Raw genomic sequence first — 72,089 nt, 5'->3', positions numbered from 1 at the left:
GGCATGATGAAACCTGCAGCATTCCTTATATACTAAGTTGTTATTGTGTTGTTACTCTATTTGCTGTGCTACCTTATTATCTGTTGTAATATCTTAGAAATAGTTCCATTCATCTATGTTAGTTGTATCTTAAACATCTATTACAAATTATAACCTTTTTTTGTTATATATAGAAATTGTCTTTCTCGATGGAAGGTACAACTTCTGGAACTAAATCAGTAGTGATTGACAACCACCATCCGATTGTGCCAACAGAATCTCAACAACAAGAAGGTAAGAACATTCCTCATCTACGCACTCCTAAAAAGCAAAAAAGAACCACTCCTAAAGAACCTTCTAAATCTGGGAATAGTGGTAGAGAGACTTCCGAGATTTGGGATCACTTTTCCAAGTTTAAAGCTAAAGGAGGTAAAATTAGGGCAAAATGCAATTACTGTCCAAAAACGTTTGCTGCCGAAAGCAAGAATGGGACTACTACATTATGGTCACATCTAACAGTTAAATGTAACAAATCTCCCTTTAGAATCGTTGATAAGAGACAAACAACGTTAAAACCTATTAAAGAAGGGTGGACAGAAGGTCTTTTGGATTCTAATAAAAGGGTAGTGTATAAAGTGGATGAAATTAGAAGGGTCATTGCTGAATTTGTAATTATTGATGAGCAGCCATTTAGAGTTTAGAGGGAGAAGGCTTTAGGAAATTAATGACTAAAGCCTTACCAAATTTTGAACTACCTTCTCGTGTTACTGTTGCAAGACATTGCTTGAGGATTTATCAAGAAGAAAAAGATAAGCTTAAATATCTTATCAAGGACCAACGTATTTGCTTTACTAGTGACACGTGGACATCACTCCAAAATTTGAGTTATATGGTTGTCACTGCACATTGGATTGATGACCAATGGAATTTACAAAAGAAAATTCTGAATTTTTTTACAACACCAGATCACAAAGGCGAGACTATTGCTAAGGGAATTGAGGAATGCTTATTGGGTTGGGGCATTGATAACTTGTTTACAGTAATCTTAGACAATGCGACTGCCAATGATGATGCCATTAAATATTTGAAGGTGCTAATGGATGATTGGAATGGGGTAATACTAGGAAATGAATTTTTACATGTTAGGTGTAGTGCTCACATATTGAACTAGATTGTAAAAGAAGGGTTAGATGAACAAATTGAACCCATTTCTCGTGTAAGGAATGCGGTAAAATATGTTAGATCTTCTCCTTCAAGGTTTGCTTCTTTTAAGTCATTTGTTGAAAAAACTAAGATAGATACTCATGGTCTTGTGAGTCTTGATGCTGAAACTAGATGGAACTCGACATATACAATGTTAGATACAGCTTTAAAATTTGAAAAAGCCTTTACAAGAATGTATTTGGATGACCATAAATACCAAAAGTATTGTCGGGAAATAAGTGCATTAAGAGGAAATCCATCAGCAACTGACTGGAAGAATGTGAGAGTTTTTGTCAAGTTTCTTGATCTTTTCTACCAGACCACTTTAAAATTTTCAAGGACTTTGTATGTTACTTCCAACTGTTTCTTTCGTGAATTTTTTATTCTTCGAAGTTCTATTAAAAAGTATTCTAAATGTGAAGATCTTATTTTGGTTGATATGGCCGACAGGATGAAAAGTAAATTTGAGAAGTATTGGAGAAATTTTGAGAATATGAATATGTTATTGCTTGTTGCTGTTGTGTTAGACCCCAGATTTAAGATGAAGTATGTAAACTTCACTCTTTCCAAAGCATATGGTCCTTTGTTAGGAAGATTAAAGTCGAAAGATGTGGCAAGTGTTTTAACGCGTTTGTATGATTCTTACAAAAACTCTGTCGTTGATGCTTATTTTAATGGCAATATTGGAGGTGATACTAGCATGCATGAAACCGATGATTTGTTGGAATCTGAGTGGGAGAAACATTTGGCAGACGAGGGAAATATTTCCAACAAATCTGATCTTCAGATATACTTGATGGATGATGTGGTGGAGAATAAAGATTTTGATATCTTGTCTTGGTGAAAAGTTTCGTCTAGTAAATATCTAGTTGTTTCAAAAATTGCGAGAGATGTTCTTGCTATTCCTGTTTCTACCGTTGCATCTGAGTCGGCATTTAGCACAAGTGGCCGAATTCTTGATTCTTACCGGAGTTCTTTATTGCCAAAAATAGTAGAAACTCTAATTTGTACTCAACAATGGCTACGATCACCTTCTAAAGAATACAATTTTCACGACAGTCTAGAAGAAGTCCAGAACATCGAGCAAGTTGATGAAGGTATTGTTAATTGGTTTATTGTTTATTCTATAATTTTGGCATTGCTTAGTATAAAATCAACAAACTGCTAACTAACCTTTCAGCATCAACAAATTTATTGCAAGACTGCTGATTTTGGGGAATACAAAACCAGCAGTTCCATACTGGTACAGCTTTGATGATACACAATCTCAGCAGTGAAAAGTACTTCTACAGATAATCATAAATAACATTAGGAATGTAAGTACATAGATAAATAACATGTTCAATGGATTCACCACTCTCTTTCAATAATTCTTCAGGAAGCACAGATAAGGAACTAGTTTCATGTAAAAGATTTTTTTGTTTTTGTTATTAAAGTGCTACTTACAGGGGATGAACATATATTCAATTTTTGTTATTTCCACTTGAACATATGTTCAATTTTTTAGAATCTAGATATATTTTTATATTATTTATCCAATATATTAATTTATTTATTTTTCTTGCAGAGTATCAAGACTCACCTTTGAGCATTAATTAGCCAGTTTCATTCACGATGCACTATCTGTGTGAGAATTGGTATGTTAATTGATTACACTATTCTTTTACAAAAATTACAGACTTTTTCTACAAAAAGTTGTTTTGTAAAGCTCATTTTTTTATAGTTATGAACTGACTGGCAGTTGTGAAGTTTCAGTTATGAGAGATCTCAGGCCTTTCATTTATCTTCATTTATACTAGGTTGCTTTTCTTGAATGAATTGTTTTGTGCTGGTCAAGAATGACTGCCTTGACCATCTTTCTAAATTGTTGAATTTTTCCTCTGTTTTTTTTCCCAGTTTGAAAAGGGTTATAGGGAACTATTGAATTTTTAAAAACAAGTTAGCTTTAAATTGTTTATTTCTCATGTAAACTCATTCCTGGTTTGTTTATTTTCTTGCAGTGCGGGTCTGGAAGATCAGTTGCTCCTATCAAGTCTGGTTTCATTGCTCGTGTTGGACGTCGGAAAGCTAGGACCTGATACGGCTTGGGGATTGTTTTCTCGTAATAGAGTGGAGTTTTGTATGTCTTGCTTTGTGTTTAACCTGAGGAAACATTGATGTTTGGTGCAACTTTTCTTATGAAAAGAGTTTGTTTAGATTTAATTTGGTGGGAGATGTCATCTTGTGTATTTTTATAAAAGCTGGAGTTGCTTAATTTTATGGAAGAAACTATATTAGTTTTTGTTTATGTGTGATTAAGTTAATTGGCAGAAGTGCAAAACATTTGGTTTCATTATGACTATTTGACATTTTAGTTTTATTATAAAGTTAAAACTTCAAATAATGTTTTGCCTCCGTCTATGAAAAACTCGAGAAACCCGAGAAATCCGAAAAACCCCAAAAAAATTGATATCGAAAAACCCGACTTGTATTGGTTTGGTTTGGTTTGGTTTATAGATTTAATAATCCGACACAAATGATTTGGTTTGGTTCGTAACAAATCCGAACCAACCCGATCTATGTACACCCTTAGTACCAGCTATGAAGAGTAGACTTTTCTCCATATTTTCCACAGTCATAGGCTTTCCTAATGTCTACTTTCACTAGACACATAGGAGAAACACCTTTCTAAGAGTATTCTTTCACCAATTCATGTGCTATGATAACATCATCAAGGATACTGAAACTTTTATTATAGCTAATCGTTGTAATATCACATGATCAGTTGGAAATAAAACATATAAAATACAATTACAGTTCACGTTGCAAATTAAAATTTACGTTGCCTGTTCAAAAGCTCCAAAAAGATGTCCAAGCAATTACTTATTATATTAGAGATACTACGGAAAATTATTTTACCAATCCAACTACTAATTTTTAAACTGGAAAACTATAAATTAGACACATCTCATAAAATTTTATTTGTTTTAGCTTAAAAATACTTGTGAAATTTACCAGATATAAAAGTAAGGTACATAGTTCTTTAACCTAAACACTCTCTCCTAAGTATTACTACAACAATAACATATTCAGTGAAGTGTGACATTGACAAATTATTAAATCAATTTATTAAAGCAAAAGCATTGTGACATTGAAAAATTATTAAATCCTAAGCTTATGGTTAATTAATTTCTATGGTATTTTCCTGTTTTTTCATGCACTTCAAAGTAGTAAAAATAAAGAGATTAGTATAGCAAAAGTAGAAAAGTACAATTAGGGAGAAGTTACTATGTGTTGAAGATAAGGAAAGCTGAAGATATGAAACACGTTGTACAACTAGAGTTAGAGTCACACTAGGAATAAACTCTTATATCGACTAAGCTACTATTTCATGTACTAGCTGAAGTAGACTAGAATTAGATTATTTATAAATTACAGTATTATCATAGTAGTAGTAGTTATTGTAGTAGGAATCTAATTATAGCTAGCTTAGAAATCTACAATTCACTCCTATATAAGAAGCATGTACTTTATAGTTTTAATTATCAATACAATTTTTGATTTCTCTCATTTCTTTGTTGAGAATTCTGCATGGTATCAGAGCATTAAAGCTCTTCCGCTATCCCTTAATATTAATAAACAAAACGGAACCACACATTCAAACTGCAATGACCACCTCCACTAACACTTTGTCCATCTCCTGACTTGACCTCCTCATTGCCTCTTGCTCCATTAAACTTAAATCAACAAACTATCGCATATGGATGATGCAGTTGATTCAAGTTATGAGACAAACTTATCTCATTACAGAGAATGAACCAACTAAAAGTAGTCATTCTACTGAAAAAGGTGCTGAGAAAGTTGTGTCTTGAGAGGAGATATATGTGTTGCTAAGGGGTAGGATCGTAGGCACCTTGACAGAAGAAAGTATGTATCTGATTGTGGACTGATCAACTGCCAAGGAGATGTGGGAATGATTGGAAGAAACTTATCTTCAAGCAACAAAAGATAAAGAGTTTCACTTCAAACACCAGTATCAAAGTGTTAGGGTAGGAACCAAAAAGATTAATGAATAAAATAATAAATTCAAAAATTGATGGCCTTGTAGCCATACACCAACCATTGGATAAAGATAGCAAAGTAATCAATTTTGCTAGAGATTTAGGTCTCAAGTACAAGACTTTCAGGACTATCATGTTAGGTAAGGCACCATATCCTACTCTTAATCAATTATGCTCTCACAGATTTTGATATAAGGAAAGATGAAGAAGAGATGTCACAAAAGAATCCTAACATGGCATTCTCTGGCCAAAAAAGCAGAGGAAGAAAAACAACTTCAACTTCAAAGGAAGAGACAACAACACAAAGAAGAAACTAGTAGAAAACTGGAGAGAAACAAATTCAATGGCATCATTGAATGCCTCTGAAGATTATCTTCCTCAAGAGAAACAATTGCCACAAACGTTTTACACGGGTGAAGGCAACAATAGTTGCTGTACAACTTCTGGAGGAATTGTATCAAACATAATAAGAATGGAATTAGCAATCGAGCTTACAGATTCAAAGTTATTCTCTTATGTTACAAACGCCCTCAAGTCTGCTCTCCAGGGTGATACCAAACATTATGAGGAGCTACGTCTAATTATAGAATGTAATGACCACGATCCTGATAAGGTGGCCCAAAAAGTGACAGCTTTAAATCCTTTGTTAGGATCATTTTTTTCTCTCGACGTTATTCATCATGAATCTCTTGTTTCACCTACAATAAAAACGAGCATGTGGAACTATGGGACTGATGTAATGGATGCTGTGATGGAATTCATTATAACCTGGAGGGCAGTATCTCAATTTGTGCTTGGAAATGCTTGTGAGGAACTTTATGCCTCCTCATTGCTTCATATCATTGGTGAATCTCTCACATGGCATTCTGCGAAAGGACCAGATCAACAACAACTAGGCTGCTCTTCATATGAAGCATTGACAAAATAAGTCCTTGCTGGCCAAAGTAATACAACAACATAGTGAAAGATTTTATTTTACAACATTAGCCATAAGGATTAATACTAACAAGATATCAACAAAACTCAATGGCCTCAAATTCACCAAATTTAACAAAATCTTCCATGTCATGACAAGGGATGACTTCTTCAAAATAAGAAGAATTATAAGCAGCCAAGGTGGAATCATGAGCAGAGGGAGAAGAAGGCATAAAATCTTGCCATAAGTTAGAATCCACAATTGATGATGCATTATCACTTTGTCCCTTGGATTCTTCTTCTTCTTTTTCTTCTTTCAGTAGTACTGTTGAACCACTACTAGGGATTTTTGGCTTTACTTCCAGCATAGCATGATTGAATTGTGAATTATATTTATGCCTTGGAATCTTTGTTGAATTGCAAGTGTGATTGCCAAAGTATGTGGTGTGGTACATTATTATTGGATTTTCTTGGATTATTTGAACTTGTTTTGTGGCCAGGCAATCTTGATCGTACTTGTGGGTGCACCTATAGTAGCACCTATCATCACAAGATCGAAATCAATCAACATCAATTTCAGAAAAGAATTTGACATCTATACTCGAATAGTCATATATTAAAAATTAGATCACCCTAATAAATAATTACGTGTAATTGTATAACAATAGATTGAAGTAAAATATACTATACAGTTATAAAAATATTCAATGTTGTTATATTAGTGTATATAATAAGTTAAACCCTTTAATTAATTTGGACATGATTGAGTGTGTATACCTAGGATATTTTGAATTGAGTATATTCTTCTGCCCGTATTTCCTCCATGCACAACCATCATCCATTGTTTCAGATGCTCTCATCCATGAACCTGAGGTTTTTCTGCAAACCCACATAATTTCTCTCATTTGATTGGACATATATAATAATATAAAAGTTCAAATAAAAATAATTATAGAACTGATAGTTGCATTTATAAATTTATAAATAATATAGGTCTCAAGAAACTAGCTAATAATTAATACTACTACACTAATGCAACTTGCTTCAGCTTTGAAGTGACTTGTGTGTGCACTAAACAATGTTCTAGCTAGTGCATAGTGGGCAGAAGATATCCAATTGACTATTCAAATTGCCTTGGCTTGCAGATCTATAATTCTCCAAGTTGCATACACAAAAATTATAAGGGCTTATATTTACTCCGCCACTTTCTATGCTAGGTATACTCAAATACCATAGTGCATACCAATTGAAAATAAATAATAAATACTTAATACTTACATATTATTAAGATCTAATTAACTACTATTTTTTTTTTATTTATTGTAAGTATATTTTTAACCAAGTAATCCATCCTAATTTTCATGAGTTTAACTAATAGTTACCGATAGTGCACAATGTTCAGGTCACATTCATCCATTATAAAAAGGCAATTAACTTTCATTTTAACAGTACAATTCCACTTTGTTAGTAACTGATATATCATAGTGATGATCTCCATATAATTACACTATCGTTATAAATAATAATAGCACCTCTTTTCATATATACTAATCCACTTTTTATAAACAATTTATCTTAATTAGGACGACTTGTTATACTATAGAAGTTAATTAAACAAGTACCGTACTATAATTACCTTCTCTTGTAGCAACCTCTCCGGTCTTGCTTCTTCTTGTTCTTCTTCAATTCAGAACTAGACCGTTGGTCACCCGAATCGGGTTGATCAACTTCCTCGATCTGGTTCTGGGCTAAAGTACTAGTCTTGGAATTACTCAAAGTATTTAACTCAGTAATAGCCTGAGTGAAAGAACCCCAGATTTTGAGAACAAGTTCGTCAGCTGAGACTGAACCCCCATCATTGTGTTCAATAGGCTGTTTAAGTAGACTTTGAAGTTGGATTGCAAAACTTTTTCCTTCAACAAGTTCTTTTATCAATCTTTTATGAGGGTTTTCACCAAGAAGATCCTCCATTTTATTTTATTTTATTTTTTACAAAAAAAGTTTGTGTTTGTATAAGATCTGAGAATGGGGGAGTGATAGGGTTATATCTTACATATGGTGGGTGACTGGGAAACGGAAAGAGATAAGAACATGAGAGGAAACTCCAAGGAAGCAAACGCAACTAGGAAAAAAGTTGAAATATAAGACATTTAAATTTATGTTTCTAGAATTTGACATCAGTAAAGTGACGTCAAACAGTGACGCAAAAAAAATACTTTTGTTGTATTTTGTTTTCCTATCTAATTTGTGGTGGTATTGATACCCCCTCTAATTTTTATTTTTAAGGATAATTGGTGGTGGTCCTTGCCGACAAACGTGGCTATGACATCTTTGTTTTGTTTTGTCTTTTTCTTTCTTTCTTTTTCGACCTTATCTCTCGTGAGGTTTTTTGCTTTTAATAAAACACTCTCTATAATTTCAAATATGTATTACAAAAAACTTATGGTTTAAGTATTATTTTGGGTTTGACCAGACGTAAACTTGTTTATCGAAACAAGGGTACAATTAAATTTATATGAGATTAAGAACATGTATCTTAGTTTAACATCTAAGCTTTGATTATTAGCAATTGAATATTTTTATTTTACTAAATAAAAAGAGACAATAATGTTAGAGTAGATGAATATAAAATCGAAAGAAGTTTTTAAGCTTCGTGGATGTAGATGAGAGCTAAGTTTGGAGTTGCTTGCTTCAACTCGGTGAATGATTCAGTGAACATCAATGTAATAAAATGAAGACTTAGTAAATAAAGAAAGCTTGGAGCACAAGAAAATATATTTGTTGATGTTGTATAGCTTGGAATTAGGTTGCCGTTACAAATGTACTCGGGAAATAAACTAATTATAAGTTATAAAGTTAGGGCATTAATCAATGAAAAAGCTCTACTCAAGCCTTAAAGTACTATCTCCAATGGATGTTGACCATGTGGCAATATTATTAGTGGTGCCAACTAATATTCCTCTATCCTGCTCAAGCTATATGTACGATGATATTTGCATATCTATCTTTTTTGTCCTTTTGGCCACATCATTGAGAATTCTTTGCAGGCTAAATCTCATTACTTCTACGAATTCATTTATTTGAACACCATCCAATTCTCTACTCACGCTTCCACGCACTCCAGTTATCTTGTTTAATACATATAGTCCCTCCACTTTTTGGGTATGGCGCTAGACGTGGCCAAGAAGTGGTATATTCTTTATAGGTCTTGACGATGAATCTATTTTAAAGAAAAAAAGTGTTGGCCCCATCGTCTTAAATGCTCCTCTATGTGTAACTCGGTCACTAGTCAGATAAAAGTGTTCCACCCAAGACAGTAACTTCTTCCTTCTCTATATCTATAAAAATAGAAATTCTTATGTTCATTTGAACTTTTCTCGACTTGAGAATTCATTGCGACACCTCTGAATTTCTTTCTCAAATTTCCACATTTTCTTGTCCTGAGCTCCCCTCTTACTTCTCATATGCGAATTTCCAGCTTATGTTCCGTGAGCTTGACCTAAATGTCTTTGTCTTCTTTTGAACATGCAAAGTCTTCTTTCCTTGGAAGTGGTATGAGGAAAAGGAAAGAAACGAGTGATGGAGTTCCTTACAAACTTGGTGTTGATAATATTGTCCTAGATTTATTGCTTTCTAGATAATTTCAAATCTCACCGTGCAACCATTTCGCGACACGAGATATAGCAGTCAATTATTATGATTCAATTTTAAAAGAATTTGATATTCCTACTATTTGGATTGACTATCGGTGTTCAAAGGATAAATATCGAGTCATTGCTCCCATGGATTTTGTGAGCATTACAACCTTGAATCCTAGTAATTCATTTGTTTATATGTACCTATTCTAAATGGGCTTTGGTGACCCTGCAATTGATGAGGGGATCATCTCATGTTATCATATCTTCGCACTGTGTTTGGGTCAGCTTGCGCCGTGTGTTTGGAAAGTCGTGACTTATCTTAAGGGTTTTAGATCTTGAGACAAAGCAATCCTTTTCATTGACCTACTTACAAATCTTATATTTTCCTGGGATTATGTGTGGTGGTATAGTGAAACTTGTGGGCAGAGGGAAAAATTACATTCTCATGGGCCTTATGACAATAATGATCAAGGTTGGATCAATTGATTTGTTGTTGTGGCTACTGCGGATGTCACGACCCAAGATTAGGTCCTAGACGTAACACGGCGCTACAAAATTCTAAGAATCCCAATCAAGCCATCTTAGCATACATTGCATACATACGCTAAAGACACATGATAAGATATGCGGAAGAAACAAAGCAATAAGAAGTCAAAGAAAAGTAAACTCCAACCAAATATCCAAAATGGACTTACATCAACTTGAAACGTCTAAACATGCCTCTATACTAGACTTTGATAAGGATTAGGACAGACTCCTAGCTCACCTGAATCATGAAAGAAAATCAAAGTAACAATCATGGAAGAAAAGTCATGTCCTCGATGAATGAGAACTCACCAACTCTTGAAAACTAAAACAACTCTAGCCACGAATGTGAGGAACGTGAGTAACGTTCGTCCCTATATTATGAGATAATGTAGGCAAAATATGCGTTAATACATAGAAGGTACATGCATGAACAAGTAATAGGACATGGTCAATATGACATAGAATGCATGACCAATCATAATAAACATGAATAAAGCTTAAAAGCACTTGAAAACATATAAAACTTATGGTCAATGCATCATAAAACTTCATAGTAAATCTCATATCTTTGCATATAACTTATGTAGGATAAGACCTTTAACCGACATCTTAAGACCATGCGAGCTATAACATAAAATCCGACATAACTCCCACATCGAGAAGAGACAGACTACTTGCCAAGATAGAATTCATGAGAACAACTTTAACTTTGTGAGTTATTTGTGGATCCACTAGCTAAGCCATAAGGCAACCTATGGTGGCAACACAGTTATGGGACTTTAGGTTACTACTAGAATTCTCTTGGATAACTAACTACATTATCGGACCGAACCCACCTACAAGTCCTCTCTGCGCTTAGTCAATATCCCAACGGAATTCATTAAAAATATAAAAACATCATCATTAACTTCATCATAAAAATAATCATTATAGTAGCTCATTAACTTTAGTGATTCATTAAGAATCCATAACTTCAGTGAGAATTGTCCTTATCACCATCTTTAACATGATTGTGTGAGAATTGTACTTATCACACATTAATAACTTTCTTGGATCATAATTAATTATGATCATAACTTTCATCATTAAATCATGGATCACGACTTCATTCGTAAAAGCTTTCTTTCAAAAATCATTGAACTTCATAATCAACATTCATATAACTCATCTTTGAACTTCATAATAATGATCGAAATTAACTTTATGCATGAGCATTCATAATATAACTTGAAATCATGCACTTCATGTAGAAACATGCTTATAATGATCATTAGTAACATCTAAAAATAAAATTAAAACAACCACAATAATTCATCAAAACTAGGGTTAATACATAATTGAAATTTAGAGAAAAGTTTGAGGAACCCTTGGGACTCCATGGGTGAAAGGAACCCTTGGGACTCCATGGGTGAAAGGAACCCATGGATCAATTCCCACATACCTTGTTAAAATCAACCCAGAATTGAAGAAGAACCTTGGTGAAATTGAAACCCTAGCTTGAAACTTGAAGGAGAGCCTTGAGGAAATTTGATTGATCTTGCCTTAGAGATTTTTGAAGAATGATTTAGATTAGAGGGAATTTTGAAGAGTTGGGTAGTTATAGCCTTGAACTTTGTGATAATAGTGTCTAGGTTCATTGAACCAAACTTGGAAAAAGACATGAATACCCTTCATTTAAACTAAACTTAAACTATATGACTTGAGTTATCGTGGAGGTCCTGAATCTCTTGGGATTTTGGGAGCCTCTGGAGTTATGTCTACGAGTCGTGATTACGACTCGTCATCGTGGTTATGGGTTATAGAACCAACTCGTTCGGCATATTTCAAAAACCTACAATTTAGGAGTCTTTGAAGTTTTACTATGAATGAATAATACGATTTATTCAGGCATCTATGAGTCGTCAACTTGACTCGTAGACCCTGCCTTTCTTCAGTATTGTTACTTTACTCAGCACCCTCCATCTACAACTCATAGTAACACACACGACTCATAGGTCGAGTCCTACACTTGAGGTCAATTTCTTTCCCTGAGAATTTTCCCCTTGTTCCAACCTTTTAACTTTCGGGGTCTTACAGCGAACCTTATGTCCTGATTCAAATGATTGGATTGTGCAAGCACCTACTCGATTCTAATTTGATATAAAAACTCTTAACATCCATTCTCATCCAATAGAAAAGTTTTAAAGAATTATATTTGAGTTAAACAAGGTAAGACAAAAACATAAGAAAATCCATTCATCTTTACAAAAAAAATCTTTAACATTCCCAGGGACCTAGTCTATATAGGTACAAAAGCTTTTATCAAAATACGAATGAAAAGTAAAATGGAATATCATAAAAAAGATAGACACAACTTCCATTGGAGGACAAAGTAGGTAGAAGTTGATGTTGAATGAATGTTATTCTCACACTTCAAAGTTCAAAAAACCTAAAATAGACATACACCAACAAAATGTGTCGTAAAGGTAGTATTAGTACATCAAACGTACACCAACAAAAGGTGTCGTAAAGGAAGATTGAATTCTTATGTAAATTATAATTTCTCATTACATCTCTATGGGATTCGATCCTAACTTTGTTAGGCTCTATATTTGGCAGATACAGCTTTATAATAACTAAAAAGGTGTGATTTAGGCGATATCAGAACCCTATTCCCTTTAACCCATGTTTTATTCTTAGATTCCATCTCTCGAGGTCCTCTAGCAATTATCTGTTTATATATTGTTAGCTAATTATATAAAGAGAACAAAACATGAATGGTAGAATATACAATAACAATCTATATATCGAATATGACGTTCATAGTATGACTATAACCCTAGAAAGAGGACCTTTGGTCACTCAAGATCTTATTACAAAAGTTATAATTCATGAATAAGGAAGAAATAAAGCTACATAAAGATATAAAGAAGTAAACCCTAGAGAGTTTAGTAGTCACTCTTGCTTTATGCCTCCACAATTTGCAATAATCACTAAAAATAACTCAGGAAGGATATTTATAATATTTAAGAAACCTAAAAGGGACCTCTATGTCGAACTAGAAAAAGGCCAGAATTTGACTAGGTCTGTGTTAACCTGCCTTGTGAGTTCTTCTTTTACTTCACGTTAGGTTTGGCCTCACAAGGTCCTCTCTTTTGTTTTGGGCTTCACTTTGCTTGGTTCTCTGCTTCGTTATGGAATTTTGCCTGCCTTAATTTTCAAGCCTATCATAAAGAGAGAAACACAAGTACCCCTAAATTAGTACCTAATCTTTAAAAAGAAACCTACTTACAAGAGAGTTTATGTATTCTCTCTAACCTAAAATAGACAAAACACCTTACGTAAATGCCAAAAATATGGAAATGGGTATAAATCAAGAGTGTAATTCTATGTCCTTAAAATAAAAATATAAACATGAAAGATATACGGATAAAAAGAGTGTAAATTCTCCGAGTATCATATAGACACCTCTTCCCAGAGATGTCTGCAGTCACTAATTCTATGTCCATGTAACCCATGAAAATCACAGTAGAGGTTTCAGTCACTAAAGTCGAGATTACACCTTATACGCTTTGAGAATCAGACCTTTTTATGCTTTTCATTCTCTAGATCAACTGTACCAGATTGAAATTAAAGTTGTACTCTGAGAGTCTCAGTACATATTCAACTGTGTAAATTGAGGTAGAGGAACTAACCACCTCCTTATTTTGTAGCCCCTTATAAGTTCAGTCTCTACCCCTTATAAGTTTAGTCTCTATCGTTCTATCTGTCCAATAAAGGTATATCCATAGTTTGAAAATCCTGACTCAAACTTGTCCTTGTGCTAAATGATACGAAGAGAAGCAATTACAAACATTGAGTTTGATTCCCATACCTTAACAGCCTTATTATGAAATCGGCAGAACTCATCCTCAACTCAAATTTTTGACTCATTCTAATTGTGTAAAGAGGCCTAAGTCATAGCATGAAATCCATCAAACTTTCCTTCAACTTTAGAGAGGTGATTGAATTTTTTGAGGTCAAACCCTATGTAAAAAATTATGTGGCCCAGTCATTCAAAACCATTGATAGTAACATCCTTTTCTTATGGAATGTAGTAACGATGTCCAAGAGTGAATCAGAGTTGCCTTGCTCAATTTTGAAGTTCTATTAGCAATAGCTCATTTTTCTCTAGAAGCTAATAAGGAATAACCAGAGTGATTTAGAGTCTCCTTGCACAATTTGAAGATATATGCTCTACTGGGTTGTACCCTTTTGGATATAGCAAAAGAATTTGCAAGCATATTAAAATAATTAATAGAATCTTCAACTAATAAAGAGTACCATACAAGCGCTCCTTCGGACAACGTTTCTTTGAACTTCTTAACTAAGACTGACTCAATCTCATCTTTAGCAAGTCAATCCCTTTGACAACCATGTAAAATCTAAGATGTGCTAGTAAAGATACTTATTCTATTAAATTTTGGTACATATATCCTGAACCTTTTCAAAACAGGTTTTGATGTCGCATTAACCTTGTATAAAAGTTGTGAGTAACTTTGAGAAACCAATCCGCTTAAGATCAAAGATGCCCCTAATATTTGATTCATATAAGTATGTAATTCCTTTAGGTTTGTTCTGATTTCATCGTTAATAAATTCCAGTATAGGCATTCCAACCTTGAAGTCCCTTCTTAAGTTGTTAGCTATGTACTCTTTGAATATGCCTCAGCCTTCCGAATAAATTCTTGAGTTTCTCTGCATTGTGGTCAATCCTGGTGGTGTCTGCGCACTTGTTTTGGCATTATTAGAAGCCAACATGGTCAGTGTATTTTATATCTCTACCACTCTTTGGTGTTGAATGATTTTGTGGTCTATTATAGACCTGTGTTGAGCAATTAAAATTAGGGGTGTTCAAGATTTCATTTGGATCAATTTTTGGTTAAAATCAAAATCAAACTAATTTATTCAACTTTTAAATTATTAAAGCCAAACTAAATCAAATTTGATAGGCATTTATCAATTTGGTTGTTAAGATTTTTTCATGATCCGAGACTTAGCTTTAGTCGCGACATGGTGTTTAGATCAACAAGTAACCCCAAGCTAAACTTGTGGTCTAAAATAACAATAAGATATACAATAAATAAAAACTTGAACATAAATGTGAAATCTAAACTGAAATATCTTTATAAGCCCATATACTGAGATAGACAAATATCTGCAAGAGTAATACAAGTTGAATCTAGCTGTTTGTCTGAAATCCTCTACTAATATGAGTTGCTAGGAAAAATCCCTAGCTAAATCCAACTATCTGAAAATTGAAATAATAGTACTGAATGAAACATAAGGGTTGCCCTCAGAGAATGACGATTCGCCAAAGACTGCTGCAATGTTGACTGGATCTGTACTAACCGTGGGTAAAATACTGAGTTTCAAAACCTATATTATCAAACAATATAGGTAGAAAGTATGTGGTAAGTACTTTAAATGTATTGAGTATGAGAAATAGGCATAATAAATATGACATCTGAACATACTGAATCTGTAAAATATAATGACACAATGATTAAGTAAATAACATGAAAACTAAATAGACTGGACTAAAATACCTGAATACTTGATCAAACAATAACCGATAACAGACTATGGAAGATACTATTAACTAACATATAACCATATGAGCTGCAATATTGAGTTTGATGTATAATTCTCATCAAAAAGGCCTAATATACTTGCCAGGATATAAATGCTGAAGCTGAGCTAATATGAATCCACTATGCCAGTGTCTATTTGAGATAAATCCTATTGTGAAATGTAGTTCTAGGACTTAGGAATTGCCACTAAAGGTCTATTGACACTTATCAGAATTCTTTATCCCTAAATCCGCTTGGTGCCAAGTATAATTCCCATAAAATACATGCAATTAAACTGAAAATAGTAATAATCTAATAATAGTGAATTATGATGATAACTAATAAATTCTAAGTAGCTCCTGAATTAATAATATGCTAAAAATACTTTATCTGAAAGCATCATAAATCATGAAAAGTTGATAATCTAAAACATGCTTATGAAGAATCATAATTCTAAATCATGAAAATACTTGTATACTTGAGGGTTCATGTAAAATACCATTAAAAATATGGAATTATAATTAAAATCATGCAATTGAAGATTAATCTTGAGGAAGAATTGTATTGAAATAAGAACCCATGAAAATTATAGAAATTCAAGGTTTGGAGAATTCCTAAAACTTGAAAATCGGAGGTTTCTTTGGCACTCAATGGGTGAAGGGATACCCATTGATGAAATTCCACATACCTGGGATAAAAATCCTGGCTTGATTCTTGAAATGGAGACTTGAAGCTTTGGAACCCTTTTTCTTGCTTGACAAGAAACTTGAGAAGGAAGAAATGGATTTTGGGACTTGTGAGTGAGAGGGAAGGGTTTATACTGATAAGAATCGGTTAACTCACTTAGAATAGTCCGAAATGATGTATTATATAGATTAAGAGAATGGGAAAAGATCAAAACGTCCCTAAATTAAAAGTTGTAGAAAGTCTTCTACATGTGCGTTCTACGGACCATAGAATAATCTACAAACCGTAAAAGCATCTGAAGAAAACAAAGGAAATTCTCGATTCTAATGATTGGTTTTACTGGACCTATTTACGGCTCGTAATATGATTTATGGTTCATAAGAGGTTCCATGAAACCCAGGCTAAATATTTTTTTCCAGTGCTTTTCTTTACAAGCCGATCTACGGCTCGTGGAGGTTTATATGGTCAGTAGAAGGTGCAGTAAAACATAGAGAATTTCTTGGACTATTTTTTCTGAACTTTTCAAGATCTTGTATGGACTTAAAAAATTTTGGGATATTACAATATCTCTCTCTTAGGTATATTCTTCCTTGAATGGAGTTTAATTAGAGTAAAAATAGTAGGGAAAGGAATCTGCAACCCAATACTAATAAGCTAAACATGAAGACTAATGAAGTGACTGACACTGAACTAAAACATGAAGACTGAATTAATTTCATGAACATGCATGCATATTTAAACAAAAGAATAATTGAAAGACACGAATCTGAAGGGAAATACTATGGAGGGACTATTACCTTACGTTGGAATTGAACTGGAAGGAAAGAGATGAGGGAACTTGGCCATCATATTTGCTTTGGCTTCCCAAGTAGCTCCCTAAACTAATTGATTTCTTCGAAGGACTTTCACTGAAGCAACTTCCTTATTTCTCAACTTACAAATCTGATCGTCAAGAATCTCAACTGAGACCTCTTCATAAAATAGACTTTCCTTCACGAAAACACTCTCTAAAGGCACAACTGATGTTAGATCACTAATGAACTTCTTCAACAAGAACACATGAAACACGGAATGCACTGATTCTAACTCTGCGGGCAAATCCAACTCATAGGCTACCTTACCAAAATGCTTCAAAATTTTGTAAGGTATAACATATCTAACACTAAGCTTTCCTTTCTTGTCAAACCTCATCTCCCCTTTCATAGGTAAGATTTTCAGATAAACCTAATCATCAACATCAAATACAAGTTCTCTTCTTCTCAAATCTGTATAGGATTTCTACCTATGATCTGGGTTATTCTCAACCTCCCTCTAATAAGTCACACTTTCTCCATAGCCTCATGAACTAACTCTAGCTCTATCTAGGCTACTTCAACAACCTCAAACCATCTTATAGAGACCTACACCTTCTATCATAGAAATCCTCAAATGGAGCCATCTAAATACTAGAGTGATAATTGTTATTATAGGCAAACTTAATCAAAGACAAATAATCATCTCAATTACCTTTAAAGTCGATCACGCAAGTGTAACATCCCTAAAAAATGCTCACAAGTGCCGTACGAATGCCTTGGAATTAGGCTATTTATGTAACGCATTATTTTTAATCTTTTTTGGAAAATCTGAGTTTGAAATATTGATCAAGGTGCTAAAACCTACAGGAAAATAGTTTTGGTGGATTTTTAGGACTCGTAGATCGAAAGATAGATTTTTTAAGAAACTGCACAAACCAGTAAGGTGCGCGACAAGTCCGCATCACGGACTTTTTTGCCTCCGCGTTGTGGACCTGACAAGGATTTTCTGGTCGAGTTGGATTTTTGGTAAGGGCGTTTTAGATTTTTTCCAAATTGTTAGCTAATGAACCTAGACATTTTTAGGGCCTAATTCAACTCTATAAATTAACTTAAACCTGTAATTCTATTCATTCTTCTAAAATTCACCTACTCAAATATTTTTCTCTATATAAAAGACTCTCAAGGGCTCAATTGAAGACTTCAAACAAATTCACTCAAACTCTCCATCAAAACTCGTAAGTTCTTCCAAATTAATTAGTGTTCTCACTTAAGGTATGTGGGTATTGATTCATGGATTCTTTCATCCATGAAGCCCAATAAATTTCTCAAGGTTTTCTATCAAATTAAAGTATGGTATTTTATGGGTCTTATGATCTCTACTCCTATTGCATAAATTATGATTCAAAGTATGATTATGAGTCTATTTTGATGATTTCTCCTATTTTGATCTTTAAGATTCATGATGAAAATTATGAGTATTTTCAATAATACTTGCTAATGATATTATCTATATGAATTATGTATGGGCTGATATAAAATTTATGATCATGCATGTTTTAAAGTTAATTTCACGATTTTGAAGTCAATTGATCATGTATTCATGTCTTACCCTAATTTCAAGTACAAGCTATGGTCATGAATTTTCTAAGTATGACTTATGTCTATGTATGTATGATTATAATGATGAAAGGACAATTCTCACATTACAAGTATTTTATGAAAATAAGCTACTCTATGATTTCAAACCTATGATTATGACTATGATATATGTAATTATGATTTCTATGCTATGTATGTATTTCATGGGATTTGACTTAGCATCGAATATGGAGTTGAGGTGGGGGCTCAAAGTACGGGGTCCTTATATAAAGTCTGTTGTCTCATAACTACGTGCCATCGTAGGATTGACTTTTTGACCTAGCTAGTGGATCCACATATAGCGTATGTATGACCCGCCTAGTGGGGTAGAGTCTACCTTGGCAAGTAGATTCCCCTTTCCTCCCATGTAGGGGCAACATTGAAATTCCATGTTATAGCTCGCATGGTCTTATTGTCGGTTATGGTCCCTATCCCACATATGAATGGTCCCTTTCATATTCTAAATGACTAATCCTATTTACTTTATATGATACTCTTATGGTTTATTATGCATTGATCCTTCTTAAAGACTACTTATGATTTTTACTACTTCTCCTATCATGCTATTTAAAATATTTATTTGTGCAAACATGATTTTTTATGTGTTGCATTGCCTACATACTTAGTACATTCCAACGTGCTAATGCATACTTTTTCCTATATTGTCTCATAATGTAGAGGTTGAGGTTGAAAATCATATTCGTCCACGTGGCTAGTTAAGCTTTTCTATCCGGCAGTGTTTATGGTGAGTCCTCATTTATCGGAGAATAGTCAACAATTTGGTTAATGTTTTAAAGACTTTTTGTTATATTTCATATTGAGGGTGAGCTAGGGACATGTCTTAGCCCCCACCCATACTCATGTGTAGAGTCATCTAGTTGGACAAATGTTTTGAGTCTATATTGTCATGTGACATTCTTCATTTAATATTCATGGTGTAGACTCTCTTATGATGTTTTCTCTTTTGCTTTACCTTTTGAATGCTTATGATATGTACAAGAGGCTTGGTTGGAGCCCTCCGAGATTTCAATCGCCATGTTATGACTAGGCCCTAGATCGGGTCGTGACAGCAAGCTCTGAATATATCCTCTAAATTTTAAATAGTACTTTTGGCATGGCCATCTTTCTATGGGTGAAAAGTTGTTTTAAGTTTATCCTGATCACCAAGGACTTTCTAAAACAATCTCCAAACGCGAGAAGTAAACTGTGAGTACCTCTATCTGAAATGATGGATAATGGAATTCCATGCAATCTAACCAACTCTCAAATATGAAGTCTAGCGTAATCCTCGACTAAATAGGAAATCTTAACTGGAAGGAAATGTGCTAACTTAGTCATCTGGTCTACAACCACCCATATAGAATCATGATGTCGACGCATATGAGGCAAACCTGTGATGAAGTTCATATTCAAATCTCCCCACTTCCAAGTACGAATACTGATATCCTAAGTTATATACCACATGACTTTTAATGCTCAACCTTAATTTTTTGGAAATTTGGACGCTTAGCTATAAATTTTGCAATATTACTTTTCATGTCATTCCTCCAATAGATTTCTTGTAGGTCATGGTACATCTTGGTAGATCCTAGGTAAATAGAATGTCGAGAATTATGAGCTTCTTCTAGAATTTGCTGCCTCAAATCATCAACATCTAGAACATACAACCGACCTCATAACAGTAACACCCCTAAAATTCTAACTAATATTAGATTAGGAAAGCCTAGAAAAGGATTTAAGTTTTTACAGAAAATTTGATTTTAAAGACACGATCTATGACCCATAAAAGTAACTCCGTGGAATCAAACTTCTGATATTTGGGATTGAACCTGAGTTTTATGGGTCGATCTATGGGCCATAAAAAGGTTTTTGGACCATAGATTGAACTGTCAAACAAAAGTTCGCCAAAAATACTCCGCTAGTGATGGTGTCGGCAACAACCTTTCCATTATCATCAAGTGCACAGTAGAATAGCTCAAGAAGTGACTCGTCCGCTATCCTATGATTTGACATACTTCGTAGATACTTTACAAATCTCTCCCAAGCTCCACAAATTGACTCCCCGAGCAACTATTGGAAATTATTGATTCTGTCAGTTAGTTTCAACTTCTTGGATAATGGGAAATATTCTCCGTGAATGCTAGGTATAATTTATCCCAAGTTGTGATGGAGTTGTACGAGAGTTCGGATAACCAAATTGAAGCTTCGCCAGTAAGTGATAATGGAAAAATGTGCAATCCAATGATATTCATATTCAATCCTGGGTCGCCAACACTGCTTTGACAAACATATGCCACATTCTGGAGATGAATGTGTAGATCTTCGGATGGCAATCCCGAAAATAGTCCTCTATTATGAAACATTTGAATTAGCCCACTAGTGATGCCAAACTTTGTTCCTGGCGGTAATGGAGGTAACACAATTGCACCCGTAGTTTCGACAGCTTTAGGATGAACCCCATAGTTGTTCCATATGCCGAATTCAGGACATTGTCTAGGTGGAGGACATTAACTTGCTACTTGTGGGTTATTAAGGACATTCTGCGGTTGATGTTGTGGTGCATTGTCATGTTGCTCTCTAAGATTTTCTGCGCCATCTCCAAGTTCGTGTCCTTTATTATTATTGTTGTTGTTCTCCATCCTACGTAATGCTCTTTCAATTTTGGAATTGAATGAATCAAGGGATTTCCTTTACTTCTCATATTTGGCATGCACTAGGAATCAAAACCTGTTTTAGCACAAACAAAAATAAAAGTAACGTAAAATAAGAAAATAATGACTATCAATCAAATAATAAAATTAATCTTAATCTAAAAGCCAAACTCTCCAGCAACGGCGCTAAAATTTGATACGCTCAAATTACACTTTCTTAAAGAATCATAAAGCGATCGTTAATCAAATATAGAACCTAATAAAAGTTAGGGTCGATCCCACGAGGAATATAGTTTAGACTTTAGATCAATTATTTATTATTTGCTTTAGTAATCAAATTATTTCCGTAAAACGAGAAAACAATGAGGGATTTTTATAAACTGATCAATAAATTAAATAAGAAATGTCAACGAACGAAAGTACAGTTTAGTGTGATTTAAATCAATAAAAAGTGAAACTAGGGTTTTATATGTTGCCCACGAATCCTTACTAAGTAGACCCTTTTTTTATTAAAAATTCTTTCCTAGTATGTTACATGGAGAATCGGTAAGTTGATTTCACCTAATTCCTTGATCCGGCAAATAGGTAAATTTCACTGCGCAACTTGATCCGTCTATGAGTGTATGCTTTACTAACCCTTACCAATGATCCCAGATTTATCTATCCCTTGATCCATTCAAGCTAATTAGATGAGGATGATTAGCCCCAAATCTCATTGTTTAATCCTTTTTCCCATCCGTTACCTCCTTGATCCGGCAAGTAAGGATAAAACGAGTTTTAACATTGGCCACCGTTAAAAAGCAATCAAACCGAAGGAAAAAAACAATACATGCATGCACACTATTCAAGAATTACTTTTTATTAAGTTCTACGTTGTTAATTCTTCATGGTTCCCACAACCCTGGTTGTGGAATTAGCTACTCATAACTATGTGTTCACACTTAATAATATTTAAGTTAAAAGAAATCATAAACTTACAATGAAAAGTGTGAAAGCTCAAAATCTTCAATAAAATTCAAACGTAAAATATCAATAATAAAAACCTGAATTTAAGAATAAAAGCTCAAAAATAGTTTAAGCTATATTCTCAAACCCAAAAAATAAAAGTGTGGGCATACCAAAAGCGACAGAATTAGAAATGAGGCTATTCGGGACAAGGTAGGAGTGGCATCGGTGGAAGACAAGATACTGAAAATAGGACTGAGATGGTTTGGGAATGTGAAGAGGAGAGACACAGATGCACCAGTACGGAGGTGTGAGAGGTTGGCCATGGATGGTTTTAGAAGAGGTAGAGGTAGGCCGAAGAGATATTGGGGAGAGGTGATTAGACATGACATGGCGCAGTTACAGCTTATCGAGGACATGACCTTAGATAGAAGGGTGTGGAGGACTCATATTAGGGTAGAAGGCTAGTACATAGTCTCGTTATTCTTCCGTATTAGTAGGCGCATTAGCGCACTATAATTTCTTGTGCTCTAACTTCTATTTTTACTATTACTTTCTGTACTTTGATTACTCTATTTTATATTTATCGCTTTGGTTATTTGATTTCCCATACCGATTTGAACTTCTTAGCCTTATCTGATGTTTTTTATGCTTCTATTGAGCCGAGGGTCTCTCGGAAATAGCTTCCTACCTTGGTAAGAGTAAGGTCTGTGTATACTTTACCCTCCCATACCCACATTGTGGGATTTCACTGGGTTGTTTTTGTTGTTGTCTCAAACCCAAAAAATGTATATACAAAAATCTAAACCAAAGAAGTGTATTTATAGACTAACTTTCCTAAATAAATATGGATTTGGAAACCATAGGAGACTAAAATTTGGATCGGGTCTACGGCTCATTTCTACAGGTCGTAAGATTTCAGATGAGTCGTAGACTAAGCTCGTATTCTTACATCTTGCACTGATGGATTCTTCTTCTACAGGCCACTCTCTACTGCTCATTATCTTGATGATGATTCATCAATTGGGGTTGTAGACACTATCCTTTTTCACCACTTGCAACTTCTAGCCACGACTGGCTGCTACACCTCATTGAAATGTCGATGAGCCGTATAACCTTCTTGTTTCCTTCACTATTCCTTCCTTTCTTCACTGTTTCTTTGATGACTAACACCTACGACCCGTATGTCTAATGACGCGTCGTAGTCTGAGCTCGTAGACCTCAAAAATTACCTTTTTTCAGTGCTATGATTCCTCAATCATTCTCACTTAGTTTCTGAAAAATATGCACAACCAACATCAAATATGCTAACATATGCTTAAAAGACATGCACATTCTTAAGTTTTAAAGCATTCAAAGTACCGTAAATAGACGGTACATCAGGTGGTATCTGGGAGAAGGTATATTCCAAAATCAATTTTTCTTTCAAAAGGGACTCTGGGAAGATCTTTAGGAAAAATTTCGAGAAATTCATGCCTGACTAGAATTGACTAAAGAGTTGAGGTTTTGGAATTGGAATCCTTAACCCAAACTAGATGATAGATACAACCCTTGAAAATTATTTTTTTGGACTTAAGGTAAGAGACAAACCAATCTATAGGCGCTGAGGTACTACCCTTCATTTAGTGACTGGCTCATCAAGAAATTGAAATTTAACGATTCTAGTTCTACAGACGACTGAGGCATAGCATAAGTATAACCAGTCCATGCTAAAAATGATATCAAAATCAAGCATGTCTAGCTCTACTGGATCAATTGAGGTGCTTTTCTGAAAGATAGAGACTGGGCAATTTTTGTACTCCCGCTTAGCTAAAGCTGACTCACCAATAGAGACTAGAAAAGGTTCTAAGAAGATTTTGGGACTAACAACAAAATTTATAGTAATATAAGGAGTCACGAAGGAAAGTGTAGCTCCTACATCTAACAATGTAGAAACATCAAGATGGAAGACCCATATGTACCAATGACTACATCTGGGGAATCATTCTGATCTTGTCGATTAAGTGCATAGAACCTACCTTGTGTTGTCTGCTACTAGTACTAGATGAGGTACCCTGCTAAGTCGGGCGACCTGCTTGAGCTTTTGATGTTTTCGGCTGCAAACATCCCTACCCTTACCTAAGGCTGATGGGCAATCTCTCACTCTGTGACCTGGCTTGCCACACCCAAAACAACCAGCACTACCAACCATGCACTCTCCTAGGTGATTCTTATCATGCTTCTGACAAATTGGAAATGTGTGACCACTAGTGACACTAACATGAGACATAGAACGAGGTGCTCTATCCTTGTTCTCAAATCTAAACTTCAGCACCCGAGCACTACCAGAACATAGAGCCAGGTTAGAATACTTCTTACGAAATTGAGAACGACTACCACTTCCTAATTTTTTATAAGCGTAGTCCAAACTATTTGTCCGAGGCCTCTTGTTATCCCTATCACTTTCCTTAAGCTTCTCTGCACAATTTATTAAGCATGAGTTATAAAACATGAGATATCCATCTTCTTGATTAATATCGAAGTCCTACACTCCTTTACCACCGTCATAGAAACACAGGAGAAAAACTTACTCATGCGGGCCCTAAAGTTGGACACAATAATTGAGACATACTTTGAAAGTTGAGTAAACTTCAAAGAGTACTCCTTCATAGTCTTATTTCCTTGCTTCAAGTTAATGAACTCTTGGACCTTTGCTTCCCTCAACTCTAGTGGAGAAAACCTATCAGAAAAGCAGCCTTAAACTTTTCTCAATTAATTGGGCCTGCATCCTCAGCCCGGTCATCCTTCCACTTTTTATACCATATCTGCGCCATTCCCTTCAACAGACAAGTTATTAAGTCTGCACTCTCGATCGAAGTGGCACGTATAACCTTAGTAATTCTCTTGATACCCTATATGAACTCTTGTGGATCCTCATCCTCATTTAAACTATATAAATCTTGAGGGTTCATCCGAGTGAAGTCCTAGACTCTAGCAGCTGTTGTCTTACCATTCAGATTGACTGGGGACACAATCTCTCGTTGTCCTGATCAGTCATAGCTTGGGCAAACACTTGTAAAGCGACTCGAATTTCAGCATGAGAGACTTGCTCGGCTAGAGGGTCATTGAGAACTTGGGGAGCTTGTTGCTCCTCATTCACATTAGCGTTGGCATTACTTTGGACACAGGCTCTTCATGGAGACATGATTCTGTAATCGCAAAGAGAAAGCATAAGAAGGAAAAACCTTAGGGTACAACTCTATCGCACGACTCAAGGATGATGAAAGAAGTGGAATTTACTAAAATGCCTCATAGCCTCCTATTCATAAACGTGGCGTGCTTCACACCCATGGACAAAAACCTACTTGACGCGGCATGGTAGACTCCATAGGACACCTTAAAACCTTATACTCCAAGTTTGTAACGACCTAAGCTAAACTCTAAATGTGATATGGCGATTAGAATCCCCGATAGACCCTAACCAAGAATCTTAGCATATCGTACATAAGCAAACATAAGTAAATAAGAATACATCAAGAGATTAACATGAATGCGGAATATAAGTCTAAATGTGAAAATTTCGATATAAGAGGAATAAAGCTAGATCTTTGAATAAACGGGACAACTATAACACTTATATTTCAATAAAATAATCTCTACATTCTAATAACTATATTTTTGGTCTATATTTCTTGCAGTACAATTATTTATATTGTCGAAGTTATAACATTCTTCTATTTCATTTATATGACGTTATTTTGGGGTTTGAAATAACTTGATTATGTCATTTCCAAATATTTCTATTATAAAATTTTAAATTCATAAAAAAGAAAAAGAAGACCATATTCATAGTCGAAATCCCATAGTTATTTTTTATCCAACTTGAAGGGCAGGGGAGTTTTGGCATCGGTACATGTCTCAATGCGGTCTCATGCTCTGTTTGCCCTATACAAGAAGTGCTTCACTAGCGGCACTCAGAATGCTATTATCATCGGCTGCCTTTTCACCAAACCCTAACCTTGCCAATAATTCACTCTATTGCACCATGAAAGCCACCTCTGAAGTACCAACGAATGCCCCAGCCTTTCCTTTCTTTTCTAATCCTATGATTACTATTACCAATTTACCGCAAAAACTTGCACCTTCTAAGTGCTTCTCTGCAACAAATCATGTTCCCATTCTGAAGGATAATGCATCGAGGAACAAGGAGGTTGAAGGTAGCGGTTTGAGCTCCGAACCACAACTTGTGGTGGTTTCTTTCTACATATTTGCTGATTTCCCTGACCATGCTGATTTGAGGAAACCATTGAAGGAACTCTGTGAACAGCTGGTAATTCTAGCATTTTTACTTGCTTACAGTTAGTAGATCTGTTTTATTGTAGAAATATTAAAGCTTTGAAGTATTCGTGTTATTTCAGCTTTAAAGTTGCAATTCTGTTTCTTTCTGCATATGAAGAGGAATATGTATTGTTCATTTTGTGCAAGCTTGCATAGCTGCTACCTGTTCTTTTTCTCGAAGTTGCTAAAGCATACACAAGTTTTTGTTTCTTGTTTAAGTGTCCCGCTGTTGGACAGTTTTTGATAGATAAACACTAGCTTCTATAACTCTTTGACATAGGTCAGGCAGTGGCGGAGCTTGAATTTTGACCAAGGGGTTTCAAAATCTGAAAAGTAGACACACGAACTAATAGAGGGGGTTCGACTCTACTATATATACATAAAAAATTATTTTAACCATATATAAATAGTATGATTTTCTGGCGAAGGGGGAGGAACCCCTAACCAGAAGGTGGCTCCGTCACTGAGGTCAGGAAGCTGTTGATTTTCTTTACATGTAAGAGATGACTTCTTCTGTGTATTATGGTTTTGTTATATGGATGATAAGCTACATTTCTATCCTCTTTTTTGTTCAATTCAGAATAATTGGAAAGTTGGTCGCAAGGAGCCTATTTCTGTTTTCCTCTTAATTCGTGTTCAATAAATGCATGCCCCTTGATTCATTTCTGTTTATCAACAGCCCCAGGGGCGGACCCAAGGCAAGTTCAGGGGGTTCATCCGAACCCCCTTCGTTAAAAAATTACACTATATATATAAGATAAAAATTTTAATTTATGTGTATATATTTAATATTGAACCCCCTGAGCATAAGCCAAATGACTAGCTCAGTGGCAAATGGGGTTCAATATTTCTCCTTAGCTTGTCTCAGCTCGTGAGTTCGAATCCGAATAAGCACATTTTTTTTATTAGCGTGTTTAACTTTTTTTGAACCCCCTTCATAAAATTCCTGGGTCCGCCACTGAACAACCCCTTGCAAGTTTCTCCTTAACCAGGTCTTTAGTTTTTATCACATTAAAAGTTAGATGTTTTATTGAAGGAAGTGATAAGAAGTCTTGCTTGTTCTTCTTCTCAACATTTCCACTTGGTTCTGTCTGTGATGAAATAGTAGCTGCCCATTGTCTGACGTGTTCTCTGAATGGCTGGTCAATCCTTTTCCCTTTATTCAGCTTCTCTACCAAGTACAATTTTTTTAGTACATTTTTCAATGTTACCCGTTCCTCACTAAGCTGATCAAATTCAGCGTGTTTCAGGTGGTATTATTCTTGCACCTGAAGGAATCAATGGCAGCATATGTGGTATACGGGATTCAGTGGAAAGTGTCCTTGCATTCATTCAAAGTGATGAACGTCTGAAGGGGCTTAGATTGGTTGAATCACCAGTGAGCCCGGAGGAAGAGGCTCTTCATCATGGACATACGAGCAGCTCTCCTCTTGCAGCAGGTGAGGATGCTCCCTTTAGGTGGGATCACGTGAGGGTGAAGCTCAAAAAAGAGGTAGGTTCGCTGGCCAAGTGCGATAAAGTTGCCTCACGTTGAATATAAATGCCTTTATGCCCCTCAGATCTTGGAAGCTGCCTTATTGTATATCCTCTTAGCATCAAGCACTCATCATATGTTTCTTGAACAGATAGTTACACTTGGAATGCCTTCTGTTTCACCCATTGAAAGAGTTGGCAAGTACATTAAACCGACGGATTGGAATGCATTGATTCGTGATCCAGATGTTGTAAGTTCTTTGTTCCGTAACATCCTTATCTTTGTTCTGTTTAATTATTGATTAATCTATTCTTGAAGAATCTTATTTTGCATCAACATAAAAATTCTGACATGTAACTTATAACTTCAGCTTGAGCCTAAAATTCATCTAAGTTGCTTGATATCGTTTGGCTGAGTTGTGATTAAAGTCATGCATATCCTAAATGATATCCTGTATTTCGTTTTCTTGGTACATCATCCAGGCAATTTCCAAAGGTATGAGCTACATTACACCCATAGGATGATTTATACAAGTGGAATATAAAATCAAAATACTTACTTTTTCTACCGACAGATTAGCATCCTTACTTGTGCCACATTGTTGGGTCTCATCCCATATATAGTCTGCCTAAAGGTATCACAAGAGTTTTAATGTACGGAGTAGACTTAGTAGTGTGTTTGATTGGCCTTTTGGCTTGTCAGTTAAGACTTATAACCATGCCCCATACAAGATTGGAAGGTTGGGCCAAGCTAATATCACATACCTACTTTATCTTGAAATTTAGAGTTTTAGAGCATTCAACCCCTTAATTGAACACTAAAATTTGACTTAATTGGTATAATTGGTATTTTTTCCCTTTAAATTGTTGTTGCAATATCCAACTTTAGCTAATAATCTTTGCTTGTGAACTTGTTTAGTGTAGAAAAGCAAAATCCCGTCTTGTTTATGTTTCAATTCAAAATATTGAACTTGTACATCAGGGTACTCTTAATATTTTCCTTTTTTTTAAAAAAAAAAATAAGTACTCAATATTTTATAACATAAAAAGTCAAGATAACTGACTTTTTGCATATGCTGCTGGAGCCAAGACTCGGGTTAGGACAGTGGGAGGTGACTCAGAGCATTTTCTTGTTGAGGTGGGACTACATCAGAGATTGGTGCTGAGCTTTTTTCTTTTTGTTTTGGTGATGGATGAGCTGACACAATCTATTCAGGAGGAGGTTCCATGGTGTATGCTATTTGCGGACGATATAGTTTTTGATTGATGAGACTCGGAACGGAGTTAATGATAGGTTTGAGGTTTGGAGACAAACGCTAGAGACCAAAGGGTTCATATTGAGCAAGATCAAAATAGAATCTTGCAGTGCAAATTTAGGGTTGCGATGGATGAAGAAGGCAGAAAAGTGAGGCTTGCCACCCAACCTATCTCCAAGACAGAAAGCTTTAAATATTTTGGATCCATCATCTAGAGTAGTAGGGACATCGATGATGATGTCACGCACCGCATTGGGGCAACATGGTTGAAATGAAGGCTAGCCTCTAGAGTCCTGTGTGATAAGAAGGTACCGCCTAAACTTAAAGGTAAGTTCTATAGAATGGTTGTTAGACTAGCATTGTTATATGGAGTGGAGTGTTGGTCAGTAAAGAATTCTTATGTTCAGAAGATGCATGTTGCGGAGACGACGATGTTGAGATGGATGTGTGGACACTAGGAGTGATAAGATCAGGAATGAAGTTATTCAGGAGAAGGTGAGAGTGGCATCTGTGGTCGACAAGATGAGAGAAGCAAGATTGAGATGGTTTGGGCATGTGCAGAGGAGGGGTGTCGACGCCCCAGATAGGAGGTGCGAGCAGTTGGATTTGGGGGCTGTGCGGAGGGGTAAGGGTAGACCAAAAAAGTATTGGAGAGAGCTGATTAGACAAGATATGGTGGTACTCCATATCACCGAGGACATGACCTTAGATAGAAAAGAGTGGAGGTTGCGAATTAAGGTAGAAGGCTAGTAGGGATAGAATGATGTCTTACCGTGTGTCGGTTTAGGGTGGTCGTAGGTCTATGCGTGCCTGTATAGTTGTGTTGCTATTGCCTTTGTTTATTGCAGTACTTTACTATAGTTATTGTTCTTGTCTTTTAAATTTTGCATTTTATTTTATTTTTATTTTTATTTTTATTTTTACTTTTTATTTATTTTTTCTTTATGCTATATATATTGTTTTTTTCTCTCGTACTTGGAACTGTGACTTTCGAGCCGAGGGCCTTTCGGAAACAACCTCTCTATTTTCATGAGGTAGTGGTAAGGTCTGTGTACATCCTACCTTTCCCAGACTCCACTTGTGGATTCCACTGGGTATGTTGTTGTTGTTGTGTAGAACAACCAAATAAGATCTAAATGTCAAATGTTATTATGTGTATAATAGTCGTACGCTATAGCATAAAAAATAATCCGGACAAACGACACTATTATAGAGAGGTCTAACGATATATTACAAGGACCTATATATGCTTTTGATGTGCCCAAGTGGCGATGGAGTAACACGAAAAGGGCTGTGCGTGAGATTGATGTTTGATTTGGTAACTTATATTGGATTTTAGAACCTTTTTCTGTTCTTTCTTATTCCTTCTGAAATGTCCAACAAGTTAACAACCACCAGAATAGAGTTTCATAGTAGAATAATACGCTTCAATGCATAAAATTTTTTGTAGTTATATTTAGTATTTTATGTATACATATATACTACTAATTGCTTTGTTTTTCAAAATATATGAAAATTTCTTTGTATCTTGCACAAAAAAACTTAAAGCATACTGGTCCATCAAATGCCACAAGCAAGGCCAGGTTCTCCCAAGTTGACTATTTGCATAAAATAGCCGGACATTGACTTTGAAAACTGACTCAAGCTAGTTGAACATGCTCGCTATCAGTGTTTAGGCTTATACATATTCTATTGCTATCCTGATATACAAATGAAGTTATCACATGCGAAGCTAACATGGTAATATAGGGAATTTCTAGTTCTTAAATGGAAGGAGTTTGGGGATTACCCATTCTTTATGGGGTTTTACTTATTAGCAAGTTTCATTACCTGTTCCTGATACATTCATTGGTTAGGTTTTTTTGTTTGAAATGAAATTCCTGTAAATCTACTCCTTAAAGAAAATTTTGACTGCAAAAAACATGCTATCCCTCCCAAGGACCAACTATAGAGGCGCATAATTTACTCAAGAAAACAACCTTGGTTTTCAATTGCAATCCTTCACTAAATTTCAGTATATCTCAATTAGGTTGTGATTGATGTTCGCAATGACTATGAAATTAGAGTCGGGAAGTTCAAGGGGGCAGTTGATCCTTGTACCACAGCATTCCGGGATTTTCCATCATGGGTGGAGGATCGTTTTAAACTTCTTGATTCAGGAGACAAGTTGGAGTCTTCTGGTTCTGCTGGATCATCTGATAAGCTGACAAAGGAAAAAGGAAACAAAAAGGTTCCCCGAGTTGCAATGTACTGCACAGGTGGAATTCGATGCGAGAAAGCTTCAAGTTTTCTTCTCAGCAAAGGTTTTGATGAGGTAAAAATTAGATCAAAATGGTTTATTCGCAGGGTTTTTAAGGAAACTGCAAAGTTTCTCATGTCATATGCTTGGTAAATGTTACATGTACATTTCAAACTGTGTTTTGGTTGACTGCACTTTGATCCATTGCGTCTTCTCCTTGTCTATTTCTTAACCCCCCCCCCTCAAAACCCAACCCAACCCGACCTAAAAAACAAAGACACTGTAATAACATGAAATCTCAGCCTATCAAAGACGAAAGAACTAAGGATATACACGAATATGGGACTTTATAATCCCCGTGTTGTAAGTTGCTCCACTAGCAAATTCTTCAAACACCTTAGTGTGCAATCTAATGATATCAAGAATTCAGTGGTTATAAAATGATAGTGTTTTAAGTGCTCTGATGATCTTGTTTAATGGTGCTTTCGGCTGATTCTTACCAGGTTTATCATCTAGAAGGTGGGATTTTAAGGTATCTGGAGGAAGTCCCCAAGACGGAGAGCCTGTGGGAAGGGGAATGCTTTGTGTTTGACAAGCGTGTTTCAGTTGAGCATGGTTTGATGCAGGGAACATTCAAACTTTGCTATGGATGCAAGAAACCAGTGAGCGATGCTGATATGGAATCCCCGGAATGGGAGTATGCCGTCTCTTGTCCGTACTGCTTTGCATCAAAATCTGAGGAGGAAAAGGAAAGGGCAAGAGCTCGACAAAGGCAGTTCGAGAAATGGGGTATCATTGGTGGTCCAGACAAGGGCCGCAGACCAGCAAAGACGGTGGATATCAATGGGCATTCTGCTACTCAGATGTCAAAATCATTATAGTCATAGGCTTCTTAAGAATTTGGACTTCTTTTGTACCATTTTTCTTTCGGAGAGTAAAGGTTTTCCATCTTCTGTAGGAATTGAAGTAACATTTCTATGAATGGCGGTCACGATTTTGGAAATAAATAAAGGTCAGTAGTTTAATTAAAGTTTAATTAGATGTCATATAATTGTGCTGGTAATTGAGGGGCCATTTTAAGTCTCCAAATTATTATGGGCAAATTTGATCTAGGAAGGAGGGAATTTTTTAGCCATGTTTAATATGTTAGCAACATTTTTGATCCTCTTCCGTTAATTAAAATTAGGGGTGGTACCGAAAAACTGGATCAAACTGAATTAATTTGATTCTTTGTTTTTGTTTTTGTTTTTTTCCTTTTTAAACTTCGGTTTGGATGTTTGGGGTAAGGGTCGCAGTTTTTTAAGGCCCCCAAGAACCAACTTTTATAATAAAAGAGTTTCTAAAAATATAAATATTAAATATTTCTCCTTGTTGCCTTCTTCAAGATTGGCATTTATGGACCAAAAGGCAGCGCCATTTTTTTTTCCTGCCCATATATCTGTTGCTATGAGTAAGCTCTTTTACCTCTTAGTAAATTTATGGCTAATAATTATAGTAAATTTGTGAATATTCACCAACAAAAGGATCAAAAGTGCACAATTCAATTGGTTGAATGTTAATATACTTAGGCATCATTAATATAAATTAAGATTAAGACTAAGACGTATGAATATTAAAATGTTTATTAAAATATAGATGTATGAATTTGAATATACATATTAATTGTAACATGTTGTATCAAGATTTTAATACTATATGATCAAAACTTATTTTTTTCTCACATCTTTTATGTATAAAGAATTATTTTTATTTTAAAATTAATAAATACATTTTAAATATATTTTAAATTAATCTAATGCTTTATACCAACAAATATTTCTTAAAAATTATATGGTGATTGGTGATGGTGATGACTACTGGTGGTTGTTGTGGATGTCGATTGAGAATGATGTTGCCTAATGATTGGGTCGGATCGAATAGTAGCTAATAGTGATGGTGTTTGGCAATAGAAGTTGATGATGGAGTTGTGGTAGCAGTTGATGGTTGTGATTGATGATAATGATAGTTAATAGTGTTGGTGAATAGTGATGGTGTTGCCAATATATAATGTGGTGACTGAATGTTGTGATTCTTGATTGTTGTGGTAATGGTAGATAGTAATGACGATTGTAAATCATAGCTAGTGATAGTGACTAAAAGTAATGATGTTTGCGGGCAAAGACTCTGAACTTACACCCAAACAAGGTGCATAATAAAAAAACATACGAAAAAGTGGAGCCCAAATCAAATAAAATTATGGCAGGCTGATTGCATAATAGAAGAATACCCATGATGACATTGTTAATTGCCTCAGCTTCCGCCCTCGCCGGGGCTACATAGAAATGGCCTTGAGCACCTCTGCCTGGTGCGTCTGACCTACTTTCTGTCCTGCCTCCCCGAGGTCCACCTCTAGCACCTTGTCGGCCACCCTGACAATCCCGATCTTGACCACCACCTCTAGCTGGATGGGGTACTACTGAAACTGGACTGGCTGTAATAAGAACTGGAGCTACTATCTCACATCTAGTTCTCTACAATCATACCAATCCTAGAGGATCAACCTGCATGAAATCGGCCACCACAGCCTATAGACCTTGGATCTAAAACCCTCGCACTCTGGCCAATGCTAGGACCACCTAAGTGCTGCTGACTACCCTCCAAAGTAGGTAATGCCGCCTAAACAGGCCGATTGGACTAATGCTACTGAACTTTTTGGGCGAGATCTATCTTAGGTGTCCCTAATTCTGGATTGGGACCTACTTATCGCTGAATCTGTGTCCTCGCGACGTATGTGCTGTATAGTCTGAGCATTATCCACCATATCCTAAAAACATCGCCCTGCTGAAGCCATCAACACTTTCTTTATCCTCAACTGAAATCTACGTCCATGCAAAAAAAACAGGATCTCTCCTCCTCAGTCGAAAAAATCATGGTGGCATGGCGAGAAAACTCATGAAACCTCGCCTTGTACTCTGAGATAGTCATGGATCCCTACTCCAACCTAGACAACTGATCACGAAGCCTATCCAGGACGCTCTGTGGTATGTACCTGGCCAAGAAGGCCTTTAAAAACTCCTCCCAAGATATCAATGGTGACTCAGCTCCTGGTCTGTAGGTATGAGTGTCACCAGTGTCTAGCAAGCCAACCTGTATCCTAGAACTGCGAGTATTGGCATTAAGGGCAGAAACTAAACAATACTAGACTAATAACAAGAACAATAGGAATAGCGGAAGCACAACGAGTAAATATATACATAAAAATATAAGATCCATCAAAGAATCTAGAAGTCACAAGTATAGAGCTACTATAAAATACTGATACAGATCTAAAAATTAGACCATAGAAATAAGAGTATCTCAAAAAGGGAAAAATCAGTCAAATTTATATAGATGAAGACAAGAAGATCCCAAAATGGCAAGTTCTTGCCCTCATCTCCGATGCATATGGAGCTGGCCCTAGTTAGAAAAGTGTAGCTTGAACCTCAAACCGCAGTTAGCTTCTAGGTAACTAATAGTATCCAATATTAACAACCCAACTAAGAAGTCCAACACCTGGACCTCGAACGACAGATGAGTCTAAAGGGGGAAAATCAAAAAAAATCTCCAACTAATTAATATGGACAACCCAGCTAAGAATTCCTGCGCCCAGACCTCAAGCCTCAGATGTGTCTCAAAGGGGAAATAGTTCGTAACTTGAGTCATCTCTATAGTGGATAAGGGGGAAGCATGACCATATCTTAAATCTTCAATGATAACGGCTACCGAAAGATATCATGTAATTTCTCCATAGAGAAATCACTGTGGATCTATTTCTACTATTAGATAATCCATTCAATACTTCCAAGATTGACCCAAACCCTTTCCTGAAGAGACAAACGACGCCTCAAAACTCAAATCATCAACGAAAGAGTTGTAAAAAGAGGATAGGGGGTAGAAGGTCTTCAAGCTACAAAAATGCCTAATATAAGGCTCAAACTACTTTACCCAAGTCTGGTATTTCGGTCTATAATGAGCTAAGCCATCCATATCGACTTCGAAGTGAAACAAGGCCTAACGGCTCCAATCATCTCAAGTCTAAAGCAATACTAGTCTAAGCCTAGACTAAGGCCAACATGCTCCAAATCAATAGAAGAAAATAGAAATAAAAAAGGCCACAAAGTATGGATGATCAACACAAAACTAATCACATGCTGGCAAGTTCCCCAATTTCCCCAAAATAAACCTAAGACATAATTTCTAAACACCTAAGCATGGTTCAATATAAGGAACAAGAAGTCATAGAGTACCTATAGGCCAATCACACGTGTTACAAAACCATAGAACAAAAAACCAAACAATCTTCGAATGTTGCCACGCTATCAAATATAGGTACAAAATGTTAATATGGTCGTTTTGATATTAATATTACTAAATTCATAGATGGACCAATTCTAGAGTAAAAAAAGGAATGTGGGACCTGCTCTGGTAATTTTGGAATTGACTTCGTGAAACGGTCCAAAATACCTCCTCAAACTTGTGTTCCAAAATAGAATACAATTCAGGGCTTGGATAAGCAAGAACAAGGACATATAAGATTTTATCAAATTAACTTAAAAACACATAAATGAAGCAAGTTTTAGCTCGAATTTACCTTAATTGAAGGTCCTTAAACACTTTCCAAAGACCCCATCACTTTTCTTAGTAATTCCCCAAAAATTGACCTTTGAATCACCAATATTTTCCAAGAAACGAGAGTGAAATTTGAGACATAAACTAAAATTTGGATTTAAAAATAAATCCAGGTGTCGAAAAGCGACCACCTCAAAGAGGAGAGAATCTCTTTTGCGATACCCCGTCACTTAAGTGAGGGTCGCTTTAGAGACCTCGCTGTCGCTTTAGTGACACCCGCGCCTAGGGAGCCCTTACTTTTTCAATGCCTTATTGCTTTAGAAAGGGTCACTTTAGCAACCAGGGGTCACTTTAAGGAACCAGACACAACTAGTGCAAAGGAATTTTTGGCGTAGTCTAAGTCTCCAACATGGTGCTAGGGATTAGTTCGAAACCCATGTGCGCAAATGAGATATGCTACCCATCCAAATTCGACGTTCCAGACATAATGACGCATTTTAAATTTCTATACAAGGTTATTTTAATAAAAAGTGGATCCCTCATCCAAATGTCATTTTTAGCTAAATTCAACAATAGGCCTCGAAATTTGACTGAAAGCCTTGAGAAGTGCATGAAGGGTCGTTCTAGACCAAACTTGACATTATAAAACTAACCTCACTTAAGAAATTTTCATTTGAGTGCGTTTTCCAAGAAGTGTTGGCCCAAATCAACCTTAGGATAAATTTTGAAGTCTAAAACGTCAAATGGCCCTAAACTCACATCAAAAGCCTCGATACTCACACCGACTATGCAACTCGCCTAATTTGACTATTTCAGAGCTGATGAAACCATTAGAATTATATTCTGAGGTTATTTACCGAAAGATATAACAAAATTAACTTATCAAATTTTAAAAGCTCCAAAACAGGAAAATGGGCCTAAAACAAAAACGAATGGCCAGGCGACCAAACAGTCCATGCCAGCAAGTTATAAATAACTTAGATTTCTGTAGAAATGCTCTAAACAAAAAAAAAGAATAGTTTCACTCAAAAATGACCTGGACGGTCATTACATAAATTTAGTCCCAAATCGACTTAGGTTTAATTTGGGAAAAGTGGGGAAAAGAAAAGAATGCACCATATAAAAGGGACTAGGCCATCTACGGGCCCCCTCTTATGAACCATAGGAACTACTATGAATTGTAGGGACCTCCTCGTAGGATTTGGGGTCAAATTTTTTGGCTTACTAGAAGTTGGGCAGGTGGGACTACGACTAGGATCCTATGGGTCGTAGGCCTATGACGGGCCATCCTGCCAATTCATATGAGGAGTTCATAAGCTCCTATGAAGGTGGAATCTATAGATCATTCTGTACAATTCATGCAAGGCCCTACGATTCATCCTGCTAACTCTTAGGAATAACCCCGATGGACTTTCAAAGGTTGGGATATACAGACCTTTGGTACGGTTAGTAGGCCTATCTACATATCATCAAAAGGCTCATGGGAATGGTCTCAAGTTCATGAAATTTGCTAAGTATTGGGGAGACCTACAAGCAGCCACCTATGATCGTTGATACTCATACGGACCATAGGTTCCACTCATGGGCACTGGGCAATCCACTATTCTAGCTTTTTCTCACGTTTCCTTTTGGCTGTCAAACTTGATTTAGGATTGAATAATATGGGGTGTTACAATGAGGCGTAGAACAAGACCTAGCTCACCCAAAACATAAGAAAGTGAAATAGCCTGAACATAAAAAAATGCCATAGCAGTTGCGTCCTCAAATCATGAGGACTCACTAAAATAAGCAACTTCGAATGGAACTCGAACTATCCACGGGAATGGGCAGGAGCGTCACGACCTATATTATGAAACAATATATATAACAGTATATGCTAGTACATGGAATGTATTAAATATTTGAGAAATATACATACCGTGAATAAAAGAACATAATAAGCGTGAACATAAGATACATGACCAAAAATCCTTGAAAAACATGAAGTAAATCATAAAATCATGAGATAAGGTTAATGTACCATAAAAAGGACATCATTAAAAGCTGAAAATATAATCATTTTATGGAATATGGATCGTAACCAATAATAAGATCATGTGAACTATAACATGGAATCTGGTATAACTCCTACATCAAAAAAGGAGAGGCTACTTGCCAAGGTAGACTCCATATCATTATCATTATGAGATATTTGTGGACCCACTAGCTAAGTCATTTAAGACAACCTGGGGCTAGTAGTTTTGGACTAGAGGTTGCTACTAGAGACTCCCTTACCAAGCCTTCACCTCAAGCCCTATCGGTGCTAATTCAAACTCCACCGAGATAGATAAAGTCATTTATCAACATAACATTAGGAAAGGTAATAATTATAGACCAATTTGCATCATAAAATCATATAAGAGTATCTCCTTTCAAATCATGATAAATAACATAATTCAAATAGACACTTACCTTTCTAAGCATCAAAATCATGATTTCATTCATATTGTGAGTAAACTTTTCACAATTCATTGATACATACTTGAAGACATCCTTGAAACATACTTTATATCATTTTTGTTAACATACATAAATCCTTTATCAATTTCATGATCATAATTTATATTTCATAACTAAAAATCATAGACATAATGCATGGGTCCATGTGAAATCAAATGGAAATCATGTATATTTATAAATTAATATATAATAAATAGAATAAAATCAATTGAATCAAGATAGAAAAGACCTAGGAAGAATTTATAGAAAACCCACATTAAATTAAGTGAAATTGAACTTGAAAGATATTTTGACCCAATGGATGAAAGGAAATGTATTGGTGAATTCCCAAATACATGGATAAACAAGGCCCTAAAAGCAATGGAGATTCGAAGTTTCTTTGTTTAGTCGGTTATGATAGAAGGTTTCTGGAAGGATTCTATTCCATTGAATCGCCCTAGACAACTTTGACTTAAAAGATGATGAAATTTCAATGGTATAAGGCATGTGAGAAAAGCTTCCAAGAGTTGAAATATAGACTCACTTTTGCTCCGGTGTTGACTTTACCGAAAGGGTCCAATGGTTTTGTTTTTTATTGTGATACTTCAAGGGTTGGTCTTCCAAGGCAAACCCATGGAAATACCCCTTATATCAAAGATAAATGGACACTACGTAACTATATTGCATTGGAAAAGAGTTGTGTTTTGATACAAAATGGTAAGGTGGTAGCCTTTGCTTCTATAAAACTTAAGGTGCATGACAAGAACTATCCGACCCATGTTTTAGAGTGGGCAGTAGTTCTGTTTGCTTTGAAGACTTGGAGGCACTATCTATGTGGTGTCCATATTGATGTATTCACCGACCATAAGATTTTGCAATATGTATTCAACCAAAAGGATTGTAACCTTCGACAAAGGAAATGGCTTGAGTTGTTAAAGGATTATGATGTGAGGGTGTTGTACCATCTGGGTAAGGTAAATGTGGTTGCAGATGCTCTTAGTAGATTGTTCAGGAATAACATTGCTCATGTTGAGGATGAAAAAAAGGAGTTAGCTTGTGATGTTCATAGGCTAGCTCGTTTGGATATTCGCTTGGTTGATTTCGAGGACGGTGGCATTGTTGTCCAAAATGGTTCTGAATTATCTCTTATGGCAAATATTAAGGCAAAGAAACATAATGATACTACTTTGGTTGAGTTGAAGAAAGTGGTTGCCAAAAAAGTCAATGAGTCTTTCTTCCTAAGTTAGATGGTGTGCTTAGATATCAAGGCCTATTGTATGTTCCTGATATTGATAGATTGAGGGAAATGATATTGTCCGAACCTCATAGTTTGCGGTATTCTATTCATCTGGGTTCCACAAAGATGTATCGAGATTTGATGGAAGTGTATGAATGGAATGAAAAAGGACATTGCAGAATTTGTGGGTAAATGTCCTAATTGTCAACAAGTGAAGGTTGAGCATACAAAAATAGGAGGTTTAGCTCATGAAATTGAAATTCTTTCTTGGAAGTGGGAAGAATTGAATATGGAATTCATCACAAGTTTACCTTGTAATCGTAGGCAACATAATTTAATTTCAATTATTGTTGACCAAATGAGTAAGTAAGGCATTTCCTTCCCATTAAGACTTCCAATTCAGCTAAGGATTATGCTAAGTTTTACATTCATAAGTTGGTTAAGCTTTATGGTGTTCCATTCTCGGTCATTTTGGATTGAGGTACTCAATTGACATCTCATTATTAGAGGTATTTCCAAAAAGGTCTTCGTACTTAAGTTAAGCTTAGTACGACTTTTCACCCACAAGATGATGGTCAAGACAAGCGTACCATTCAAACCTTGGAAGATATATTGAGAGCTTGTATCATAAACTTCAAGGGTAATTGATATGGTCAATTTCCCTTGATCGAATTTGCATATAACAACTACTATTCGAGTATTTAAATGACTACATTTGAGGCCTTATATGGTTGTAGATGTAGGTTTCCTATTAGTTAGTTTGAAGATGGTGAAATTGCCTTGACAGGACTCAAGTTGATGCATGAGGCTATGGAAAAGGTTAAACTCATTAGAAAAAATATTGAAGACTGCTCAAAGTGGACAAATGTTCTCTTCGGATGTGAGGAGAAGAGAGCTTGAGTTTGAGGTCAATGATTAGGTTTACTTGAAAATATCACCATGAAGGGTGTAATTCCTTTTGGAAATTAAGGGAAGCTTATACCCCGATATGTAGGCCCATGTCAAAATTTGAGGCAGATTGGCAAGGTGGCATACGAATTGGATTTAAGGAGAAAGGAGCTCAAATTTGAGGTCAATGATTGAGTTTACCTAAAAATCTCACCCATGAAGGGTGTGATGCATTTATGCAAGGAGGGAAAACTTAGTCCCCGATATATAGGCCCATACCAGATTTTGAAGTCTTATGGCAAGGTGGTAGACGAGTTGAATTTTCCTTCGAAGTTAGCATCGGTGCATCTCGTGTTTCATATTTATTTGTTGAAGAAGTATGTGGATGATTCTATCTCCATTGTGCCTTTGCATAGCATTAGGGTGAAGGAAAGTTTATCCTTTGAGGAGATTCTGGTTGAAATTCTAGAGCAGCAAGTCTAAAAGTTAAGGAATAAGGAAGTGGCTTACGTTAAGGTATTGTAGAGGAATTAAGAAGTTGAGTGTGATACATGGGAGGACAAGGCCAATATGATTTCACAATATCCTCATCTTTTTCCTTCTGATCCAAGTTGAGGTATTAAGTCCCTTCATGATCACTCTTTCGAATTCATACTTTTCAGCCATTCTCATGTTTTACTATGCATGCATATTCATGAAATGAATTTTTAAGTCGTGTTTTAGCTTGGGGTTGATTACTCCTTGGTTTTATGTATTTTAATATGTTTTTTATTCATGTTGGGTTTCTATGTCTCCTTTTCTACTCTAGTCATGCTATCTTGAGTCCCATTCGAGGAGGAATATTCTCAAGAGCGAGATATTGTAAGACTCTGAAAGTTAGAAAGCCAAATTAAGGAGAACAGTTGAAGAACTGATCTGGTGTATGCTTTTACAAGCCGGCCTATAGGCCGTAGAAAGTCCTACGAACCGTAGGAAGGCAGTCATAAAAGGCCCATCACTTGAGAAAAATCTTAAAGTCAAGACGACCCCAAGTTGATGATATATAAGAAGTTTGATGAGCCGTAGGAATGGCTCGTATGAAGGTCCTGAGAAGTGAAATTTCACTAAGTATGAGCCCACTCTATGAGGGGTTCCTATGGATCATAAGAGATTCTACAACTCATAGGAAGGACCCGTAGATGAGGTTCAGAAACTTGGTATTTTGGAAATGTTGGTAGGATGAGAAGGGTCTACAACTCGTATAAACTTTGACAGACCCTTGACTAGGTTGGTAAGGTGGTTCCTAAATTCTAGGTATTTGACTAAGAGTTTAAGGGTTTAACGAGCTATTTGACGATCCATAAATAAGTCTATGATTCGTAGTCTTAGCTCATAGGGAAAAGATACAATTCTAGTTTTTGTGCACTAATTAGATGATCGGTTACTATGAACCGTCTTTCGACCTACAACCTGTAGGTCCTTACTCGTAGGTCAGTCAGACAATATTTAATAAGGGGTGTTTTAGATATTTTCTATTCTACCTATGCCTAATCTATGTCATTTTGGTGTATCCTACAAATTCTTTAAGTACCTAAATCCTTCAAAATCTCATTATTCCCTCTCATTATCTCAAATTCACCTAAGAGTTCAACGTTTCCTCTCAAGTCTTTTTCTCTAAGAAAGAGTTAGGTTTCAAGTTCAAGTCAATTCTCCATCACTTAGAGCTTGCTTTTGGGCTTTGATTATCAAGGTATGTGTGAATTCATCCAGGATCCTAGTGCATCCATAGAGTCCCAAAGATTTCTTCTTTTTTATCAATTTTTATTCAATAATTCTAGAGTTTTGATCAAATTACATTCAGTCAATTCAATTATGGTTTTGCTTAATTCCATTAGTCTATTCATGCATGATTTAAGTCCAATTGCATATTTTTAATAAGTTTTGCGAGGACCCATGCATTATGCCATGAATTTAAAGTTTTTAACTATGAATTTAAGATCAAGGATTTATGAATTCTTTAAGAAAGTTATGAATTATGTTTTCAAGTATGTTTCAAGCAAGTAATCATGAATTGTGAAAGAATTTCTCATGATATGCAATAAATTATGATTTGGATGCTTAGAAATGTAAGTGTGTACATGTTATGTTATGATCATGGTTTTCACGCAGCTATTCTTATTATATTATTTTATCAATGTATTTTTTGGGATTGAAATAACATCGAGTGAAATTTGTGGTAGAGATCCATGAGGAAATTCTAGTAGCAACCCTTAGTTCCAAAACTACGTGCTACCATAGGTTGCTTTATGACTTATCTAATGAATCTACATATAGCTCATGTTCTTGTTTATATGGAGTCTACCTTGGCAAGCATCCTCTTTCTTCTCGGTGCGGGAGTTACATTGGATTCCATATTATAGCTCATCTAGTCTTAAATGTCGGTCAAGGTTAATATCCTACATGTGTATATGTTATGTCCTATAAGTTCTTATGATGTTTTATGATGGTTGACCTTATTAAATGTTTTCAAGTATTTCCAAATTTTACTCATGTTCTTAAGATATTTTTCATGCATCACATATTCATATTGTTTATGTCCTGTCATTCTTGTTCATGCATGTTTCTCTCATACTTAGTATGTTCCATATACTAACGCATACTTTTGCCTATATTTTATTATAATATAGGGTCCAACGCTCATCCTCCTATTCGTGGCTAGTTGGCATTTTATCTACTGAGCTATTTTGTTAAGTACTCGTGGTTCAAAGGAAAGCCCGTCATGACTTTTATTCATGTTCAAACTATGTTCCTTTCTTTCTATTTTGGACGAGCTAAGAACTTCTCCTAAGGCTCATCTACTAGTAGTGGAGGCATGTTTAGACTATCATGAGTATGTAGCTCCATTTATTTGGACGTATTGCTTTGAGATTTAATGTTATTTGAGATTCCAGTTTGAGATTTATCTTCTGCATTATGACTTTATTGATTTCTTTACTTACCTTAAGTATGCAATGTATGCTAAGAGACTTGTTTCTAATCATTGTGTCACGCCTAGGACCTAGTTTGGGTTGTGAAATCATTGATACTTAAAAACATTCTTGAAACACACCTCATCATTTTCATAAAACATTCATAAATTCTTCATCAAATTCATGAGCATAGTTCATAATTCATAAGTGAAATTCAAAGCATAATACATGGGTCCATATGAAATGAACTATAAATAATTTATTTGATCAAATGAGGCATAATCTTGTAGAATAACATCATTTGAATCATAACAAAAAGGACCCATGAAGATTTAACATAAAACTTAATGAATTTAGGTGAAATAGAACTTGAGAGATAGAGATCTTTTGGGACCCAATGGATGAAAAGGAATCCATTGGTTAATTCCCATATACCTTGATAATCAAAGCCCAAAAGAAATGGAGATTGAACTAGAAACCCTAGTTTGATGAGAAGAAAATCCTTGAGAGAAGACATTTAAGTCCTTTAGAGTATTTTAGGAGATTGAGAGAGAATGGGGAAAGATTAATGTTAGTTATACGACGTCCAAAATAGGCTAAAACGATGTAGCTTAGGCATTAAAAGAATGAAAAATTTCTGAAATATCTCTGAACTAAAAGCTGCCAGTGTAACCTACAGATGGGACCTACGGGTTATAAGTCAGTAGACGGGCCGTCCAAATGATTCATTCAACCAGAGTCCAAATTCCATGTTTCTGAAGTTTCATCTATGACCTTGTCCTACGGGTCGTAGATAGTCCTACGAGTCATAGAACTTGTTCGTAGAAGTCTTGTACAAAAACACAAGCTACTGGAATCTTAAATTTCTTAGGAGTCTTCCTACGACCCCTATCTACAGACCGTAGGACCTTATATGGTCCGCAGATCCCTCTCACCAAATGACCTGATACTTAGAAAATTTTTGAAATCTCAAGACCTTATCTACGAGCCTTATCTACTATTCATTAAATCTTCAACGGCTTGTTCTGTGGCTCATTCATCAACTCCTGATATTTTTCTTAATTTTTATCAAGTGTCCAGGCCCTCTACGACTGCCTCATTATGGCTTATAGGTCTTCCTACAGCCTGTAGGTTTGCTTGTAGAATCCTGAACCAGTTTGATTTCTACAACATTTCTGTTCATTTGACTTTCCAACTTTTGGATTATTTCAGTATCGTACTGTTGGTTCGGGAAACACCTCACCTCAGTCCCTAATAAGGACCTTTTAGATGGATCCGTAAATTAGAAGGTTGTATCATTATGAGGCTCATAGTGATGATTGCCAGTTAGAGAAACTCCCTAAAAAAAGTAAAGTTATTATTTTTAAGATTACATTATTCCCTTATTACAGTTATAAAGTTTTGCGTGTTTCTTTTACACTTGCAGTGCTTTACTTTCAGTTAGGCTATTTTCAGCATTTCTTTTAGCATGAGTATTCAGGATCATCAACAAACACTCTATTTTGTTTGTATTTTGTTATCTTTTGGTGAGACCTCCTTAATTTTGGAGGACTCCATTTATTTAGTATTAGTAGTTTCTTTTAGAGATAACCATAGGGCTTGTCCTGACACCTATTTATAGTTATAGTGTCACGACCCAAGCCTAAGGCCTAAGCGTGACTCGGCGATAGGTAACCCAAAGTATCCCAACCAAGCTGAACATAACAAGATAAGGGAAAGAATCAACTCGACATAGAAGTCAAGGAAAGTAAATTCAGCCTAATGTCCAAAATGGACTACATCAAATTTCCACGTCTACACATGCCTCTATACTAGACTTTGATGGGGGCTGAGGACAATCTCCTAGCTCATCAAAATTATTAAAGAGAGTCAAGATAACATCATGAAAGAAAAGTCACGTCTCTATGAATGGAGACCACAAACTCTTGAAAACTAAACTAAGTCTAGCCATGAATGTGAGGAGCATGAGTATCATTCCTCCCTACATTATGAGGCTATCAAGATCCAAAATGGGCCATGAGTGGCGCCCACACTTAACCTCCTAGGTGAGAGAACCAACAAATCCAAATCCCAACTTATTAGTTATTCAACTTATAAAATAGGATAATAATACGGAAGCTTAACTTATGAAAGTAAGAGATAACAAAAGCCACTAAAGTTTAAACATAATATTCCCCAAAATCTAAAATTCATCACGTCAAGGACATCTAATCTTAAAATACCAAGTTTGAAAGAATCTAACATGAGCTAAGATGATAGCTCACCCTGGAATTTGATATACCAGAGACTGGTTAGAGCAGAGGGCGAGTCGAAGTCAATGGTACACACGATGCACTCCACAAAATAAAATAAAAAAATATACAAGAAGGGGTCAGTACAGGCAACATGTACTATAGGAATCATTGGCCTACTCAAAGTAGAAATCAATATGCATAAAGTAATAGCGGAAAATCAACTATAACACTTAACAAGTGGAAACCAACAAGATCAAGATCAAGTGACAACACAATGAAAAATTACATAATAAGTCAACAATATCAAGAGTATATATAAGGACTCAGGATTCCACACCACGGTCCTTTGGAAAATAAGTTATTTGAGATTGGGTAGTATTTAGTCATTTTAATATATTTTCCTTTAATATTACCGTGTTGGAATATGACACCCGGTTCAATAATATCGTGTTGGAACGTGACATCCGATACAATAATATCATGTTGGTTCATGACACCTGATCCAAATATATATTGTCGGCTCATGAAAGCTGATCCAAATATATTTACCGTGTCGGAACGTGATACTTGATCCAATAATATCGTGTCTAAGCGTGACACCCAATCCAATAATATCGTGTCGAATTGTGATACGTAATCCAATAATATATCATGTCGGCTCGTATCACCCAATTTAAATATATAATAAAATTGAAATCAACTGATTTGTGATACGGTAACCTGAAATAAAATTACAAATTAAACTATGTAACCCATCACTACGCAACATAACTTCTCACTCATGATTGGCCAATCTATAGTTTATACACAATGTTTCCAGCCGAAAGGCTTTACAACCAACAATAATGAAATGGGTTTTGACTCTTTCAATTAATACAAATATACAAAGGATGTATGGTATCACAAATTCAATACTCATTCAAAAGATAGATCTTCAATTAGTGGTTAATTACCTGAAGCCGCGTTCGTTTCTCCTCTACATGTTCTTCTTTTTGTTTTGCCCTTAATTTATGATTAAAAAATATTAAACCCTACTACTTATTTTAATAAATATGGGATAAGTGGTATAGGGTATTAACTAAATTATCAATTTAGCCCACCAACTAAATTAAATATCTAAAGTTACACCTCAGCTAAATAATTATACCTACCAAACAGTCCAAAATACCCATTAAAAATTTACGAAAGGAGTCTTTTATGAATAAAAAGTTCTAGTACTTAAAACGATTTAATGGGTCGTTACAATAGATATAGTCTTACCCATTGTTCATCCCCGAACGGTCAAAAAAACAACGAGGATAGAAAGGTTACCTAACTTAACAAAATAATATGGATATCTTCCATGTATATCAACCTCAATCTCCCAAGTGGACTCTTCAATACGACGATTCCTCCACTGGACCTTCACAGATGCAATCTCCCTTAACCTTAACTTGCGGGCCTCCCTAGCAAGAATAGCTACATGCTCCTCCTCATAGGAAAAATTCTCATCAAGCAATATCATATTCCAGCGAAAAATATAGTTTCCATCAACATGATGTTATTTTTAGCATAGACCCATGAAACACTGGGTGCACTCTGGACAAATTTGGAGATAAAGTCAATTCATAGGTCACCTCTCCAACACGGTTAAGAACTTCAAACGGACAAATATACTTCGGACTGAAATTACTTGGCTTACCAAATCTCACCACACTCTTCATGGGTGAAACCTTCAACAAAACTTTCTCTCCCTCCATAAACTCCATGTGTCTGACCTTTCGGTTTGCATACATTTTCTGCCTAGTCTGAGCTGCTAGAAGCTTCTCCCAAATAAATTTCACCTTCCTTAATGATTCCCTCACAACATCAGTTCCCTAAGGTCTTTCCTCAAATACATCAAACCAACCAATAGGAGACCTACATCTCTTCCCATACAATACCTCAAATAGAGCCATATCAATACTCGAGTGATAGCTATTATTGTACAAAAATATTGCCAAGAGTAAGAACTGATCCTAATAAACACCAAAATCTATCATTCATGCACGAAGCATATCCTCCAGCACTTGAATTGTCCTCTCAGTCTGCCCATCGTTCTAAGGGAAAAATGTAGTACTAAGATTTAATGTAGCACCTAACTCAGCCTGCAAGTTCCTCCAGAAGTTAAAAGTAAATTTCATGCCTCTATCTAATATGAAGGAAATCGGAACTCCATACAATTGAACAATCTCGCGAATATAGAGTTTGGCTAACTTTTCTGCATTATAAGTCACTTTAACTGGATTGAAGTGTGCAGACTTAGTTAACTAGTTAACAACCACCCATATCAAATCAAACTTACCCAATGTCTTTGAAAGACCAACCACAAAACCCATTGTAATCCTTTTGTCACGACCCAACCCCGTGGGCCGCGGCTGGGGTCCGACCTGGACCCCCGTATATGTAACTTTCAATATAACCAAATTGAACTATGGGTAATGTGATAAAACCCCCCAAAACCCCAATGGGTTAAAACTTTTTCATGTTCATATAGCCTCCTTCATTCGTATCGTATCATAAAAGAGAATGCAAGCCGATAAGGCTGCCATAACGTACAAACATTTATAACGTGCCGTATAGGCACAACTGAAATAAACTCATGAAAAACCTACACATACATGTCTACAGACCTTTAAGAATAGTACGGTAACCTATGGTAGGACAGGCCCCCCGCTGTACCCCTGAATAACCAAATACATATATACATCGGAGGACCAGTACCAAAAAATCTAAGCTCCGGAATAGTGGAGCACTCCCAATCATAGGTGAGCGGAAATCCTGAGCTGGCGGATCTCTGAAATGAATGTCTGTACCTGCGGACATGAAACGCAGCCCCCCGAAGAAAGGAGGGTCAGTACGATACATGTACTGAGTATATAAGCATAACATAACTGAGATTAACTCACACAGGGATGCAGGAAACCAAGTATAGCATTTAATAGGGTACTGTACCTGCACCTCACAAAATAAAGTCCTGAATACCATTATCACGTACCGTATCCGGCCCGCTCGGGGACTCAGTGTTAAAAATACATAATCTATTATGATAGGCATATATATGCTTTTAGTGTTGTGGAACATACAACCCTATCCATGTATATAGCAAGTATATGCCGAGGAACGACGGCCCAATCCATATATCATATAATAATGCCGAGGAACGACGACCCGATCCATATATCGTATGATAATGCCGAGGTACGATGGCCCAATCCATATGTCATATGATAATGCCGAGGTATGACGGCCCAATCCATATCTCATATATTAGTACCGAGGAATGATGGCCCAATCCATATACATGCATATCATATAATAATGCCGAGGAACGACGGCCCGATCCACATATCACACAACAATGCATATGCGTGCATGTAAGACTTGGTAACATATCAGACATCCCACAACCATTATCATAAATATGCCTAAGAAACCCCAGATTTTGGAATTTACACACCCAATCACTATTCAGCCTATAGAAGGCTCGAGGGTCGTGGTTTAACTACTTCAAGACCCTTAGCATTTAAGAGTGAACTCGAGTCACAAGTTATACTCGAAACTTACAACTGGAACTACCTCTACACTCATATAATAGCTCAATTCACTTATATTTAAGACATTCCAAAGGGAAGAAGAGACAGGTTTTAAACATACTACCTTCCTTCATATAGAAGCCCTAAAAGGAAACAACTCAACTACTACAAGAGTTCTAATATCACGAAGTCAATGAAACTCACGGCTCAAGCGTGGAATTTATGAATGGAATTACCCCAAGATCATATACATACCATTCATTACTTACGTCTAAGACATGCCAAAAAGAGAAGAATAGCTTTACATACTTATGCCAAAAACATGCCAAAAGAAAGCTTCACATACCTCGTATGGACTTTTCTTAATCACGTCCACGTCGTCGTCCTCCGAACCTATTTAACATGGAAGAAATGCCAGTATAAACAACCTTAAATTTTCATTGCCCTCAGTTGCACCTTAGCATTCATGGATCCTATTTCCTTATTCGTCTCCTCGACTAGTTCTTTAATTAGTTAAGGCGTTAACGAAAATTGGGCAGCACCTCCCCTATAAAGTGCCCTATCCGAATTTCCAATTACATCCCTAATCACTAAAGCCAACCAAAAACAACACCCTGCAGCATATAAATATAAAACATGGCGACATCATGCAACACAAACTCCAAATAACTTGCTGAAAATTACGACACCAAAATAGGGTTTCTAGTCTTTATTTCACAAAGTCTTTATTTATACAAAATGAGGGGTCGAGTGTCTGTTACCAGCAGCACCCAAACCCCTTTTAGAAAACATTTAGGCCCTGCAACAAACCCTCACACACCTACAGAAGTACACCACAAGCACAACACTTTACTGCGACGACAATTAAACTATAGCGATTCTAATTTAGTTTATTTCGAACGTTAAGCATTTCTATGACATTTCCACATTTCCATCCACCTATTTGTCGTGAAACACACTCCATAAAAACAACATAAGGTCCAAATTAAAAGGAGAAAGCTTAGCTTACCTAATTTGGCCAAATCTTGCCAAATTGTGCCTCAGAAATCTTTTAATGTGCTGAAACAAAGTGGACTATTTATGTCCCTTATGCATTGCCCCAAATTGCGATTTTATGCTATTAAAAATAATTATACAACCTTGGAATACCTTAAATAATTAATTCATGGAATGAAACTCCGAGTCTTACCTTGGCAGCCCCAAACCCCATAGCTCCTCTTCTTGCCCTCCAACGTTTTCCTCTTCTTCTTTCACACTTTCTCTTGTTTGTTCCAAGTGTAAAGCTGAAGGTATGGTTCCTTAGGCATCATAAAATATATATATACACCTTGACGTACTTGTGGAACATCGTAGATAATTAATTCATGGAGAAGAATCGAAGAACTCACCTTTAATTCTTCAAAACCGTGGCTGCCTTGTTCCTTTTGGGTTCTTCACGTTTTTCCTCTTCTATGGCTAATATTTTTGTATGGAAAATGAATTAAGAGTCAGCCAACATATATATATATATATATATATATATATATATATATATATATATATATACACCTCCTTAGGAGGTGACACGTGGTAGCCCCCTAGGGGTGACACGTGGCAGCCTCTTAGGGTGCCACCTCGTCAAGCTTCCATCCCAAAGCTGCCACATGGCAGCGTGGGGTCCATCCCAAGTAGGTGAGTCACCTGCTTGCTTTTCACCATCTTGCTTGTCACCTACTTGCTTGTCACCTACTAGCTTTACTTTCGTAAGTTCGAAAACTAGTTTTTGCTCCCTTTCGTAGGTTTGTCATCTCGTCTTACTTTAAGAGCCTATGTATTCCTTGCTATGTAAGCTCAACACGTACTCCAATAGCTTAAGTACGTAAAACATCCAATTTGATAGCTTACGCAAGTAAGTCGAGTCCTACGACTCATTACTTGGCCTCCAACTCGTTTGAAATCCGTATAGACCTATTTCCAACCTTCACTATTAAAGGGCGTCACGTCCTCCCTTCCTTAGAGTTATTTGATCATGTTATAGATAATCTGGGTCACGGAACAACTTTCAAAAAGCTTTAAAAGATGTTCTGGAGAACAAAGGTACGGGGTATAACACCTTTCTCACTTCCATTCAGGATGGGCATTCTCTGAAGCGTCCCTCCAGACTTCTGGTGCTTATATTTTTTCAGCTGACAATTCAGACAATAAGTAATAAAATAAACAATGTCGCACTTTATTATACTCCACCAATAATATTTTCTCAGATCAAGATACATCTTGTTTGCACTAGGATGTATAGAGTACCTCGAGTTGGGAGCCTCTACAAGAATAATTTGAATCAAATCATCATCTACCTTGTGCCAAAGCTTAGAGAGATCCTTGGTCACCTCAATAATTTTGTATACTATGAGCACAAAACCTCTATTTACTATCAAGTATCTCTGTAATGCATCACAACAATATATATAGTCCCATCAACAGAGTAGTTTCAATCCCCTCAAATATTTCAATAACCATGTAGAATTGTAGGTCCATACCGTAGTGCCTCCATAAGTCATCTAGCATAATTCAAACAATCCAAACTAACATAGAAACTAAGCATCTTCCACACATCACTGCTTGTCACTCAAATCAAAACCCAAACTTCATAAAAGTCACTGATAAACCCCTAGTAAGTATGTGTCGAACTAGTTCACATTGTATGGTCATATCTGAGCTCAAAGGTAAAAATCCGTACAACCTTCAATTTTGAACCAATGGTCTATACGAGATATCTTATTCCTACACCTTTGTTAGATCCTTTTCATGAGACAATTTCCAAATACCTTGAAATCTGTAATATACCAGGCTCTTGTTCCTTTCGCTCACTCATTTACCAATCTTAATCTTTGACCAACAACCCATGATATTTTACCTTATCCCTTAAATCAAAACTTTAAGTGAAACCCTCATTTAGGTCCTTTAACAATCCAAAGTAACCAAATTTATGATTCAAGTCATGCATAAGTCTTTCTAAATGCGCAATACCTGATGTGATCGATCGTTTCTTCATCAGTTCATATCTTGACAAAATATACTACCACGAACGTAGACTCACAATGAAAAACTTGAACTCTGATTCCAACTATTTCACCTAATTTCCTAATCTATCAACATTAGCTCTCACCTTGAAGATCTTTTTGAATTCATGTATCTTAGCTTATCATTAATTGCCTCTCCATCGTTCCGTATCCTTCTTTAAAAATTCAACCGTGCCTATTACCCAACTCAAAACCACAAAAGATCTTATCACCACACTCATGTCGAGCGTCAGTAGACTTTTTAAAAAAAATCTTATCTAATAGTTTTTTTTAACGCATATGAATGACACGTAACACTATCACCATAACCAGAACAAAAGAGATGGAATCACATGTATCTGAATTCAATTCTCCACTCTCTCTGAAGATAAATCTTTGGCCTTGCAATTAGAGTAACTATCCCTGTTCTCGCCTCCTTCCGAAGGTTAAAATACATCCCACTAATTCTTTTTATTTATGACTCAACCTCATTTCAATTCTATTCGAGGGGTATTTCAACACATCCTATAAATTTTCATACAACCACACTACTCACGAAGTAGTAGAAAACACATACTTAGATAATCGTAAGTCGTTATTACCATACCAAATCTATTTAACCAAAAATTCTTATCGTATAGTTACATCACAATCACAATCTATCATGAACTCTTGTTACCGTCATGCTCAATAGCCCTTTCCATCACCATAAGTTAATCTTGTCATCGATATGATACCTCAAACTCAGCTATACCAACCAAATCCAAAAGACTAACCCAACTTTATATGCATGTTCTTACTAAAATCTTTAATTGCCTTTACCCAAGTTTACTCGTTGGGAGTTCCTTTACCCATAATGTTTTTGTTCCTATATCGATCCATTTCTTTAGAGCTTACGATGAAATCACCAATCCTCATTTAGAATCATAGAAATACACTTGACAATTTAAATGTATTAATTGTATCAAAGGTCCACCACTAAAATCTTTCTTATAAACCCAAACGTCCGTAGCAACAAAATAGTTGGTTTCTCAATTGTGAATGCAACATCGAATCTCATTATACCAGCATGCAATACAACTGATAACTCGTTAAGTAGTTAGTATTCTCACTTGATAATTGATGTATCTATTTTCTTATACCACTAGTACCATACAGTGAAAGATCAATTAGATCTACCACTAGAATAAATTATACATATCGAGAAGATCGTATCCAAACGGCCCGCACATTTTTACCCATTGAATAACTACAAAACATTACCAAATTCATTTCATTTCTAGCCCAAGCGATATGCATTCTTTCATAGATCAAGTCTCTAGCAGAAGTAACACAATCCATAATTCTAACCAAGTAAGCATCGATACTATTGTAGTAGTCATATCATGACCCTCTTTGATATACACTCAATCTATGAAACCAGAGTAGATATTTAAACCTTAATCCTTTCACAAAGCGGAGAAATCCGCTCTTCTGGATTGAAGCAAAGCTCAGTAGAATATTTGGATAAAGCATGAAACCTGGCCTTATAGGCTACAACTAATATCTTTCCTTGCTCTATATTTAGAAACTCATCTCCCTTCTTTTCCTTCAAGGTCTAGGGGATGTACTTCTCCGTGAAGAAGTCAGAAAATGCTGCCCAAGTCATACAGAACCTCTGACAACACTATCAACCATGTTAGATCAGTAGCTATGATTATAAACAACCCTTAAGAGAAACATAACAAGACTCAATGGTTCCTACATTCAATTGTACATAGCAAAGATGTGACCCCGATGACTAGATAAATCTTAAGACTTTCAGATAATTGTAAGTATTCATGGTAGCTCTTTTATATATTCCCAAAACCAAAGTGGTGCTTGTAGACCTACTGTTATACTTTAACCATCCCAAAAAAACCAAATCTGTCATAACTCAAATGACCAAGTTTGTCACGACCCAACTCTATAGGCCATGACTGGTGCCTAATTTGGGCACTTATACGTACCCTTAACCCCACCGAGCATGTTAGTAGAATAAACAAATGTAGAAATCAAAAGAGATCGCTAGAGAATGTACGAAAACAAATATAGCACACGAAGGCCGTTAAGGCCATCACTAAACACAAGCCCAAAACACATATACAAAACCCACAACATAAGTCTACAGACCTCTACAAAATGATAGCATAATCATATGACGGGACAGGGCCCCGTCATACCCTTAAACATTACGTATAAATATACAACAGAAAAGTTACTACCAAAATAGGACTCTGACAAAGGAGCATTGCCAACCAACAGAGTGGATGTCCTAGGCGAGTGGTTCAGCGAACCGAGCATCAGTACCTGCGGGCATGTAACACAGCCCTCAAAGAAAGGGGGTCAGTACGGAAAATATACTGAATATATAAGGCATGAACTGTAGTAAGTAAAGCCATTACCAGAATAGAAGGTGCAAAAATGAGCAAACTACCCAGATTACCAAAATGCTTTTCATAACCACAGATAATTTATGCATAAAATATATGCCATATCCGACCCTATTATGGGATTAGGTGAACAAATCTTGGTCGCCATACCATCACTAGCGCCACAACACATCATAACTCTAGAGTAGGGAATATCTCTGTAACAGATCATATCATATCAGATGGTCATATCATATCATATCATATCAAATGTGTATATGGCACATCATAACTCTACAAATCCCATGTACAGGTCGTACCTTCCCCCTCACATCGGGGCATGGTGAACAATGCATAGAAGTACGCATGGTAATAAATCATAGTGAAAGAAGCATTGAGGCATCCAAGAGTAGAGTAGTGAGAAACTAGATGCAATTTAAATAATATTGGAGACTCGATGGGGTACTTAAAATGAGCTATCATTCAAAAATCAAGACAAGAGTCATATCAAGTACCTTTTAAAAGTTACTATGGGTTATATTAAAATAGAACTTTTGGGAATCATATACACATATCAAGGCATAACAAAATATCTTTTGGAAAATCAAGAAGTTGGCCATCCTAGCGGCTCTACGGATAGGAACTTCCTTGGAATCATATAAAAGTCCTATACTTGCTTCATAAAAACCATGCCAAAAAGGAAGGTTAGCTTTACATATTTGTGTCCAAAACATGCCAAGAGATAGAATAAGATTAATACACTTATGCTGAAGACATGCCAAAAGAAAGTCTAAGCCTCACATACTTATGCCGAAAACATGCCAAGAGAAGGAAACATTAGCTTTACATAACTTTTACGGATTACTCTTAACACGTTCACCTTGTCGTCTCTTGAACCTATTTAACATGAAAGTAATTCTAAGGTTAGTGACCTTCGAATTTCCAGATTGTAATTCTCCCACCAATTACCCATAGGAACCCATCCCTTATCCATTTCCATAGACTAGTTCATTACTAGTTCCAAAGTTAGTGGAAATCGGGCAACATCTCCCCTATAACTTGCCCTATCCAAACTTCTGCTTTAACCTAAAAAACATAGAATCCAATCATAAACAACAATAAGCAGCATATATACAAGTAAACCACTTCAACATTACACAACACAAACTCCAAACAACTCGCTTAAAACTATGATACCAAAATAGGGTGTTTAGTCTCTATTTCGTAAAACATTTCACCCTACGAAATGGAGAGTCATGTGGATGAAACCATAACCACATACACCCCTTTTAGAACACTTTCCATCCCTGCAAAACACAATAAAACCACCTGCAAGCACATCACAACAACCACAACACACTACTCGACTTTAGTTTAACTATAACGACCTTAGTTTAGTTTGTTTCTAACGTCAAGCATCCTTGTAAAATTTTTATACTTTCAGCCACATATAAGGCGTGTAATAAACTCCATAACCACACCATAAACTCCAAATTAAAATAAAAACCCTTACCTTACCCGAAATTGGCCAAAACTTGCCAAAACTTGCCTCGGAAGTTCTTCTAGCGCGGCTGAAATGTCGTGGCTGTTTGTTGTCTGCTTGGTGATAATAAAACCTTAAATTTACCTTATTAAAACCCTAATAACATGTAAAAACCCTTACCAAAACGTGGGAGAATATAACCAAGCCATACCTTAACAAACGGCTTCCCAAACTTGCTAAAAATTAACTTCTGAAACTCCTTTACGCGGCTGAGCTTTGGTGGCTGTTTGCAGCCCTATATTGCTTAACCAAATATTTAATTTACGTAATTAACACCTCAAATTAGTCGAGGAATACCTTAGATAATTAATTGACGGAATGAAATTGGGGCTTATCTTTCACTTTGGCCAAAAGCCGTCGCTTCTCTCTCTTAACATCATAGGGTTTATCTTTTTGTTTCTTTTGTTCTAAGTGATGAAATAAGATATGTACAGCATGTAGTACATATATATACCTACTTAAGAGGTGACATGTGGAATACCTCTAGGAGTGACATGAGGAAGCCCCTAGGGCTCCACCTTAATCATGCATCCAATCCAAAGCTGCCACGTGGCATCGTGGGGGCCCACCTTAAGTAGGTGTATCACCTACTTGGTCCAAGTAGGTGCATCACCTGCTTGCTTCTGAGTAGGTGCTACACCTCCTTCCGTCTCTTACGTGGGTTCACAATCTCATCTTATTTTAAGAGCCGATGTATTCCTTGCTACTTAAGCTCGACGCGTACTCAAGTAGCTCAAGTATGTAAGACATCCAAGTTGGTAGCTTACGTAAGTAATTCGAGTCCTATGACTCATTACTTGGCCTCTAACTCCTTCGGGGTTCTTATAACCCTATTTCCAATCTTACCTATTATTGGGGTATGTCATTCTCCCCTTCTTAGAGTTGTTTGATAGGTTATAGATTATCTGACTCACATGACGACTTCTAAGAAACTTAAAAGCCTTTCCAGAAACTTAAGAAGCTTAAGAAGCGTCCCAAGGTACCAAAGTATGGGGTGTAACATCCTTCCCCCCTTTAGAACATTCATCCTCGAATATGAGCTGAAACCTTCCTCCGGATCTTATACCGACTATATGGAGAGTTCCTCTTCCCATTGCCATAACATATACTTTCGTGGAGAAATCAATATCAGAGTTCCAAGGGTTAGGATTACTTGTAGACGTAGGGAATAGGTACGGATACTTGTGTTTCATTTCCTCTTTCGCTTTCCAAGGGGTCACCCATCCTAGTACTACTCTCGCCCAAGCAGGCTTAACTTCGGAGTTCTGATGGGATCCGATGTGTTAGTGCTGGCATGATCGCATCCACCCCTTATGGGATCTCGTTTGAAGTTTAAGCGTACCCATTTACATATGATAGCGTTAGTTAATTTTCTCTTATGCTTGTACTTGTCTTTTCCACTTCCCCCCTTTAGGGTGTATCCATGTCATTGTCTATTTATTTCTAACTTTCCAAATATATATAAGTCCTTTCCAACCTATTTAGTATACTGCACTATTTCCATATCTTCCTTTACATCACCTATACTTTGGGTTACCCATGTACGAAACCTTAATACAATCATGAGGTGCTTAGAATCCTCAATATACAGTACCAACTCCATTCTTAAACACTGGTATTCGAGTAATATCCTTAATGTAGCAGTGCATTTAAAGCCACATTCCATTCATCCCAATCAGTAATTAGCTCATCACTGTTTATCCCGGTGTATCAACTCAGTAGGTGCCTTAATATGTCGTTCTATCCAGATCTAGGTATCATCTCTAAATCATCCCTTAGTCTCACCAGTCTTTTCCAGATTCTTTTTCCATACCCATATTGACCTCCTCATTACTATTACCATCACTTTAGTCATTAACTTATTTTTCAAGGTCAACCTTACTCCTAGTATAGTCAAATCTCATTCTTATTATGGACAAGGCATACTACAACCTTGTATCTCCTTCTTCTTTTATTTCTAGGAAAATTTGGGCAGAGTTTTCTCTATATTTCTTACTATCTCAACACTTGCATGCAGAAAATGCCAACAATGCCTCACAAGGCCAACATATATATTCATATCGTATCATATCGCAGCCACACAGGGCGCCCAATATCAATAATAGTAAAAAAAAATAATGGACTTACCTCATCTGCCCAACTCAAACTGCACCTATTACCTTGCCCTGTATACTTTTCCTTTCCATTTTTAACTTTACATGTCAATCATACTTCAATACCTTACCTGATATATATCTTTTGTGCCTTTGCTTACCTGCGTGCTTTGTAACTTCCAATATCGTCAGTCGCCTTTTTCTATCGATGTTGTACTTCTACTGGAACCATAGGTTAGTATGAGAAATTTCATTCCCTATGACTCGGCTCTATCGCACGATCTTAGATATAAAAGAAAGGAAACATCCTAAATGTCTTGTAGCCTCCTGTTCATAGATGTGGTGCACAATACACCGATAAACAAGACTCTACTAGACATAGTCTATAGACACTCCAAGGACAAACTGTTCTGATACAACTTTGTCATGACCCAACTCCGTAGGCCATGACTGGTGCCCGATTTGGGCACCCATACATACCCTTAGCCCCACCGAGCATGTTAGCAGAATAAACAAATATAGAAATCAAAAGAGATCGCTAGAGAGCGCACGAAAATAGATGTAGCACACTAAGGTCGTCACTGAACACAAGCCCAAAACACATAAAGAAAACCCACAATACAAGTCTACAGACCTCTACAAAATGATAGCATAATCATATGACGGGACAAGGCCTTGTCGTACCCTTTACCATTACGTATAAATATATAACAGAAAAGTTAGTGCCAAAATAGGGCTCCGAACAAAAGAGCACTACCAACCAATAGGGTGGATGTCCTAGGCGAGCGGATCAACAAATCGAGCATCGGTACCTGCGGGCACGTAACACAGCCCTCAAAAGAAAGGGGGTTAGTACGGAAAATATACTGAATATGTAAAGCGTGGACTGTAGTAAGTAAAGCCATTACCAGAATAGAAGGTGCAAAAATGAGCAAACTACCCAGATTACCAAAATGCTTTTCATAACCAAAAATAATTTATGCATAAAATATATGCCATATCCGACCCTATTATGGGATTAGGTGAACAAATCTTGGTCGCCGTACCATCACTAGCACCACAACACATCATAAATCTAGAGTAGGGAATATCTCCGTAACAGATCATATCATATCAGATGGTCATATCAGATCATATCATATCAAATGTGTATATGGCACATCATAACTCTACAAATCCCATGTACAGGTCGTACCTTCCCCTTCACGTCGGGGCATGGTGATCAATACATAGAAGTACGCATGATAATTAAACCTGGACCGGGCTTAGTGAAAGAAGCATTGAGGCATCCAAGAGTAGAGTAGTGAGAAACTAGATACAATTTAAATAATATTGGAGACTCGATGGGGTACTTAAAATGAGCTATCATTCAAAAATCAAGACAAAAGTCATATCAAGTACCTTTTAAAAGTTACTATGGGTTATATTAAAATAGAAATTTTGGGAATCATATACACATATCAAGGCATAACAAAATATCTTTTGGAAAATCAAGAAGTTGGCCATCCTAGCGGCTCTACGGATAGGAACTTCCTTGGAATCATATAAAAGTCCTATACTTGCTTCATAAAAACCATGACAAAAAGGAAGGTTAGCTTTACATATTTGTGTCCAAAACATGCCAAGAGATAGAATAAGCTTAATACACTTATGCCGAAGACATGCCAAAAGAAAGTCTAAGCCTCACATACTTATTCCAAAAACATGCCAAGAGAAGAAAACGTTAGCTTTACATACCTCTTACGGATTACTCTTAACATGTTCGCCTCGTCGTCTCTTGAACCTATTTAACATGAAAGTAATTCTAAGGTTAGTGACCTTCGAATTCCCAGCTTGTAATTCTCCCACCAATTACCCATAGGAACCCATCCCTTATCCAAAATTGGCCAAAACTTACCTCAGAAGTTCTTCTAGCGCGGCTAAAAGGTCGTGGCTGTTTGTTGTACTCTTGGTGCTGATACAAACCTTAAATTTACATTATTAACACCCTCATAACATTTAAAAACCCTTACCAAAAACGTGGGAGAAGAGAACCAAGCCATACCTTAACAAATGGCTTCCCAAACTTGCTGAAAATTAACTTCGGAGACTCCTTTACGCGACTGAGCTTTGGTGGCTGTTTGCAGCCCTATCTTGCTGCCCCAAATATTTAATTTACGTCATTAACACCTCCACTTAGTTGAGGAATACCTTAGATAATTAATTAATGGAACACAATTGGGGCTTACCTTTCATTTTGGCCAAAGTCGTCGCCCCTCTCTCTTAACCTCTTAGGGTTTCTCATTTTGTTTCTTTTGTTCTAAGTGCTGAAATAAGATATGTATAGGATTTAGTACATATATACACCTCCTTAAGAGGTGACACATGTCATCCCTCTAGGGGTGACACGTGGAAGCCCCTAGGGCGCCACTTCAATCATGCATCTAATCCAAAGCTTCCACATGACAGCGTGGGGCCCACCTTAAGTAGGTGTGTCACCTACTGGGTCCAAGTAGGTGCATCACCTGCTTGCTTCCGAGTAGGTGCTACACCTCCTTTCGTCTCTTCCGTGGGTTCATAATCTCGTCTCATTTTAAAAGTGTATGTATTCCTTGCTACTTAAGCTCGACGTGTACTCAAGTAGCTCAAGTATGTAAGACATCCAAGTTGGTAGCTTACGCAAGTAAGTCGAGTCCTATGACCCATTACTTGGCCTTCAACTCCTTCCGGATTCTTATAACCCTATTTCCAATCTTTCTTATTATTGGGGTATCTCATTCTCCCCTCCTTAGAGTTGCTTGATAGTGTTATAGATTATCCGACTCACATGACGACTTCTAAGAAAGTTAAGAGCCTTCCTAGAAACTTAAGAAGCTTAAGAAGCATCCCAAGGTACCAAAGTAAGGGGTGTAACAAAGTCTTCCCAAGGATGTCACCCTACCAAGATGAAAATCACAAGATCGGTACACTCGGTCCACCACTAAAGAATCACCTATAGATATGGAAACACCCGTGGGCATATGTAGCGAATCATACTCCAAGCCATATCTGAAATAAAGTAGGTGGTCACATAAGAATGTACGGAACCAAGGTCGAATAACATAAGATACTGGTTTCGTAGTGCCCATATCAAACATTTCTATTCATCTGACTCTATCTCTTTGAGTTTTAGCTACCCACAATCTACCAGTCTAGTCCCCATTACAATCGTTCACGTACTCGATTTATCAAATCCCATGTACTCATTACACTACTCCACTTTAGTACTAGCTCTAACGAATGGCTCAATCATTGTTATTGATCTATTTCTGATCATTTGTGAAAATAGAGTGAAGAAGGACAAATACCAATTTTTATCACCTAGATACCAATTAGATTCAAGTAATAGCACAAAAGAAATGAAGGACTGGAGTTTTTCTAAGTCCCGTAGCCTCTCGAAGAAAAAAATAAAGGCGTCCCCGTACCATTCCGCAAGACTCTACTAGACCTATCCTTGTGTAATGAGATTACCGAATCTAAAGTTGTGATACCAAGTTTTTCATGATCCAAAATGGTCCATGAGTGAAACCTACACTTAACCTCCTATGTGGGAGAACCAACGAATCCAAACCCCAACTTATTAGTTATTCAACTTATAAAATATAATAATAATGCGGAAGCTGCACTTTTGAAAGTAAGAGATAAAAAATCCACTAAAGTTTATTACATAATGTTTTCCAAAATCTAAAAGTCATCACGTCAAGGACATCTAATTTTAAAATACCAAGTTTAAAAGAATCTAACATGAGCTAAGATGATAGCTCACCATGGAATATGATATACCGGAGACTGGTTAGAGCTGAGGGTGAGTCGAAGTCGATGGTACACTTGCTTCACCCCATAAAATAAAATAAAGAAAAATTTAAGTAGTGATCGGTACAGGACAATATATACTGAGTAGGTATCATTGACCGACATGAAATAGAAATCAATATGCATAAAGTAATAACGAGAAATCAACCATAGCATTTAATAGGTGAAAACCAACAAGATCAAAATCAAGTGACAACACAATGAATAATTACATAATCAGTCAACAATATCAAGAGTATATATGAGGACTCAGGCCTCCACACCATGGTCCTTTGGAAAATGAGTTATTTGAGATTTGGTAGTATTAAGTCATTTTAATATATTTTTCTTTAATATTACCGTGTTGGAATGTGACACACAATTCAATAGTATCACGTGGAAACGTGAAATCTGATCCAATAATATTATGTCAGCTCGTTACATCCAGTCCAAATATATCGTATCGGCTCGTGACACCTGATCCAAATATATTTACCATGTACGAACTTGACACCCAATCTCATAACATCATGTCGGAACGTGACACTCGATCCAATAATATCGTATCAGAATGAGACACCCGATCCAATAATATATCATGTCTACTCGTGATACCTGAACCAAAAATATAATTAAAATTGAAGTCAACTAATTTGTGATACGGTAGCCTAAAATAAAAAAACAAATTAAACTATTTAACCCATCAGTACGCAGCACTCAACTTCTCTTTCATAATTGGCCAATCTATTGCCTACACACATTGTTTCTAGCTGAAAGGATTTACAACCGACAATAATGAATTGGGTTTTGTCTCTTTCAATTAAAAGTAATATGCAAATGATGTATGGCATAATAAATTCAATCCTCATTCAAAAGATAGAGCTTCAATTGGTGGTTAATTACCTGAAGCCGCGTTCGTTTCTCCTCTAACAAATTCTTTTTTTTACCCTCAATTTATGATCTAAAAATTATTAAATCCTACTACTTATTTATACCATCTTAAAATCATGCCCTAAATTGAAAGTTAAATTATGAAAATATCCCTAACTAAAAAAACTCCTAATTAAAAAAAAACCTCACGCTTCGCATTCCTTCATGGGCTACAAATTTCAGCCCGAGAAGCCGCCTCTCTCAACACCCGAACAGTCGCCAATGTTTACAAAATCCCAAACAGTTGCAACCTTCTAGCTTTTCTACCTTTCTTCTATTTATATTTATACCAAAAAAATGTTGAACCCCGCTTTCCATTAGAATTTTTACTTCTGGAGAAAACCAGATAGATTACCTTATATTGTTCAAAGAACAATCCTTAACTTTAGAGAGAATCAAACCTATCAACTTTTCCAAGTTCAATTAATTGCTTCAAAAGTTCAAATGCTGCTAAATTCAAGATTAAATAGTTTGTCTTAATCCTTTAAGACAAAAGTTGCTTCTCAGTTTTATCTTGAGTTTTTTTTATCCATGTACTAAATCCCAACCCACTTATATACTTTGATTCTTTGATAGTTAATTTTGGCATATACTTATTCTTTAATCTTTGCTTTTCCACAGAGATGGTTAGAAGACTAAATTATGATGAATTTAGTGTAGTCTGGGTCAACCAGCCACAAGCGTAAGAATTTGAAAAAAATTCTATGATGGACTCACACTCATTTTCCTGGTAATTATGATTGGAAAAAAATGATTTTTACAATATCTAGAGGAGGTTCTCATATGGCCAAAGTCGTATCGAAGATTTATTGCTCTTCCAAATGAGGACACACTTTTGGTTTGTATGGTGATAGACACATCATTAGAGCAATGAATTAAGTAGAAAACAATAATCAAAACAAGTTAGATATTTTTAACCCTTCTCTTTTTTGTAAGAGGCCATGGGATCTCCTTTCTTTTTGTTTTGTCTGATTTTATAGTTAAGTATAACATTATATATTTGAAGTTACATTTCTTAATCCTTCACTAAAATGTAAATGTGTATATATATTTTATGTGTATAGAATCATTGAGAATTTTCTTTCGATTAGCCGAATAATATATGTATATTATTTGAAATAATCAAATCTACACATGAAATTTGTGATCATATGAAATAAATATGATATTTTTATTTAAAATTATTATGGATTTCATTAAATGTTAAAAGACATAAATTTGATATCTCTTGACGTGGAAAACACTGTAGATGTCCAAAATTTGGAATTGTTTGGTTTTCATATTGGACACTTATTGAAATATAGTAAATATCTGTGAAGCTACATTTTCTAATAATTTCCTTTGAACCTATTGTTTGATATAGAAAATTGAACAATTTATAATTGCACCATTGACATTAATCAATATTATTTTATTAAATTATGTACTATACGTGCACGCACGTGCAGTAAAACTAGTTTTAATAAATATGGGACAAAGGTATTATTAATTAAATTTGCTTCTATTGAGACGAGGGTCTCTCGAAAACAGCCGTCCTACCTTGGTAGGAGTAAGGTCTGCGTACATTTTACCCTCCCCAGACCCCACGTTGTGAGATTCCACTGGGTTGTTGTTTTTGTTGTTGTATTATTAATTAAATTATCAATTTTTCCCACCAACTAAATTAAATATCTAAAGTTACCCCTCAACTAAATAATTGTACCTACCAAATAGTCCAAAATACCGATTAAAAATCTACGGGATGAGTCTTTTATGAAATAAAAAATTCTAGTATTCAAAACGATTTAATGGGTCATTATAGAGACAATGTAGGCAAAATATGCGTTAGTACATTGAAGGTACTAAGTATGTGAGGTATGCATGGACTAGTAAAGAAACGTGAGCAATATGACATAAGATGCATGACCAACATAATGAGTGTGAAATAAACTTAAAGCATTTGAAATACCATATAAACTATGGTCAAAACATCATAAAACCTCATTGTAAACTTTTCATCTTTTCATATAACTTGATTGTGGGATAAGACCTTTAACCGATATCTTAAGACCATGTGAGATATAACATCGAATCCGATGTAACTTCCATATCGAGAAGAGAGAAGCTACTTGCCAAGGTAGACTCCGTGAGAACAACTTTAACTTTGTGAGTTATATACGAATTCACTAGCTAAACCATAAGGCAACCTACAGAGGTAACATAGTTTGGGAGTTTAGGTTGCTACTAGGATTACCTTGGGTAACTAACTATGTTACTGGACCGAACCCCACCTATAATTCCTCGGTGCTTAGTCAATATCCCAACAGAATTCATTAAAAATATATAAACATCATCATTAACTTCATGATGAAAATAATCATTAGAGTAGCTCATTACTTTAGAGATTCAAACGAAACCATAAACTTTGGTGAGAATTGTCCTTATCACCATCTTTAAAATTGTGTACGAATTTTCCTTATGTAACATTTCTGAAAATGCTCATAAAGTGCCTTAAAAATGCCCTGGGAATAGGCCACTCACATAATGCATTATCCTTATTCTTTTCGACAAATTTAAGTCCAAAATGTTGCTCAAGGGGTCAAAACCTATGAAAAAATGGTCTCGATGGATTTTTAGGACTCGTGTACCGAAAGATGAATTTTGTCCAAAATTGTGAGGTGCACTGCATCTCCACATCGCCCACTTATTCCCGTTTAGTATAATTTTTTTCTTGAGTCAAAATCTGGCCAAAATTTCATTCGCAAAAAATTGGCCTATCCAAGAGCAGCTCCGCGTCGCAGACCTGGGAGAAGTTTTCGTTTGAATTCAGTTTTAAGTAAGGTCACTTTAGACTTTTTCCTAGTTGTTTCTATAATTGTTAAACAGAAGTTTTCCCCTCCCATCTCTGTCACATTTACTTTTTTGTTATTTTGTAATCCCAGAGTATGATACCTTATAGACATGACGATCTATATGGAAGGAAAGTTTTGTTAATGCATTCCTCTTGAGAATGTAGAAGAAGAGAGATCTTATTTTTAAGAGGGAGAATCAACTCCATTCCTGTGGGCTTTTGAGGAGCGGGAGAAATTATTGGAATACTATGAAAGGGTCTTAGGAGCCAGGATTCAAGCCAGTTTCATACGACCAGAAATGCATCTCTGTCGCCCACGCGAGAGTGTCAATGGAGGTAAGACAAGAAATGTGTTGAGGCCCAAAAAGCTATTGACTATTGACGAATCCACAATTTTTTTATCTTCCTCTAAAAAATACTTTTTCCATGGGCATCTTCTATTCAAAAACAATGAACCTGGATATTTTTGGGGCCTAATTCTACTCTATAAACTATCCTAAATCCTTAATTCCATTCGTTCTTCTACAATTTACCTACTCAAATATTTCTCTCTACAAGATGCTCTCAAGGACTCCATTGAAGACTTCCAAGAAATTCACTCAAGAACTCCATCAAAACTCTCAAATTCTTCCAAATTCTTTTGTCTTCTCACTTACGGTATTTGGGGATTAATTCATGGGCTCTTTTCACCCATGAAGTCCCAAAGATTTCTCAAGTTTTCATTCAATCTACAATTGCGTATGAACCCTAGTTTTGATGAATTATATTGGATTGATTTAATTTCATTTTTAAATATTATCAATGATATTTATATGCATGTTCTCATGTAAATTTCATGATTTCAAGTTGATTTATAGATGCCCATGCATAAAGCTATATTTTCAAGCTATGATTATGAATTTAAGATGAGTTTATGAGTTGATCATGAGTTAAATGATTTTCAATGAAAGTTTTATGAGTTAAAGTTGAGATTTATGATTCTAAAGTTAAAGTTATGATGATAATCAGAGTTAAAATCAAAAGATATTTAAAGATGGTGATAAAAACAATTCACACCGAAGTTATAGATTCTTATGAATCACTAAATAGATGAGCTATTTCTATTATATTTTAAAGATAGATTGATATGCAGTGACAATCTTTCCCTACTTTGTTATGATTATGTTTGTAAGTTCCCATTGGGATATTGACTAAGCACTGAGAGGATGTGGCAACCTAAAGTCCCAAACTATGTTGCCCACGTAGGTTGCCTTTATAGCCTAGCTAGTGGATCCACATATAGCAAAGTTGAGTTGAGTTGAGTTATTTTTGGAGTATGTACTGGCACAGTAGCCTCCTATATTTTAATGCAAGAGTCATCGGCCTATCTCTATGCAAGAGTCATCAAATTTCATGTAATAGCTCGCATAGTCTTAGTTGTCACTTAAAGGTCCTGCCCCACACAAGTTCAAGTTAAAACTATGAGATGTCAAGTTATTAGTTGAAATTTAAAGTTCTTATGATATGCATTGACCATGAGTTCCATATGTTTTAAGTTGCTTTTAAACTATACTCATGTTCATTATGATTCTCCATGAATCCTACGGCATATTGATTACGTTCTTTACTTGTTCATGCATACTTCACATACTTAGTACATTCAAACGTACTAACGCATATTTTGCCTACAATGTCTCATAATATAGGGATAGACGATACTCACGATCACCCCACTTGTGGCTAGATATTTGCTTTAAATTTCAAAAAGGTTGGTGAGTTCTCATTCTACCGAGTATAAGACTTTTATTCATGTTACTACTATTTACAGTTTCTTCTATTTTTAGGATAAGATAGGAGTTTGTCCTAAGCCCTCGTCAAAGAGTAAACTAGAGACTTGTTTAGATGATATTATGGTGTAGTCCAATTAGACATTTATAGAGTTGATCTCCCTTAGTCCCATTCCATTGTGATGATTACTTCCGCTCATATTTATGTTGTTCTTTACCTTATGTATGCAATTTATGTTAAGATGGCTTATGGTGGGGGTCTTTCGCATCCCGATCGCCATGTTACCACTAGACCCTGGTCGGGTCATAATAACTGATCACACCATAATAACTTTATTGGATCATAATTGATCATCATCATAACTTTCATCATTAAATCATAATCTCAACTTCATTTAAAAGAGCTTTTCTTTGGAAGTCATAGAACTTCATAATCATAATTCATATAAACTCATCTTTGAACTTCATAACCATGATTAAAAATAGATTTATGTATGGACATTCATAATTCAACTTGAAATCATAAAATTAATGTAGAATCATGATTATAATGATAATTGATAATATCTAAGAATGAAATTAAAACACCCCAATGCAATTCATCAAAACTAGGGTTAATAAACAATTAAAATTTGAAGAAAACTTTAAGAAAACCTTAGGACACCATGGGTGAAAGGAACCCATGGATTAATCTCCACATACCTTGATAAAATCAACTTAAAATTGAAGAGAAACCTTGATGACCTTGAAACCCTACCTTTAAATTGTAGGAGAACCTTGAAAGGATTTGCTTTATCTTTCCTTAGGGAAATTTTGAAGAATTATTTTAAATAGAGGGAATTTTGAAGGGTTGGGTTGTTATAGGCTTAAACTTGGCCAAAATATTTTCTATATACATTGAATCAAATTTTGGGAAAAGCTAATACTGCCTTTCATTAAACTCGAATTTTGGACATACAGATCGATTTCTATGACTCGTCCTCAATTCTATGACTTGTAGAATTGAGTCATCATGCAGGTCCTGAATTTACTAAGATTTGGGAGCCTTTGAAGTTTCATCTATGAGTCATTTCTATGACTCGTCATCGTGATTACGGGTAATCAACTCGATTCGTCCTGTAGGTCTATAAACCTTCAAATTTGAGGGTCTTTGAAGTTTTGCTACGAGTCATCCTTATGACTCGTCAACCTGACTACGATTCATAATGTAGAGTCGTAGGAATTCTCATGGGTATGGTCCCTGAACAAGTTCAAGGAATTACCCTCTACGACTCTTAGAGTGACTCATGGACTTGAAATCAGTTCACATTTTGGGAAATTTCTCTTTGGTTCCAACTTTTCAACTTTCAGAATTTTATAATATCTCCCCCTTGGGAACATTCGTCGTTGAATGAGATTCAACTAGCATCAGAAAGACACGGAAAGAGGACTAGAAACCCGATATGAATACACTGACACTCTAAAATGCATAGAACATGAAAATTTTAAACTTAACATAAAACATGACTAAAAAATTAACTCTCATGAACATGCATTCATATGAATGACATAGGAGGAACTAAATACGTAGGAGTTTAATTGATTTGAGTAAGAAAAACTTACTACCTTATGCTTGAGTAGAGGAAAGGAGATGCGGGTATCATTTCATCATATCCGCCTCCGCTTCTCAAGTAGCACTCTTTACTTGTTTATTCCACCACAATACTTTGATGGATACAACCTCTTTGTTTCTTAGCTTTTTCACTTACCGGTCTAAGATTTCCACCGGAACCTCCTCGTAAGTTACATTCTCTTCAACACTCACATCTTCTAATAGTACAATGTAATTCAGATCACCAACAAACTTTCACAACATAGATACATGAAACACCGGATGAACCATAGCTAACTCAATTGGCAAATCTAACTCATACGCCACCTTTCCAATACATCTAAATATCCTATAAGGTCCAACATACCTTGGACTCAATTTCTCTTTCTTACATAAATGCATTACACCCTTCATGGGTGAAACCTTCAAATAGACCCAATCATCCACCTCAAATTCAAGCTCTCTTTTCCTAACATCCAAACAGGACTTTTGACAACTTTTAGCCATCTTCAATCTCTCCCTTATGAGTCTCACTTTCTCCAAAGAATCTATTAAAAAATCTGGGCCAATCAAGGCTATCTCGCCTACTTTAAACCATCCCACCAGGGACCTATATCTTCTCTCATACAATACTTAAAAATGAGCCACTTGGATGCTAGAGTGATAACTATTGTTGTAGGCAAACTCAATTAATGTAAAATGCTCATCCCAACTTTCTTTAAAATCCATCACAGATGCCCTCAACATACCCTCCAAAGTTTTAATCATTCTTTTAGCTTGACGATCGGTTTGAGGATGGAAAGGGTACTTACCTTAACCCTTATACCAAGACCCCTTTGAAATGACTTCCAAAAATACAAAGTGAATTGATTACCTCGATCCGATATAATAGAAAAGGGAATACCATAAAGTTTTACCAATTGATGGATATACAACTTAGCATAATCTTCAGCACCATAAGAAGTCTTAACTGATAGAAATGAGCCAACTTAGTCGTTTGATTCACAACAACCCAAATAGAATCATATTGTTTCTAAGTACAAGGCAAACCCATCACAAAGTCCATATTCACATCATCTAACTTTCAAGTAGGAATTTTTATGTCTTGGGCTAAACCTCCCTGTTTTTTATTCTCAACTTTAACTTGTTGACAATTTGGACACCTAGGCACGAACTCCATAATATCCTTCTTTATGTCATTCCACCAATACACTACCTTTAAATTATAATACATCTTGGTGGATCCTGGATGAATTAAATATCATGAACTATGGGCCTCATCTTATGTCAACTCTCTCAAACCATCAACATTCGGCACACACAATTGACCTTGATAAAAAAACATACCATCTCTCCCTTGGGATAAAGCTTGTATGACCCTAGAAGTCGGAAAGTTAGAACCAAAGAAAAATATCTCTAAATAAGGACCAATATCAGATTTACGAGTCTTCCTATGCCTCATAGTACTTTCTATGACTAGTATCTACGATTTATAGAGGGAAGCCTTGGTCTTGTTTAGAACCAAAGTACAGGAGAGGTTCTATGACTCTTCAAGATGAGTCATAGACAAAATGATGGGTCATAAGATTGACTCATAGCAAAAGTCCTGAGGCTAAAATATGCAGGATTTAAAGACCTGCAGGATGAATGCATATTACAAGTTGGAGACTCCAAAACTAGTCGTAAACATGAATCTTAGAAAAACTTTAGTGTTGTTTTTTAGGTCCTTTTAAGGGCTTACGGAATGATCCTACAACTCGTCACTGCCTCTACGAATCATAAAGTTCCCTTGTAGGGCTATCTGGCTATGTTTTAATAAAGGGTATTCATGTTATTTTCCAAGTTCGATTCAATGAACCTAGAAATTTTATGTCTAAGTACAAAGTCTATATATATTTTCATCAAATTTCCCCTACTATTCCATTCATTCTTAAAAAAAGCTCTAAGGCAAGACTAAAGAACTCTCCCGAGGTTCCTCTCCAATTCAATATATGGTTTCAAGTTCATCAAGGTTACCTCATATAATTCTAAGTCAATTTTACCAAGGTATATGGGAATTGATCCATGGTTTTCTTTCACCCAAGGGGTCCCAAGGTTTTTTTCAAAAATCTTATGCAATTTCATTATCTTTAAAATCCAATTTTGATGAATTGTGTTGGGCTGTTTCAATTACATTTTTGATTATTAAGAATGATCATTATAAGTATGTTTCTACATGAATTATATGATTTCAAGTTGAATTATGAATACACATGCATAAAGCTATTTTCTAGAATGAATTA

At 35.9% G+C, this 72,089-nt stretch overlaps 2 protein-coding genes and 1 pseudogene across 2 annotated transcripts; 1 reads left to right on the top strand and 2 right to left on the bottom strand.

Moving 5' to 3' along the window:
* Window positions 1-5,547: 5,547 nt before the first annotated feature.
* Window positions 5,548-8,238, bottom strand: LOC129896056 (WRKY DNA-binding transcription factor 70-like). The gene is made up of 3 exons (XM_055971874.1): window positions 7,774-8,238; window positions 6,915-7,016; window positions 5,548-6,677 (listed from the first exon to the last, which is right to left on the bottom strand). Exons 1-3 carry the CDS (start codon window positions 8,106-8,108, stop codon window positions 6,236-6,238), a joined length of 879 nt encoding a protein of 292 aa, XP_055827849.1. The 5' UTR covers window positions 8,109-8,238; the 3' UTR covers window positions 5,548-6,235.
* Window positions 8,239-26,440: 18,202 nt separating this feature from the next.
* LOC129895644 (rhodanese-like domain-containing protein 7) lies at window positions 26,441-32,929 on the top strand. The gene is made up of 5 exons (XM_055971375.1): window positions 26,441-26,917; window positions 28,166-28,417; window positions 28,551-28,649; window positions 31,684-31,968; window positions 32,397-32,929. Exons 1-5 carry the CDS (start codon window positions 26,501-26,503, stop codon window positions 32,772-32,774), a joined length of 1,431 nt encoding a protein of 476 aa, XP_055827350.1. The 5' UTR covers window positions 26,441-26,500; the 3' UTR covers window positions 32,775-32,929.
* Window positions 32,930-57,971: 25,042 nt separating this feature from the next.
* Window positions 57,972-58,093, bottom strand: LOC129898004 (5S ribosomal RNA; annotated as a pseudogene).
* Between the last annotated feature and the right edge of the window lie 13,996 nt (window positions 58,094-72,089).

The sequence above is a fragment of the Solanum dulcamara genome, chromosome 7 (genome assembly GCF_947179165.1).
Source record: "Solanum dulcamara chromosome 7, daSolDulc1.2, whole genome shotgun sequence".
Lineage (NCBI taxonomy): Eukaryota > Viridiplantae > Streptophyta > Magnoliopsida > Solanales > Solanaceae > Solanum > Solanum dulcamara.
The sequence above is the reverse complement of the archived record's forward strand: the minus strand, read 5'-3'. Positions and strand labels throughout refer to the sequence as shown.

Coding starts and splice junctions, on each gene's coding strand:
- LOC129896056 (XM_055971874.1), bottom strand. CDS start 8,108: ATGGAGGATCTTCTTGGTGAAAACCCTCATAAAAGATTGATAAAAGAA. Junction 7,017..7,773: donor AGAGGTTGCTACAAGAGAAG/GTAATTATAGTA, acceptor GTGGGTTTGCAG/AAAAACCTCAGGTTCATGGA. Junction 6,678..6,914: donor CTCAATTCAAAATATCCTAG/GTATACACACTC, acceptor TTGTGATGATAG/GTGCTACTATAGGTGCACCC.
- LOC129895644 (XM_055971375.1), top strand. CDS start 26,501: ATGTCTCAATGCGGTCTCATGCTCTGTTTGCCCTATACAAGAAGTGCT. Junction 28,418..28,550: donor GGGTGAAGCTCAAAAAAGAG/GTAGGTTCGCTG, acceptor TTTCTTGAACAG/ATAGTTACACTTGGAATGCC. Junction 31,969..32,396: donor TCAGCAAAGGTTTTGATGAG/GTAAAAATTAGA, acceptor GATTCTTACCAG/GTTTATCATCTAGAAGGTGG.